The 72,089-nt window shown below is 34.7% G+C and overlaps 1 pseudogene; it reads left to right on the top strand.

Annotated features, from left to right (window-relative positions):
- Positions 1-36,974: 36,974 nt before the first annotated feature.
- On the top strand, positions 36,975-44,647 carry LOC140613245 (multiple coagulation factor deficiency protein 2 homolog pseudogene; annotated as a pseudogene).
- The last annotated feature ends 27,442 nt before the right edge of the window (positions 44,648-72,089 follow it).

Genomic DNA, 72,089 nt, shown 5'->3' with positions numbered 1-72,089 from the left:
GGATTATTTGGGACTTTGGGGGTATTAAGTTTGATAAATGTTTATAGATTTTGAATACTAATCCTTTATCAGATATATCATTTGAAAATATCTGCTCCCATTCTGTAGGCTGCCTTTTAGTTTTGTTGATTGTTTTCCTCATTGTGCAGAAGTTTTTATCTTGATAAAGTCCCAATAGTTCATTTTTGCTTTTGCTTCCCTTGCCTACAGCAAGAAGTTGCTAACAGCTGAGGTCAAAGAGGTTGTTGCCTGTGTTCTCCTCTAGTATTTTGAGGGATTCTTGTCTCACATTTAGGTCTTTCATCCACTTGATAGAAACTGCATTAACTGTTTAGATTGCTTTGGGCAGTACAGATATTTTAACAATATTTGTTCTTTCAATCCATGAGTACGGATTGTTTTTCCATTTCTTTGTGTCCTCTTCAATTTCTTTATTAAGTATTCTATAGTTTTCAGAGTACAGATCTTTTAGTTAAGTTTATTGCTTGGTTTCTTGTTGTTTTTTGTTTCTTTTTTTGTTTTTTGTTTTTTGTTTGTTTGTTTTGTTTTGTTTTGTTTTGTTTTTGCTATTGCAAATGGGATCAATTCCTTGATTTCTTTTCCTGCTGTTTCGTTACTGGTGTATAGAAATGCAACAGACTTCTGCACTGTGATTTTATATCCTGCAACTTTGCTGAATTCATGTATTAGTTCTAACAGTTTTTTTGGTGAAGTCTCTCAGGGTTTCTATGTAGAATATCATATCATCGGCAAATAATGAATATTTGACTCAGATTTATTTTTGTTGTCTGATTGCTGAGGCCAAGACTTCCAGTACCGTGTTAAATAGTCATGATGAGAGTGGACGTCCTTGTCTTGTTCCTGACTGGGGGAAAGGCTGTTTTTCCCTGTTAAGGATGATATTAGCTGTGGATCTTTCATATATGACTTTTATGATGTTGAGGTATGTTCCCCTGTCTCTACTTTGTTGAGGATTTTTATCCAGAATGGATGTTGTATTTTATCAAATGCTTTTTCTGGATGTATTGACAGAATCATCCTTTCTTTTATTAATGTGGTATATCACATTGATTGATTTGTGGACAATGAAACACCCTGCATTCCAGGAATGAATCTCACTTGATCATAGTATTTCCTTTAATGTAATGTTGAATTCAATTTGCTAGTATTTTATTGAGAATTTTTGCATCCACGTTAATAGGGAATAGTGACCTATACTTCCTTTTACTAGAGGTATCTTTATCTGGTTTGGGAATCAAGGTAATTCTGGCTTTGTAGAATGAGCTCGGAAGTTTCTTTCCATTTCTATTTTTTGGAGTAGTTTGAGAAGAATAGGTATTAACTCTTCTTTACATGTCTGCTAGGATTCCCTTGGGAAACTATCTGGCCCTGGAATTTTGTTTGATGGGAGATTTTTGATTACTGATTCAATTTCTTTGCTGGCTATGGGTATGCTCAAATTTTCTATTTCTTCCTGTTTCAGTTTTGGTAGTTTATACATTTCTAGGAATTTGTCCATTTTTTCCAGATTATCCAGTTTGTTGACATATAATTTTTCAAAGTGTTCTCTTATAATTGTTTTGGTTTCTGTGGTGTTGGTTGTGAGCTCTTTCTTTCTCTTGTGATTTTATCTATTTGGGACCTTTTTCTTTTCTTTTTGACAAGTCTGGCTAGGGATTTATCGATTTTATTAATTCTTCTGAACAACCAGCTCCTAGTTTCATTACTCTGTTCTATTGTTTGTTTGCATCTCTATCATTTATCTGCTCTAATCTTTATAGGTTACATGGTTACAGGTTTTATTTGCTGTTCCTTTTCTAGCTCCTTTAGATGTAAGGTGAGCTTGTATATTTGAGACTTTTCTTGCTTCCTGAGGTAGGCCTGAATTGCAATATATCTCCCTCTTGGGACTGTCATTACTGAATCTCAGAGCTTTTTGACTATAGAGCTTTCATTTTCACTTGTTTCCATGTATTTTTTTTTTCTTCCTTAATTCCTGGTTAGCCCATTCATTTTCTAGTAGGATATTCTTTAACCTCCATATGTCTGAGGTTTTTCCAAATTTATCTTGTGGTTGAGTTCATGTTTTATAGCATTGTGCTCTGAAAATATCCATGGTATATCAGTCTTTTGTATTTCTTGAAGGCTGCTTTGTGACCCAGTATGTAACCCAGAATATCCCATGTACCATTGAAAAGAATGTTTATTTTGCTGCCTTAGAATGAATTGTTCTGAATATATCTGTTAAGTCCATCTGGTCCAGTGGGTCATTCAAAGTCATTGTTTCCTTGTTAATATTCTGATTAGATGATCTGTTCATTGCTGTAAGTGGGGTGTTAAAGTCCTCTACTATTATTGCATTATTATCAATGTGTTTCTGTTTATTATTAATTGACTTATATATTTGAGTGTTCCCAAGTTGGATACATAAATATTTACAATTGTTAGATGATGGTATAATGCCCTTCTTCATCTCTTGTTACAGTTTTTGGTTTAAAATACAGTTTATCTGATATGAATACTCTGGCTATCTTTTGACATCCTTTAGCATGACAAATGATTCTCCATCTCCTCACTTTTATTTATTTATTTATTCATGAGAGACACAGAGAGAGAGGCAGAGACACAGACAAAGGGAGAAGCAGGCTCCTCATGTGGAGCCCAATACGGGACTCCATTCCAGGACTCCAGGATCATGACCTAAGCCAAAGGCAGACACTCAACCAGTGGGCCACCCAGGCATCCCTCCATCTCTTCACTTTCAATCTGCAGGTGTCTTTAGGTCTAAAATGAGTCTCTTCTAGGGAGTATATATATATATATATTTTTTTTCTTATCCATTCTGCTCCCTTGTATCTTTTGATTGGATTTAGTCCATTTACATTGAGAGTTACTATTGAAAGATATAATTCAGTGCCATTGTGTTACCCATAGAATTGGTGTTTCTGTTGATGTTCTCTGGTCCTTTATAGTCTTTGTTGCTTTTCAATTTTTGTTTTTGTTTTTTTTTCCACTCTAAGAGGGACCCCCTAAAATTTTTTTCAGGCTTGGTTTAGTGGTCATGAACTCCTTTAGTTTTTGTTTGTCTGGGAAACTCTTTATCTCTCCTTGTGTTCTGAATGACAACCTTGCTGGATAAATAATTTTTAGCTGCATATTTTTACCATTCAGCACATTGATTATATCCTGCCACTCTCTTCTGGCCTATCAAGTTTCTGTGGACAAATCTGCTGTGAATATGATCTGTCTTCCTTTGTAGGTTAAGGACTCTTTTCCATTGCTGCTTTCAGGATTCTTTTCTTGTATGTGTATTTTGTGAATTTGACTATGATATGCCTTGGCAATAGTTGACTTTTGTTAAGTTAAATGAGAGTTCTCTGTGCTTCTTAGATTTTGATGTCTATGTCCTTCCCTAGATTAGAGAAGTTTTCAGCTATAATTTTTTTTTGAATATATGTTTTGCCCCTTTTTTTCTTCTCTTCATCTTCTAGGACTCCTATGATTTGAATGTTTTTACATTTTAATAAGTTACTGAATTCCCTAAGTCTACTTTCTTTCCAGCTTCTTTTCAGCTTCATTATTTTCCATAATTTTATCTTCAATGTTACTGATTCACTACTCTGTTTTGTCCATCCTCATTTTTATGGCATCCACTGGAGTTTGCATCTTGGCTATAGCATTTTTAATCTTGGCCTGACTCAATTTTAGTTTTTTTTTTTTTTTTTTAACCTCTGCAGTAAGGGATTCTCTCCTGTCCTCTCTTCTTTTCTCAATCCCAACCAATTTCCTTATAATCATTGTTTTAAATTCTAGTTTAGATATCTTACTCCTATCTGTACTTATTAAATCCCAGCCATGAGTTCTACTTCCTGTTCTTTCTTTTGCAGTGAATTTCTCCATCTCATCATTTTGTCAAGAAAAGAAAAAAGGAAAAAAAAAAACAAAAAACCAAAAAGCCAAAACAAAAAACAAAGAAAAAACCCCAACAAAACAAAAAACTAGATCCTGGGTGTATTTTGATCTGCTTGTTAAAAGAATCTAGTTCCAAAAAAAATGTAATAAAATAAAATGAAAAGATATATGAATGTATGTAAAAATAAAAAATTTTAAAGTAATTATAAATTAAAAAGGAGTTGAAAAATGATGAATGAAAAAATAATCATTTAAAAAAAACCCAAGGAATAAAAATAAAAAGGAAGCTAGATTCTATTTTCCGTAAAGCTAAAACTTGGCAGCCCTCAATGATCAGTAAACTTGTTGCAAGTGAAATGTTTCTGCTGGTCTTCTGGAGGAAGGGCCTAATGTGCTGATTTCTCAGATTATATGGAAATTAAATAAAGCTATGATTCCAATTTATCTCTTATTTCCCCATCTAAAGTCTTACTTCTATGTCTTCAGTACATGAACCAAACAATATCTGTTGTTTATTCCATGTATGATTTCAATAAAATTCCCCCTTTAGTTTATTATTATACATGCACACAACATACACACACACGTATGAAAGAGATATAGATATACAGAACTCTCCCCATTCTAGAACAAAAAATATTTTATAACTACCACTTCAAGTTATTTATGTTCTGCTATTTACCCATGCTTCTCTTTTTTTGTACTAGAAAATCTCTGGAAAGAGCAATTTATACCTGATTACTCATTTCCACTCAGTGATTATTCCCTTGTAACATGATATTTACCTTTTTAAAGGTTACCAGCACCAAACCTCCTCTTCAGCAAACATGATTTGGGTGCTTAATATTTGGTTGGCACTGGGGATAAATACTCAATTAATTTTTGCAACTGTCTTCCTAATGTTACAAAAAGGAAGACACAGAGGACAATAATATCCTATATGGTGGTAAGTATTTTAGAAGTGGGAGTATGTTCATTCAAGGGAGGTTATCTGGGGGATGTGATACCTGAGTTGCCTTGCTTTACAAGTCGAAATTAGTTGCTAAAAAAGGATAAAGGGATTCAGAAAAGACATAAAACAGAAATGGGATATATGCAATGAAGTCTTATTCCAAAGAATAAAGGTTTGACACATTGTTGCAGACTTAGTGAGCAGTAAATGGTGCTATACTCCCAGAATTAATGGTGTATGTATCTGGGATTGTATATGTTTAGGGATAAGGAAGAGCATGATTATTTTCATAGGCTAAGGTACGGAATTTTTGCAATGTGAAGTTGGCCCCACGTCTGTTTTCTTACAGGTTAAAATTAGAATAGAAATATTACCCTCTCCTTCATGGTTTCCTGAGGGTTACATAATACGATGCTTTTTGTCAACCAGGTCTGGCACTTAGTACACACTTACAAGATGCCAAGATGCCGTCCATAACTATGTTGTCTTGTTATTACATAGCAGCAATGGAAGCAGTGTTTGAAGTTGTGGAAGAAAATTCAGGATAGAAACAGTGAGGACAATTAGGAACCTCTGTCTTGGCAGGAAAAGAAGTGACTAAGTAAGGCTAGTCAGGTAGTAATGGCAATTAACAGAGGATAGCAGAAACATTTAAATTCACTTGAGATGGGGTTTATGAATTTTCAGAATATAGGTTTCAAAAATTGATTAAGGGAGGAGGGGCAAGATGGCAGAAGAGTAGGGTCCCCAAGTCACCTGTCCCCACCAAATTACCTAGAAACCTTCAAATCACCCTGAAAATCTACGAATTCGGCCTGAGATTTAAAGAGAGAACAGCTGAAACGCTACAGTGAGAAGAGTTCGCGCTTCTATCAAGGTAGGAAGACGGGGGAAAAGAAATAAGGAAACAAAAGGCCTCCAAGGGGGAGGGGCCCCGCGAGGAGCCGGGCTGAGGCCGGGGCGAGTGTCCCCAGGACAGGAGAGCCCCGTCCCGGAGACGCAGGAGCTGCACCGACCTTCCCGGGCGGAAAGAGGCCCGCGGGGAGTTGGAGCAGGACCCAGGAGGGCGGGGATGCCCTCGAGCTCCCGGGGACAGTAACAGACACCTGCGCCCCGGGAGAATGCGCCGAGCTCCCTAAGGGCTGCAGCGCGCACGGGGGGACCCGGAGCAGCTCGGAGGGGCTCGGGCGGCGGCTCCGCGGAGGGGGCTGCCGGGCGGGAGCAGCTCGGGGGGGTCGGGGGCGGCTCCGCGGAGGGGGCTGCGGGGCGGGAGCAGCTCGGAGGGGCTCGGGCAGAGGAAGAAGCTCCGGGCCGAGGGGGCTGCGGGGCGGGAGCGGGAATCCAACAGCGCAGATCCCGGAGCACAGGGCGCCGGGACACAGCCCAGGATCCGGCCTCCCCCGGGACAGGCAGAGGCCGGGAGGGCCCGGGACAGCAAGGACGCTCCTGCCCCAGCTGAGCAGATCAGCGGCCCCGCCCCGGAGCCTCCAGGTCCTGCAGACGGAGAGCTCCGGAGCTACTGCGGGGGCTGACTCCAGGGCTCCAGAGCTGGCCCCGCCACTGGGGCTGTTGCTCCTGGGGCCTCACAGGGTAAACAACCCCCACTGAGCCCTGAACCGGGAAGGGGGCAGAGCAGCTCCCCCAAGTGCTAACACCTGAAAATCAGCACAACAGGCCCCTCCCCCAGGAGACCAGCTAGACAGACAAGTTCCAGGGGAAGTCAAGGGACTTAAAATGTACAGAATCAGAAGATACTGCCCCTTGTTTGTTTTTTCCTTTTTGATTTCTGATTGCTTCTCCCACCCTTTTTCCCCTTTCTTTCTTTTTCTTTCTCTTTTTCTTCCTTTTTTCTATTTCTCTTTTCTTTACTTCTTTCTCTCCTCACTTTTTCTCCTTTTCCCAATACAACTTGTTTTGGCCACTCTGCCCTGAGCAAAATGACTAGAAGGAAAACCTCACCTCAAAAGAAAGAATCAGAAACAGTCCTCTCTCCCACAGAGTTACAAAATCTGGATTACAATTCAATGTCAGAAAGCCAATTCAGAAGCACTATTATACAGCTACTGGTGGCTCTAGAAAAAAGCATAAAGGACTCAAGAGACTTCATGACTGCAGAATTTAGAGCTAATCAGGCAGAAATTAAAAATCAATTGAATGAGATGCAATCCAAACTAGAAGTCCTAACGACGAGTGTTAACGAGGTGGAAGAATGAGTGAGTGACATAGAAGACAAGTTCATGGCAAAGAGGGAAACTGAGGAAAAAAGAGACAAACAATTAAAAGACCATGAGGATAGATTAAGGGAAATAAACGACAGCCCGAGGAAGAAAAACCTACGTTTAATTGGGGTTCCCAAGAGCGCCGAAAGGGACAGAGGACCAGAAAGTGTATTTGAACAAATAATAGCTGAAAACTTTCCTAATCTGGGAAGGGAAACAGGCATTCAGATCCAGGAAATAGAGAGATCCTCCCCCCTAAAATCAATAAAAACCGTTCAACACCTTGACATTTAATAGTTAAGCTTGCAAATGCCAAAGATAAAGAGAAGATCCTTAAAGCAGCAAGAGACAAGAAATCCCTGACATTTATGGGGAGGAGTATTAGGGTAAGAGCAGACCTCTCCACAGAGACCTGGCAAGCCAGAAAGGGCTGGCAGGATATATTCAGGGTCCTAAATGAGAAAAACATGCAACCAAGAATACTTTATCCAGCAAGGCTCTCATTCAAAATGGAAGGAGAGATAAAGAGCTTCCAAGACAGGCAGGAACTGAAAGAATATGTGACCTCCAAACCAGCTCTGCAAGAAATTTTAAGGGGGACTCTTAAAATTCCCCTTTAAGAAGAAGTCCAGTGGAACAATCCACAAAAACAAGGACTGACTAGATATAATGATGACACTTAACTCATATCTTTCAATAGTAACTCTGAATGTAATGGGCTTAATGACCCCATCAAAAGACGCAGGGTGTCAGACTGGATAAAAAAGCAGGACCCATCTATTTGCTGTCTACAAGAGACTCATTTTAGACAGAAGGACACCTACAGCCTGAAAATAAAAGGTTGGAGAACCATTTACCAGTCAAATGGTCCTCAAAAGAAAGCACGGTAGCCATCCTTATATCAGATAAACTAAAATTTACCCCGAAGACTGCAGTGAGAGATGAAGAGGGACACTATATCATACTTAAGGGATCTATCCAACAAGAGGACTTAACAATCCTCAATATATATGCCCCAAATGTGGGAGATGCCAAATATATCAATCAATTAATAACCAAAGTGAAGACATACTTAGATAATAATACACTTATATTTGGTGACTTCAATCTAGCGCTTTCTATACTCGATAGGTCTTTTAAGCACAACATCTCCAAAGAAATGAGACATTTAAATGATACACTGGACCAGATGGATTTCACAGATATCTACAGAATTTTATATCCAAACTCACCTGGATACACATTCTTCTCAAGTGCACATGGAACTTTCTCCAGAATAGAGCACATACTGGGTCACAAATCAGGTCTGAACCGATACCAAAAGATTGGGATCATCCCCTGCATATTCTCAGACCATAATGCCTTGAAATTAGAACTAAATCACAACAAGAAGTTTGGAAGGACTTCAAACATGTGGAGGTTAAGGACCATCCTGCTAAAAGATGGAAGGGTCAACCAGGAAATTAAGGAAGAATTAAAAAGATTCATGGAAACTAATGAGAATGAAGATACAACCATTCAAAATCTTGGGATGCAGCAAAAGCAGTCCTGAGGGGGAAATACATCGCAATACAAGCATCCATTCAAAAACTGGAAAGAACTCAAATACAAAAGATAACCTTACACCTAAAGGAGCTAGAGAAAAAAAACAGCAAATAGATCCTACACCCAGCAGAAGAAGAGAATTAATAAAGATTCGAGCAGAACTCAACGAAATCGAGACCAGAAGAACTGTGGAACAGATCAACAGAACCAGGAGTTGGTTCTTTGAAAGAATTAATAAGATAGATAAACCATTAGCCAGCCTTATTTAAAGAAGAGAGAGAAGACTCAAATTAATAAAATCATGAATGAGAAAGGAGAGATCACTATCAACACCAAAGAAATACAAATGATTTTAAAAACATATTATGAACAGCTATACGCCAATAAATTAGGCAATCTAGAAGAAATGGACACATTCCTGGAAAGCCACAAACTACCAAAACTGGAACAGGAAGAAATAGAAAACCTGAACAGGCCAATAACCAGGGAGGAAATTGAAGCAGTCATCAAAAACCTCCCAAGACACAAGAGTCCAGGGCCAGATGGCTTCCCAGGGGAATTCTATCAAACGTTTAAAGAGGAAACCATACCTATTCTCCTAAAGCTGTTTGGAAAGATAGAAAGAGATGGAGTACTTCCAAATTCGTTCTATGAGGCCAGCATCACCTTAATTCCAAAACCAGACAAAGACCCCACCGAAAAGGAGAATTACAGACCAATAATCCTGATGAACATGGATGCAAAAATTCTCAACAAGATACTAGCCAATAGGATCCAACAGTACATTAAGAAAATTATTCACCATGACCAAGTAGGATTTATCCCCGGGACACCAGGCTGGTTCAACACTCGTAAAACAATCAATGTGATTCATCATATCAGCAAGAGAAAAACCAAGAACCATATGATCCTCTCATTGGATGCAGAGAAAGCATTTGACAAAATACAGCATCCATTCCTGATCAAAACTCTTCAGAGTGTAGGGATAGAGGGAACATTCCTCAGCATCTTAAAAGCCATCTACGAAAAGCCCACAGCAAATATCATTCTCAATGGGGAAGCACTGGGAGCCTTTCCCCTAAGATCAGGAACAAGACAGGGATGTCCACTCTCACCACTGCTATTCAACATAGTACTGGAAGTCCTAGCCTCAGCAATCAGACAACAAAAAGACATTAAAGGCATTCAAATTGGCAAAGAAGAAGTCAAACTCTCCCTCTTCGCCGATGACATGATAGTCTACACAGAAAACCCAAAAGCCTCCACCCCAGGATTGCTAGAACTCATACAGTGATTTGGCAGCGTGGCAGGATACAAAATCAATGCCCAGAAATCAGTGGCATTTCTATACACTAGCAATGAGTCTGAAGAAAGAGAAATTAAGGAGTCAATCCCATTTACAATTGCACCCAAAAGCATAGGATACCTAGGAATAAACCTAACCAAAGAGGTAAAGGATCTATACCCTCAAAACTATAGAACACTTCTGAAAGAAATTGAGGAAGACACAAAGAGATGGAAAAATATTCCAAGCTTATGGATTGGCAGAATTAATATTGTGAAAATGTCAATGTCACCCAAGGCAATTTACACGTTTAATGCAACCCCTATCAAAATACCATGGACTTTCTTCAGAGAGTTAGAACAAATTATTTTAAGATTTGTGTGGAATCAGAAAAGACCCTGAATAGCCAGGGAATTTTAAAAAATAAAACCCTATCTGGGGACATCACAGTGCCAGATTTCAGGTTGTACTACAAAGCTGTGGTCATCAAGACAGTGTGGTACTGGCACAAAAACAGACACATAGATCAATGGAACAGAATAGAGAACCCAGAAGTGGACCCTGAACTTTATGGTCAACTAATATTCGATAAAGGAGGAAAGACTATCCATTGGAAGAAAGACAGTCTCTTCAATAAATGGTGCTGGGAAAATTGGACATCCACATGCAGAAGAATGAAACTAGACCACTCTCTTGCACCATACACAAAGATAAACTCAAAATGGATGAAAGATCTAAATGTGAGACAAGATTCCATCAAAATCCTAGAGGAGGGATCCCTGGGTGGCGCAGCGGTTTGGCGCCTGCCTTTGGCCCAGGGCGCGATCCTGGAGACCCGGGATCGAATCCCACGTCAGGCTCCCGGTGCATGGAGCCTGCTTCTCCCCCGGCCTATGTCTCTGCCTCTCTCTCTCTCTCTATGACTATCATAAATAAATAAAAATAAATAAAAATTGAAAAAAAATATTATCAAAATCCTAGAGGAGAACACAGGCAACACCCTTTTTGAACTTGGCCACAGCAACTTCTTGCAAGTTACATCCACGAAGGCAAAAGAAACAAAAGCAAAAATGAACTATTGGGACTTCATCAAGATAAGAGGCTTTTGCACAGCAAAGGATACAGTCAACAAAACTAAAAGACAACCTACAGAATGGGAGAAGATATTTGCAAATGACATATCAGATAAAGGGCTAGTTTCCAAGATCTATAAAGAACTTATTAACTTCAACAGCAAAGAAACAAACAATCCAATCATGAAATGGGCAAAAGACATGAAGAGAAATCTCACAGAGGAGGACATAGACATGGCCAACACGCACATGAGAAAATGCTCTGCATCACTTGCCATCAGGGAAATACAAATCAAAACCACAATGAGATACCACCTCACACCAGTGAGAATGGGGAAAATTAACAAGACAGGAAACAACAAATGTTGGAGAGGATGTGGAGAAAAGGGAACCCTCTTACACTGTTGGTGGGAATGTGAAACGGTGCAGCCGCTCTGGAAAACTGTGTGGAGGTTCCTCTAAGAGTTAAAAATAGACCTGCCCTACGACCCAGCAATTGCACTGCTGGGGATTTACCCCAAAGATACAGATGCAATGAAATGGCAGGACACCTGTCCCCCAGTGTTCACAGCAGCAATGTCCACAATAGCCAAACTGTGGAAGGAGCCTTGGTGTCCGTAGAAAGATGAATGGATAAAGAAGATGTGGTTTATGTATACAAAGGAATATTACTCGACCATTAGAAACGACAAATACCCACCATTTGCTTCAACGTGTATGGAACTGGAGGGTATTATGCTGAGTGAAGTAAGTCAATCGGAGAAGGACAAACATATGTTCTCATTCATTTAGGGAATATAAATAATAGTGAAAGGGAATAGAAGAAAAGGGAGAAGAAATGGGTAGGAAATATCAGAAAAGGAGACAGAACATAAAGATTCCTAACTCTGGGAAACGAACTAGGGGTGGTGGAAGGGGAGGAGGGCCGGGGGTGGGGGTGAATGGGTGACTGGCACTGAGGGGGGCACTTGACGGGATGAGCGCTGGGTGTTATTCTGTATGTTGTCAAATTGAACACCAATAAAAAATAAATTTATTATTTAAAAAATTGATTAAGGAAAATTAAACAACGAATTTTTGAATAGGGTAACAGTTTGTTATTATAATGTACTTGGACCTTAAGGTAAAAATATGCATTTGTAATTCCCTTAACTTAAGCATAGTTTGCATAATTGAAACTGACAGCATATTAATTAACCACTCCATAATTATTCTTCTCAGTACTGTGAAATTTTTGGAACACTTTGAATATAGGAACATTGATATTGTATTCTGTTTCTTATCAAAATCAATTGCTTGTCCATCATAAACTATCAATGGCTAAAAGAAAATAATTTATGATTACTATTTTAGTCTAAATATGTGTCTTTATACAGAGATGTTGACATTATCAATGACCTTATAATTCCTAATGGGATTATTACTTTGAAATTCACAGAGCCACTATACTAGAGTCATTTACACAATAAGAAAGTCTTATACTGAAGGTTTCCTTAGAGTTTCAGAGCAATTTACTTGAGTTTTTTAAGTCTAATTACATGTCTTGATTATGAATTGCAACAAGATTTCAGTTAAGAGTGAGGAGAGATGGAAATTTTAGAGATTTGTGAAAGTAGGAAAGTTCTGAAATTATCATCACTGACATTGGCAATGTGAATTTATTAGGGACATAGACAGGTGTGGCTGTATTGAGTGACCACTTGAAAGCATGGTTATAAATCTGAAGTGAGTCTTGAATGCATAGTTGTGTTATTTTCAACAGGAATATATTATTGCTTAGGTACTATCAAAAAAGCAGATGATAGTTGAGTTTAATCAGAAGTAAGATTTTGTTGTTGTTTGTGTTGTTGTTTTGTGTTTTATTTCCCCTAAATTAGTTCAAAGAAGGCTGGTGGACAGAAAAGTTAAGTGTTTGCATACAGAACAATAATGCTAGACAATGGATCCAAGCCAGTTAAAAACAGTGACCGGTGTAGATAAAGAAAAGGCAGTAGAGGGTGATGGACACTGAGGGGAGCACTTGATGGGATGAGCACTGTGTGTTATTCTATATGTTGGCAAATTGAACACCAAAAAAAATAAATTTATAAAAAAAATAAAAAGCAGTAATCAGCATGAAGCATTTGAGATAGAGAAATACCTAAATATTTCGGATTAGGTTGGGTAATGACCAGAGTGGGATAGTTGTTATATTAATTTTCTAAGGTGGTACAATTATTTATGATGACAAAGTCCTGAGGGTGACCCTAGGAGTGGGTATCTGAAATCAGAAAAAAACAAAATAATAGGGACAGAGATATTAAAAACAAACTAACTAATCAGCCATTCTGTAACTGGAAGCCATGATATTGGTGAATCATTTTTTTGGAGGTTTAATATGCCGTGAAATATGCCAGAAGTGGTGGAAAGAAATCCCATGAGCCAGAAATTAAAGCCATTAATGAGTTTGAGGATAACAATAATAATAGTTAATGTCTGTTAAAATTTGGTGATATATACTTCAAGGGCAGCAATATTTGAAGAAGGAAAGCAGTACCTGAGTGGCACAGTTGGTTGACCACTTGACTCTTGGTTTCACTCTGGTCATGATCTCAGAATCATGAGATCAAGCACCTCATTTGGCTCTGCACTCAGTGTGGAGTCTGTTTAAGACTTTTCGTCTCCTTCCTCTCCTTCTGCCCCTCCCCACTACATGTGCCTGCACATGCCTACGTGTTGTCTCTCTCTCTCTCTCAAATAAATAAATAAATCTTCAAAAAAAAAAAAAAAACTTTGAAGGAAGAAAGAGACATATTGGAAGAGGAAGAAATGGGGAATAAATAATTCATTCCATGTCCAGGCTCTGAGATATAGGACTTTGCTGCAAATATTACCTCCACAGAGTGTTCTTCAAAGTTAAAAAAAAATCCATTAGTTCAAGAAGTGAAAGGAATAGGTTGGTGGAAGATACTGACACACATCTATATTTTAGTACAATGTCATATATGCTACAATGAAGATTTCTATAGATGCATCTAACTTTGACTACATGGTGGGCCTGGAGAGGGTGGCAGTGAGGATATCTGAGTCTAGTTCCATACTATGAGAAAGAGGAAGGAGAAGAAAAGCTGCTCCATTCAGGTGGGGAGGAAGCTATGAAAGATGGAGTTTGTACAACATCCTTGAGGTCATGACTGTGCAAACTCTTTTCTAAATTTCTCTCGCTATACTTTCTAAATGTTCTATAACATTACATATATTCTTCATGTGAACTCTAGTAGTAGTTCTTCTATAAAAGTTTCCTCTTACTGGTCTAGCAGTGTTTTCCGAATGCCTGTGGAGCTTATTGCATGCACTAAGCACGTTGGCAGGAATTATAAGCTACTATACATTATTCTCTACTATATTTTACTTATATTTTTCACAGCTGTAATTTGGGTTCTTGACGAGTGAAGACCATGTTTTACACATCTTTAAATTCTTTCGAGTAATTTGCAGAGTGAACTCTACAGTTAAGTTTTGCATAAAAACACGTTGAATGAATTGTTTTTATTAAACTAATTTAAGTGCTAATTACTTTGATATTGACTAGAAAACAACTATCTAAGGACATTGAATTAGATATAGTTTTGCATAAAAATTAGTTCTTTAATTCAGTAAAATAGTGTGCTGCGGTTTTAATGTTTTGACTCCAATTTGAAATAAATATATGCTAAATAATTTTGTAATGGCAGAACCATTATAAGACAATTTGTCATATAGTTGGACACCCAGGTGGCTCAGTGGTTGAATGTCTGCCTTTGGCTCAGGTCATGATCCTGTGGTCCTGGGATCAAGTCCCGCATCAGGCTCCCTGTAGGGAGCCTGCTTCTCCCTCTGCCTGTCTCTGCCTCTCTCTCTCTGTGTCTCTCATGAATCAATAAATAAAATCTTTTTAAAAAAAGACAATTTGTCCTGTAATATATATTTATTGAATACTTGAGTATTATAAGGATAAATGGGCATGATAGGTAGGCATCCTTAGCCACAGCTCAACTAGATGATCTATGCAATCTAATTTCACCAATTTTGGAGGGGGGGGGAGACAGACATCAAAAGGGAAAAAAGAAAGCACAAAGAAAATTTCAAGGCCACCTCACCAATACACATCATAAATTCATACCTCTATAAAATGTCAACCTTAAACTATTTTTTTCCTTTACAACTGATATCTCCAGTGTCAATCATTTAAAATTGAATGTTAGCTCTTTTATCCCTCAATTTCTATTTCCACTTTCAAATGATAGACTTAAATTCTTTCATTTCTCTTTATGAGTTACCATTCACTATAATTTACTTGCAAGTGCTTTTTTATTGTCTGGATGTTATAAGAAATGAAAGAGTGATTATTGTAATACCTGTGACATGGTTTTTCTCTTTGTCCTTACCTGATGATTTCCAGGCAGGAAGTTCAACTTTGTGTTTGGTTTTGGATTGCTATTCAGTAAATTCCCATGCCTATAAAATATTAAAGAAATAATGGAAACAAAAATTCATATATGCCATCTTAGATTCTTGAAAAAGGATATTCTCATTTCTATGCTGTTTATGCATCTTCATCATTAAATAACAAGTTCACTTGAAAGTAGCAATAAGCTTATACAATAAAATACCAGTAGTAAATCTTAATGCTTATCTGTTAATCTGATTTTGCTCTCTGCTGTGTCTTCATGCCTGTAATAATACTAAGTGATCAATAAATACTGTTGAATGAATGTAAAGCTACTTAAAAATATGTTAATAAAGAATTTAAGGGTGGTACTAAAATTTTTTAAATGTCAATTAACATTTTATGGCTCTAAACTTAAATTTAATGAGCATTAAGGACCCAAATCTTAAAAACTAAACTTTTCTCCTCTAAATCATCAAGTCAACTTTTACCTTGATACCTGTACAGGATCCTTGGTAGTGGGATTGGGTTGGATCTGCTGATGTTTATGGCAGTGGGTAAAGAATCTTGAGCAGGCAGGAGCACTATAGACAAAAAACAGAAAAAGAAAGTTTTAAGAAAGAAACTTTTCACCTATTTTTTTGATAAAAATTGTCAAAATTATTCCAATAAATTATCTGCTGTGATATGAAATGAAAAGTCTTAATTACCCCAGGAAACACTCTTTGCACAAAAAATAAAACTTAATCTAAACAAAATGCCAATTGATAAATATTTCTTTTGTACATACAAATGAAGACAATATCCTTAAATCATTTTCATAAAATGTCCTTAAGAAAATATCAGCTGCTGGGGTGCCCGAATGGCTCAGTCAGTTGAATGTCTGCCTTTGGCTCAGGTCATGATTCGAGAGTCCCAAGATCGAGTCCCATGACCAGCTCCCTGCTCAGCAGGGCGTCTGCTTCTCCCTCTCCCTCTGCCCTCCCCCTGCTCCTCTCTCTTGCTCATGTTCTCTCAAATAAACAAAATCTTTGAAAAAAAAATAAAATCAGCAATTCTATTACTGTTATTAATTTTTTTTTCACCTGTCAAAGGTATTTCAGATTACTCTGCTATTTTTACAATGAGGAAAAGCACAGACAACAACAACACATGGCTGTGGTAGGTAGCATTTGAACACTTGGGGAGATGTTTGCAGTTTAACATTTACTATGTGGCAGCAATACAGGATCCTCTTGGCAACAGCACATCTGTACATCCCCTTGTGTGACATAGGACTTCAGATGGGAAATGCATTATAAAGAAGAGCGGGAAATGGGTGCAACGTAGATTTTTAAACAGTTATTTTACTTTCCTAGTTTACTATATTTTTCAGACAAATGTTTTTTAGCTTGAATTATTTGACTGATCACTTAGGGGGGAAAAACACATTAGTTTTAGATTCAGAAGGTCTTGGGTAACATCCTGTATCCAAATCAACGGTCATCTGACTCTCAGCTTTGTTGTGATAACAATAAGGATAACATCTGTGAAAGCTCAAAAGTAATAGGTGCTTGACACATTTTCCCCCCAATTTCTTGTCTCCACTTCCACCATGGCCTTTTTAAGGCATTCTTGATAGATTTTATGACCAATGAACAAATTCAAATAGAAGCAGTAATCCAATTCGTATTCTTCGAAGAGGCACCACAAAACAGCATAGAGACACACCAGAGAACTCCCACTAGACTTAGCTCTGCAGGAATCAGTTATCAGGGTTCCAATAATATGAAATCTTTATTAAGACAGAAGTAGTAATTTGAAAAATATAAAAAGATAGTTAATAAAAACTGATAACAATGCAGCTGAAAAAATGAAGAGCAATATATGCTGTTTTGCATGTTTCACTCTTTCTTCTTTTTATATTATTAAAATAAGATTATCACCTGATGCTTATTTGAAAAATACAAAACACAAACCTCAAACTACAAAGTATAATAAACTTAGACTAACATCTCTTTCTTCCACCAAAACCAAATGTTTTTGTTTAGAAGCCTATGTCTTTGCTCATAATATCGATTCTGGCTAGAATCCTCTCTCCTGTCATGGTGAACTTCTGGTGAGTGCTCGTTCACTTATCATGGTCATCCTACATCATTGCTTCTGCAAGCTTGGCTTCTTGGTACCACATCTCCTTGTGCATATTTCTACTGAATTATTTGGAATTAATTTACCATATTTATATTCTTTAATTGGCCTTTTCTTATGGGAAATAAACTCCTATTTTAAAAGGCCCATTACTTTCTCATTTTAGAGCTATGGATTCTGTAGAATTCTTGATACAGAGAAGAGAGCAATGAGTTTTGGTAAGATTGAATGAATCCGGGAGTTGCTTACAGAGCAAAGTTATTTTTTTAAAAAAAGAGTTGTTGCCTTTACTCATTCTATATCTTAAAAATACAAAAAAGGGGTTTTCTCAAATGGATCCCCATCTAAATATTACTATTTTTACAACAGCTAGTAAAAAATAGAATAAAAAATAAAATAAAAACAGCTAGTAATAAAAGTTTAATGTAGACTTTAATTTCCATGATTAAGCAACATTATACCCCCAGTAGATGGCAGTGTAGGATAGGGTAAATTTGTGAACACACGCATTAGGTGTGCGGTTTCCTAAGACCAGGTAAGTCCTGGAGCTGGTTTCACAGAAATGAGAAAGGAAGAACACAGACTTTTGCAAACAAGAATCTGTCAACAATAGTACCAAAAATAGCACTATTTATATGTCAATGAGAAGAATCCTGATTACTTTGTTGACTTCTGGTAGTTGTTGAGATTAGGTATTATATGACTAAAAATTCTATTTTATAGTACAACAATCAGGGCATATCTGGAAAAAACAAGGTCAAGGAATTAGACCAGGTTCCAGCAGTATCAGTTGAAAAACTGTAGCCTTGTTTTCCTAAATAAATAATATACTGTATTTCCAGTGATAAATAAACAGATGACAATTTGGTTATATCATAATCACCTAGGCTATTCTCAACTCATTAAGATAAAATATTCCTACCAAACATATCTGGGAAGCATGTCACTATTATAGAAAAATATTTTTAAAAGAGACCCCAGAGGACACCTGGGTGGCTCAGCAGGTTGAACGTCTGCCTTTGGCTTAGGTCCTGATCTTGGGTCCAGGGATCAAGTCCTGCATCGGACTCCTGCCTCTCTCTCTCTCATGAATAAATAAATAAAATAAAATAAATGAAAATAAGAGACCCCAGGCCTAAACGTATTGTGTCCTTCCTTTCCTTTCCTTTCCTTTCCTTTCCTTTCCTTTCCTTTCCTTTCCTTTCCTTTCCTTTCCTTTCCTTTCCCTTCCTTTCCTTTTTTTCTTCCTTCCAACAAATATTTATTGAACACTTACTATCTCAAGAAATGCACATCAGAATCACCATATAAAGGAAATATAAAGCCTTTAAAAACACTTAAACTCAGAAAGGATAGGAATAGCATTTATTTAATGGCCACCATGTGCCATGAGTGATGCTAAACATTTTCGCTGGTTATTTCACAACTAAAAGAAAAGTGTTCATTGCTTCCAATGTATAATTGTAGCCTGATGCCCAGGGAGGTTCTGTATATTATCTAAAGTTCCACAGTTACTAAATGGTAGAACTTGTGTTTGCATATAGATTAGTATGTCTCTGAAGATTATGTTCTTTCTACAAGACCATCCCTACCACCCAAGAAAATGAAGATATTGTGAAAGTTTTGAGAAAGATGCATTTCTATATCATATAAAGATATGTACAGTGTTTTTTTTTTGTCACAAGAATTTAATTGTATAGATCCAATTAAAGGTATTTGAAAGTTACTTAAAGGTTAGATGAAATAGTCATCCTTACTCCTTGTACTTGGTTTACTTAACAAGAAAGAGTAGATTTCCCAGTTTCTTTATTCTCTCTTTTCTTCTCCTTCTTTCAGGCATCCTATCTAAAAATATCTTATGCCTTTATTAAAATAAAAAGCCACACCATTTAAAAAATATATTTTAAAGTCTAAAATAAATCCGGATATTACTTTTTTCCCCCAGGAATTGTATGAAAAAAGCAAAATGTTTCCATGGGAACTAAATATAATATTAATGACTTACATTTACATAACATGTTTATTACAAACCTTTGTATCTCTTGTTTTATTTGATCTTTGCAACATCCTTTGTACAATACATACAGCTATTCTAATCCCTTAGGTAATCCGTGTACACAGTAAATATTTAAATAGGTAAATATTTAAACGTGTATTATATGCCGGCTTGGCTCTCTCAATTAAACACTCCTTAAACTGATGATTCAAAACAATTTTTAAAAACTGAATTTGATGATTAGCATTTAACACTCTCAGGGCTTCCATAATTTGTTACATTATGTTATACACTAATTTATGTTTTAACTGATTTTTAACTTTTTGGGATCCCCAGTAGATAATAATTCACAAGAACATTTACTCTTGCCTTACTTCGTGCAATAGTGACCTAACTGGCTTTGTTGTGTCTTCCCCTCTACCCCTACTGACCTCTACTCTGCTGATACAATTTTAATCCTGAAACAATTCATTTACACTTTCCAGGAATCTGGATTGGCTTTGTATTGTCTACAAAACAGTCTAAAATCCATAGCATTGACTCTAGTCTTATATCAATCTATCTTCCTGCGCTTACCTCTGGCCAACCCTCCTCACATGCTTTAGACAATTTTTCTCCTTTCAAGAAAAGACCTTGTATCTTACACCTCTATTCCTCAATTTACACCATTTCTAAATATCTTTGCTTCTTGTTCTACCCATCAAAGGCCTACATAAATTTCAAAAATCTCTTCCTGGAGCTTCCCATATTCTCTGTGTCAGAATTTATGATGCTGCCTATATAACAATTGTTTACTCTTTCTTTACAGTATTTGTCATACTGACAAATATAACTTGATTTGTTGGAAATAAGCCTATATGTCTACTTATAAGTATTTGCATAACGTGAGTCCTGCCAGTCTCTTCACTTTATTTCCCAACTGTCTCTAACTTACCGTACCAGAAGATTGCTCAAACCTCTACCATTTCACTATCTTTTTTCCAGTCTTCTTAGTTCTACCACTTATTAAGTCTGACTTTGGGCAGTTTATTGGAACTCCTGGAAAATCAGGAGTACATATATATCTATGTATAGTATAGTATATCTGTGTATAGATAGATTTATAAACATAAATTTCATGACTAAGTAGAAAGTTTTGTTGATATATTAACAGAATTATTTTCTTGTAGGAAAAATCACTAAAATTTGATTTAATAATTTCACCTGAGAATTTCTGGAATTTATTTTAGGTTATGTGTATATTATTATGCAAAGTATCCTTTTTTATAGTTATATTTTAAATATAGGTTGAAACTTTTTTTTACCTGCTTTGGGACTTGCTTAAGCAGAAACTATGAAGATATTCTTATAATTGATCGAGCAGTTACTCCTTTTGTCATGAACATGGGGAGTGATGAAATAAATGGCTAAGGATTGACAGGACCCTGGACTACGTATGTCATCAGACATTTATCTCACCATTAGGTAAATTACCAGTGAAAACAAAAGAATTTCTCCTCTGTTATTTGATCATGGACCAAGCTTCTTACATCTGTGTGCAGTTAATTTGGTTTGATTCATAACCTTAATTACTTAACTTGTTATATTTTACAGAAAAGACAATAATAATATTCTCCCTGTCATGAAATCTTTCGTCAGTGGGTATTAGAGTCACAGCAGATGTGCAACGCTATAACCTAGCAGAGTACAATTTATGTATTTCTGCTGACTTTCAAATTATTTCATTTAACTCTTATTGAAGATAGTTTTTAAAAGTCTGCCAGTAAAAAACTCTGCTTCAAGTTTATAAAATAGTTGCTTCTCATGCAGTGTCTCAGAGACTTAAAATCAAATATAAACCAGATTGCTATAGAAAATAAGTAACGTTTAGTGTCAAAACACGGATAATTTAAACAGAAATGCTGATTTTTTTTCATTGGCCAATTTTTTAAAAAATATTTTGTTTATTTATTCATGAGACACACACACACACACACACACACACACACAGAAGTAGAGATACAGGCAGAAGGAGAAGCAGGCTCAATGCAGGGAGCCCAATGTGGGACTCGATCCCAGGACTCCAGGATCATGCCCTGGGCCGAAGGCAGGTGCTCAACCACTGAGCCACCAGGCGTCCCTCATTTGCCAATTTTTAAATAAAAATAATAAATATTAGAAATATTTTAAAAATATTAGTATTCTAAAGAAAACATGAAAACTTTTTTTTCCTTAGAGGACACTGAAAACGAGAAGTAGAGTACAGTGAAGGAAAAATGTATTTTTATTCTACCCTCCTAGATTCTTGGCTGAGAATCCCCTATCATAAAAGACATATTAACAAAAGAACAAGCAGAAGCTTAATAACATGTGTACCTCCTGTATACATGAGAGATATCAGGAAAATTCAGTAATTCTCCAAGATGGCCTAGGCCACCACCTTAAATACCATCTCCAGGTAAAGACAAAAGATGATGTGGTTGGGGTGGGGTGTAAAGAGAAGCCAGTTATGAGACATCACCAGGAAATGTACAGTAAACAAGGGTAAGGTTGATATGTAGACTTATTTCTGCTTTTCCATTGATAAAAAGTTTAGAGAAATTTAGTGATCTTCCTCTTGGGTTTGTATATAGAGAGACAGATACTCTTAGAAACCGAGATTTTCCTTATTAATGTTTCTTGCAAAAGGTTAACCTCCACTCTGTTTTCCGAGCTTTCTTTTCAACTATTTCTTAAAAATATTCAGCCTAAAATAAAATAATTCTTATGCCAAAGAGGCATATTTTGGGGTGGTAAATTCTGTTGTCCTTGCTGTGAGCTAGGTTTGAACACCATTTCAGCCATCACTTAATGCCAAATGTTTTCAAACAATCTGTTTCCATGTTTCATCAATTAATAGACATTTATAAAATAACTAATAAAATACTATACTTATTAGTCATCTCCCATGTTCTAAGCACTGCAGTAGGAGAGGCTTCTGAAGTAACGTTTAATAATCCCTGTTGGCAGATTAGAAACCGAGGCTCAGAGGTGGTAAATAACTCAGCCCCGGTTCATAGCTGTTAAAAAACAAAATTCAACTCAGTAAATTTAAGGATAAAATTGTCTTTATTCAATGATTCATGAATCTGGCTGCATCCCATCTAGCAATAGAAAGGAGCTATACAAAATGGAAGGCTTTTATAGACAGATAGGGTCAGGGATAAAGAAAATATTTGATTACCTAATCTTTCCTTGGAAAATGGAAGAGGTCTGTCAGGTGGATTACTCCACTTGTGCTGACCAGGAAATTCCAGACTGACCAGTTATGATTACATAAATACAATGGAAATTGCAATAGGTTGGGTGTTAAGTCTTGGTTTGCTGATGTGGAGCTTAGCATAAATGACTCCATTTTGGGTCTGTTGTTTCATGTTTTTTTTAAATATTTTATTTATTTATTGATGAGAGACACACAGAGAGAGAGAGAGAGAGAGAGGCAGAGACACAGGCAGAGGGAGAAGCAGGCTCCCTCTGGGGAGCCTGATTCAGGACTTGATTCCAAGACCCCAGGGTCACAACCTGAGCCAAAGGCAGACACTCAACCACTGAGCCACCCAGGCACCTTGTAACTTTTTAAACACCACCTCAAGTGGAGGACCTGGGATTCAAACCAAGATCTGTCTAACAACCAAGACTTTCTTTCTTTCTTTCTTTCTTTCTTTCTTTCTTTCTTTCTTTCTTTCTTTCTTTTTTTCTTTTCTTTTTTTTTGACTACATTCTTTCTATTCCACAACTGGGGCCTTAAGACTGTTTGCTGTCTATTTAAAAATTCTGACAGAATTTACATGAAATTATATTATTATTTATTTCATTTCAAACTTCTATTTGAAAATATTATTTCCTTTTGATTAGAAGAGCTGGTCCTACTACGAACGAATGAGTGTAGTGAGCATTTAGTAACATTGTTAATGTGTTTTCTGAACATGAAATTATAAAAATTAATTCCTTTTTTTAAACTTTGATATTACTCCTCGAACTTCTTACTCATTCTCATATGTGAGGTGCTCATGAAATTATTAAATGCTATTATATTAGAACAAATGCAAAAAAAATGAAAAAATTATTTAAAAATACAATGGCAAAAGTTTAAAACAATGGTACAACTTGATTTTCTTAGAATGAAACACAGGACTACTAGCAAAAAGATGTCATTTAGGAAAGTAAAATAAAATGAAAACATTTCTTAAGTCTCTTTAATTAGTGATTTGTCTCCCTTTGATTACCTATGTTACTACTCTTGAAGGCCATGTGACTTTCTTTATATTTTGTAAAATATTTAATATTTTAATATTAAAATTTTAAATGTTTAAATTATTAATATTTAATATATTTAATGTATTTGCATTATTGGATTCTAGTTTAAAAATAACTTTTTAAAACAAATCAACTATACTAATAACATGTTCCAAAGACAGTTATACTCTGTCTTAAAATGTAGTATTAAATCTAATATCTATGTACTTAAATATGCAAATATGTGAGATATATATGATAAAGATTAATAATTCCTATCATGAAGCTGAGCATTCTTTCATACTTGTATATGTACTTAATTATGCAAATATGTGAAATATATATGATAAAGATTAATAATTCCTATCATGAAGCTGAGCATTCTTTCATACTTGTATTTTGACTAGCATTTTTGTTTGATTTAATATTCTCCTTGCATAAGGAATCTCATATACAGCAGACAGTTATAAGTTTTATAAGTTTTTAAACTAGAGAAGGGGAGGGGAGGAAAGTGTTTATTTGCAAGAGCATTATTTCCTAGAGTAAGTAAGCCACCAATCAAGAGATTAATATAAGTAATTTTCTCTTTTTAATTAGTAAGATACTATTTTCCTTAAAAATAAACCCTAGGTCTTCTGTTAAGTAGCTAAGGAAGATTTAGTCATGTACTTTTAGGCAATATGATAGTCAAGTAGAATCAGAAAAGAAAATTATATAGCAATTGTCTAGAATATAATTTGCTTACGAAGTGATAGGCAAGGTTATGCCATACTGATTTTCCATATCTCTCCCTACACCTTTTTAAATAAGCCCTTCCATAAGTCTTCTGTTACACTGTGTCTGTTTCCTACTAGGACTTGGCTAAACAACCAAAAAATAAAAGCAAAAAAAAACAAAAAACAAAAAACAAAAACAAAACAAAACAAAACAAAACATGAAATAAATGAATGTAAAATGTGATTCTCACTATTAATGGAGCTGATTTTCTTATAGGGTATATAAACGTAACACTTAAAACATGTGGAAATAAATGCCCAAACACTTGCATAACCATGTCACTTCCAGACTTTAAAGAAAAAGTGCAATGTTTTGGGGGTCACCAAGAGACTTTACTCCCAAGCCACACCTGAAGAAAGAGTGACTTAGCCACCTAGTTCCCATGTCTGCTACTTAACAAGAAAAATTACATGGTTTATAGTTAGAGGTTGAATAGCAAAATGACTTGAGATATGAAGAAAAGATTTCCATTTTCCCCATAGGTTCAAGGGTACTTATATTGCAGTTCCCCACAGAGGTATATATATATATCATATCTCATAATACATCTTCCTGCATGTTCTGTGAGAGCAGATAAAAATAGGCATGCTTTCCTGTTATGTGTTTCTTCACACTCTCTCCACTTCTGGCCTACCATAAAGGTACTTTATTATATCCTTCATTGTCAACCCATTATATCAATGCCTTTTATTTTTACTGGTTTATTTTTAAGAATAATTTAGAAGAAGACAAATGAATTTGTATAATTCTGTTGCTACATATAAAAAGTGATAATTTTTTTCTATTCTTCTTACAAAAATAATGTAAATCAATGCTGAATATCTGAGAGGGTTTTTTCTTTCTTTTATCTTTATAAGAAACTGTAAACTTAATCAAGTTTAAGAAATACAGGAATACTGGAACATAGAACCAATGTTGTAGCATCTGAAAACAGATCTGAGCTGAAATTAGGACTGTCAGTTAAACCGGAGAGGTTAATTCCTATTTGGAATAGTTTTGCTTAGTTAGCAAGGTTACTACAAGAATAAAAATACCTCCATAAGCTTCTACCATTCAGTAGGCAATCAATTAGTAAGCACTATTTCTAATACTACAGTATCATTATTTCTTGATATTAGAAAAGTCAAAGAACAAGATAAATTTAGGTTTGGATGGGAGATGTTGGGTGATTATAGAAATACCAATGATGGGCTCTACTTCCTAGGCATACAAGGCAGATTAGATCTTAAAGAATAGCTCACAGCAAGTCCTATATTTCCCTAGTTTCTTCTATAATGTTGAATGGATATAAGACGTGAGAGTTGACCCAGGTCAGTAGAACATGCCAGTGGCTTCTATGGATACTCTACCTATAAAAAATATGCCTAGGGTGCTTTTTGAAATGAGGGGTGAGAAAGTAAAGTAATGCTCTTTCATTTTTTGGTGGCTAAACTTTTGCTTGTCATATATACATACTTGCTAATCTTACTTAAATCTTCTTCTTGCCAAATTTAAATTTCTCCTACCTTGTGAAATCTATTAAAGAATAAGAGGGACAAATCCAGTACTGTGCTGCTAAACTATGTCTTAAAAAGAAGAAAAAAAAATCCTGGTATGTATTATTTACCAAATTCCATACTGTTCATTGATATTCCTGCCATGACTGATTTCAAGCTATAAAAGGTTAAGCAACCAGCTTACAAGACTTCCGAATACCTAATATTCTCTCATTACCTTGAATGAGCTCACAACACCCCATTGTTCTAAATTATCAGCTGAAAATAAAGTTTTAGACATATTAGATGGGTTGCAAATTATCTCGTGAAGTATAATACTAGTAAAGGATTGGTTTTCGATGAGTCAAAATCAGCCTTGGGATAATAAAATTGTTCTGTGAACATGATAGTATAGAAAACATGTAAGATTATAAAGACATTACCCCTCATCTTTAAGCTTATGTGTCTAAGCAGCCATGTCTTTAGGATTAGTTTTCAAAATTCATATTAAGTCTAAGGCATCTGATGTCTACTTCAAGTACTTCATTGGTGGTTTAAAAATCTTTTTATTATTCTGCTACACATCATGAAACATGGATGGGTAACTGGAATGAATTGATGAAAAGATTGGACAGAGTTATTTATGGACACTTTCTCCCTTCTATTCTTTTACTCATGCATTGTTTATGTTGCAATGAGAGTAAAAAATAGTGTTATAAATTAATGTGATTTATGATATTAATTCTGGGCTTTTTACTATGGAACTCTATTTGCTACATGTGATAGTTTCAGGAATTTTGATTCATAATCCTTTGGGGATTATATTTGCAGGAAATGGTGTCTAGCCAGTTACCTCATTGTCTCTTTAGCCAATCTGGACTTAAATTGGACAAGTTTAATTCAATTCGTGAAACATGAGTTAGTTTCTCTCTTCTCTACCTGCCCTGAGACAGACCTCTGAGTAGGCAGGTATGGGTTTAAAGATGAAGGTTAATCAGGAGACAATTTACAGCAGTTCTGTTTATTTTACTTAGTCTGGGGTTGGGTTTATTATTATAAGCTTCTTTGACTAAGTCTTTCTACATTTAAGATAAAAGTATTTCTTCTTATTTTCTTTTCTAAGCTTCAAAGTATTATTTACTTACTATAATGTCTTTAAAAGCATAGCAAGTGTTAACATATATAAGAAATATATTACGTAAAATTTTCTCAATATTTATTTTAGTGGCTTATATTGCTTTGTTTAATTTATAATAATAGAAATATAATTTGCTCATGCAAACTTTTTTTTTTTTTTTTTTTTTTACAAATTCACAAGCAGGAATAAACTCTTGTTTTTGGTCAGGATTTCTTAATTTGGGTTCCAAATTAAAGCCTATAAAGTTGAATATAAAAGTGTAGGCACACATATATGTGCACATTGTTCTGGAGAGAGAAACCATAGCTTTCATCAGATTCTGCAACAGCTTATGAATCCTCCCTGCCCCCAATTAAGAATGATCATATATCTTTTGTATAATGTATGATAATGGTTCTTATCAACTACCATCCTTGGCATTGTAAAAATTACAGAAGTCTTTATTGAATGCCTTTATTAGATTACAATATATGAGATGCCCTATTTTTTTTCAAGAGTTTAGAGTAATTTTTGTTTAAAAAATCTGCATTTATAGTGGATTTCATGTTGGAGATGCCCCCTTTAGTACTTATAATATAATTGGATTTATTTTCAATTACTTTGCATTTTTTATTCTCAGACCTTAATTTCTTTATAATCACAGATGTACATTGCTAGCAATCTGGGTTCAAGAATGTTCTATTTTTGTAATGGATTTTATAGTTATATTTTAGAAGTAGATAAAATTCTGGCAGTATATTCTAACCACTTAGAAATGTTTTTAAGTTTTCATATCTCATTCAACATTCTAAGTTGAAAGATCTGCCTTGTTAAAAAAAATCTAGGGTAATAATAATGGCTAAATAAGAGAAAATTTCTTTCCCACAATATATTATAATATACAAATTCCAGACACAATAAATGGTGAATATTACTGTTTATGTATATTTCAGATCTAGCACTTTATTTCCACATGAAGTATCACTACCTTATTATTTTAAGACCTAACTTTTTTATCTGGATTAAAAAAATAAGATTCTAACTGGTTTAATGGGCACTGCTTTTTTATTCTCTAATCTTTCCTTCGTGTATTCTAAATTACTTATACTGTTTGAATGATTCTGATATCCTATCACCCTTTACTTGTAACACTGCTTTTGATCCTTTCTGATTAGAAGATAAAGCCATATCCTTTAGGCTGATATATAGATATCTTCAAATTTTTTGTCCTAATAATCTACTACATTTTTGAACCTGACTTTTTATTATTTCAACCACTTCAAACTAGATATGCTATTATTTATAGCAAGAAGGTTTTCCCTGACTTATTCAGCTTTGTACTCCAACTAGCACAAGGCTTGGTCATAGGGTTGATAGATAGATAATCTAAAGACATAGGTGATCTCTACTGGGTAATTTTATAACATACTCAAATATAAATAATAGCTAGTCAATAATACATTAAATAAGCCTGTAGAAATGTTATCTTTTTAAAACCTATCTTAAAATATGCAGATGTCTTTGTCTGCTCACTGTCAAGAACATGGAAGTTATGACTTGTTTGGATATCATTTCCCCTTCCTATGCAGTTGGTGGACTGAACTATAGAATTTCTAAGGTTACCTCTGATTTGATAATAATTTTTGCAAAGAGAAGCATAATATCTCCCTATAGAGATGTGTGTATTATGTAAGTACACATGTAAACATAAAAGCTGGTATGGCTTATGGAAAATAGCAAAGACCATTTGCCACAGTCTTTCGGAGTAATTCGTAAGTCACACATTTGTAATCATTTCCAGGCAGCATTAATTGGTTTGCCTCTTTTAGCAAGACTAATGTAGTTTGTCAAGAGATTTATATGGATTACAGGACCACTCAGACCACAAATCTGAAACTCCTTTCACATCTTGTTACAGAATTTGTTTATTCTATTATGTTTTATTTCAGGCATTCTGCTTTGCTAGAGTTTGCTTTCATCAGAAATTTAGATGGTAAAAATCAATGTGTTGATATAAATTAGATTTTTTTCCGCTATGGTACAGGCTAAAATGATCTGTCCAAAAGAAGCAAGATCCAGTAGAGAAGGTTGACTCAAAATAGAGAGATGATGTTCATGTTGACTCAGAAATGAAAAAGAATACGTTTTAATGGTTGGAATGCTACTATAACATCTTACAATATTACTTATGTTATAGATCGACCTTGGGTAATATTTGCTCGACTTATAAAATTATTTGAATATATATTTATGGAACGCGAAAGAAAGTTCCATGGCAATATACCCTAGGTTGGGCTAGGGGCTAAGAATTATTTTACACAGTGACCAGGAGAATATTCATGCTTAAAATAATTCCAGGGTTTGACTATATAAAATATGATTAAAAGCTCCAAAGCAGACAGTTTTAATGAAACTCCAAAAAAAAGTGAGAATATTTTAGTCATGAAGGGCATTTGGGGAAAAACTTTCAGCATTAAATGGGAATAGTTTAAAAAAGTACATAGGAATCTCATATTAATTTCCTTTCAATTATTTTACAACTATTATTCCATGATATCTAACATATATACAGAAGTATAAAAAAGTAATAACTCACCAGACACCCATAACACAATCTCAGTAATTGCCAACTTATTCCCAGTATTGTTTAAACTTACTTACACTTGGTCTTTTCAACTAACTTATTCTGGAGCAAAAGTTACATAATAAAACATCCTACTATTTTATCCATAATAAAAAGTTCTTAATTCTAAAGGATTCAAAAATTTTCCTTATGGCCAGTTGTTTTTCTTTCTTTGGCCTTATTTAAGAAATCTTTCCTTATCTCCAAATTATTTAGATAGTGTCTTAAATTCTTTCTAAAGTGTAGTAATTTTGTTTATTTTTTTTTAAGATTTTTTTTTTTTAACTATTCTCTACATCCAACATGGGGCTTGATTTCACAACCCTGAGATCAAGAGTTGCATGCTCTACCAACTAAGCAAGCCAGGCACCCCTAATTTTGTTAATTTTGCCATTTAAGTCTACAAATTCATCTGGGCTTAATTTGGGCTGGGGATCATTCTTGTTTTGTCTATATGCATGACCATTACCCGGTATAATTTATTGAGCCTATCATCCTTTTACCGCTGCTCTGTTATGTCACTTTTGATATAAACTGTTTGTCTATATGTTGTGGATCCTTAGCTAGAATTTTTATTCTATATTCTTGTCTATTTGTCTCCCATGAGCCCATACCACATCATCTTAATCATTGCATTTTATATTAGGTCTTTATTTGAGGTAAACAAAGCCTTCTCACCTTGATTTTTCTTCACCAAACATAATGACAAAGTTATTTATTATATTCTCCTAGGTTTTTCTTTCTCTTTCTCTCTCTCTCTCTCTCTCTCGGAAGAGTTGCCACATTCAGCAGTGTTCCCTTTTCCTTCTGACATTGATAAAATGTAACTTCACTCTTCACCTTCAACCTCCTCAGGTATTGTCATATATAGATTATAGCCTTCAATTATATTTTAACTTAATGCATCTCACAGTTTTATTATGTAATATTTTCATTCATTCATTTAAAAATATTCTTTATTCCTTTATTTTCTAAATACGTTTGTTTTGACCTCTAGTGTAATTCTTAAAGTCACAGATAATACTTATCATGATTTCAATCAAATGAAATCTGTTCAGATTTGCTTTATAGACTAATACATGATTAATTATTTTACACATTCATGTGTGCTCAAAAATGTATATTCAGTAATTGTTGATTGCAGTATTTATATATTCTATATATCAATATGGTCAGGACTTAATTTCAGCTATTGTATTTTTAATTTCTAGATATATTTGATATGTTCTCAGATATTCTATATTACTTATATAGTCTCAAATATAACCTGACCAAAGTTCAAACTTGACATTTATATTCCTTGAACTTAAAAGGGATACTTATTTTGCAGTTTGTTTTTGAAAATTTCTGTGTTTCTGTTTATGCTCTTTGTGGTTTTGTTGCTTTTTGGTTTTGACATCTTATTTTCTCATGTGCCTAGCTATATTTAATCATGTGGTGTTGCTAGATTGAAAATTGTTAGAAATAATTGGAGTCTCGGGATACTGTATCTTCTCACAGAGAGAATTTAAATTTCCTTCTGCTAGGCCCTTGGGAGCATTACCAGTCCCACAACCACTTTAATCCAATGTTTTGTTTTCTTTGGATCAGGAAGATCCAAATTGTATTATGATGATTTTGTACAGCTAATGCAAAACTTCTTGACTATAAAATCAAGCAAGGGAGAAATTTTCTATAACTTTTCAAACAAATGGCTATTTTAATTCAAACATATCTTACTGTATTAGCTCAGTTACATAGGGAGCATCATAGTAATATGAATGAAGGCATGGATATGACTTCCTATGTGGATTTCAAAGTCCACCTGTTTGAAATCAAACAATATATTCCACACAAATCCATCCTATACATCATTGATTTTCTCTTTATTTCCATACTAACAAGGTTTATGAGGCATTGTGAATCAGTCTTCCACTGTTAAACTTAGTAACTTTCTGTTTTCAGTAATCATCCAGACTTCTAATCTCTGCATTCAGGATGTCCCATCCTCACATATTTTACATTATCTACAATGAGCTTCATTTTCCTGACATAAATCTAGCTTCCAGCTTCACTACCTTCTCAGCATTTCCCAGAATAGAGTACATTCTTCCTAAGTAATTCTATACCTTCTTCCTGCAAAGCTTTTCTTCTCTTAAAAAAAAAATCTGTTCTTAAAGAAGTACATTATCATTTTCCTTCTTGTTTTATAGAGAACTTATTGCGTATCTCAGCCCAAATAAATTTTCCTTATTTTCAACCTCAAAGTTAAGTAACAATTGGACTATCATTTGACATTGTGTAGCATTTTTAATTTGTTCTTTTTAAAGATTTTTTTATTTATTCATGAGAGACACAGAGAGAGAGACGGAGGCAGAGACACAGGCAGAGGGAGGAGCAGGCTCCCTGCAGGGAGCCCATGCGGGACTCGATCCTAGGACTCCAGGATCATGCCCTGGGCTGAAGGCGGCTCTAAACCGCTAAGGCACCGGGGCTGCCCTATTTAATTTGTTCGAAGTGTATATCTTCCAGTGAGACTGTATGCTTTTCAAGGAAATAAACTTTTATTTTTGCAAACCTTATTGAGTGCTATATACATAAGGAAACCTTATGAGTGTTCATTTAAACAGAGAAAAGCATCCTATGTAAAGAACAGAATTATTAAGAATCTTAACTAAATAATATCCAAAAGGCCTATAAAAATGATTAACATTCATATTTACCTTGACTCAAAATTAGTGTCTAACACCTCTAACAAATTTTCCTGACTTTGATGATGGAAATTCTAATTTATTCTAATGTAAGTAACTATTCCATTGTCTTTTATTGCCAAAATATAAAAATAACTCCTGTAAGGGTTCCCAAATATTTTCTACGTTTATGACTAATTCAGACTACTTTAGAATTATATTTCATCACTAAGTACTTACTGTAGTTGTAGTTTTTGTGGAAAAAGTTGGATGTACTGTGGTTCAAGGAAACATATGAATTATGACTATTGTAGTGGCTGACAGCTGACTAGCTTTATTCCCACCTAATTCATCAGTAACTTCAATAAGTAGCTGGAAAGTCATAGGTTCCTGAATCCCTTGAAACACATCATACTGGAAATTCTTAGTGGTGGCCAGAGAAAGAGGCTCAACACCTAGTCTCTGAAGTACAAATTGATTATTTGTATTTCCTGAGAATGATGAGGTAATAAAACAGAAATAAAAGTACATTATATATTACTTCTATTGTCTGGTTTAAGTTCTTGCTTTAAAATATGTTTCATGATAATATGCTTCTAATAGTTATAAAATATCTTACATGGGTATCTTGTAAAATAGCACAGAAGTGACTTAATTAAAATCTAATGTCTTACCACTTTCCATTGAATATCTCAGCTGTTCCTGTGGAAAATCTTTGAACAGTTGAGCTGAATAAAAGGAATCCTAGTAGGGGAATAAATCTGAATTTCCAAATGTGGTGGATTTCATACAAGAGGTTCATCATTTATATTCAATAATATAAAAATATTCTCTGTTTTAGCTTATGTCTTAAAAATCTTGCCATATCTGGTTGATTTCTTGTTTCTTTTTATTGCTCATCATTTTCACCTTTATAATATCATTCGAGCATACTTTTACAATCCATCTTAATTATTTTACATTTGAACACTATATATTAGTGTTTCATTACAGAGGCATTGTTGTTTGGGGTTTTCCAGCAGTATAGTCCATGTTCCATTCTTAATTTTATGAATGAGGAATTAATTTTTTTTTAAAGTAAGGTCTACTCCCAACATGTGGCTTGAACTCACAACCTTCAGATCAAGAGTCACATGCTCTGCAATTGAACAGCCAGATGCCCTATGAATGAGAATTTAATTTTTTTAAAAATGTCTATTTCCTGCATATTTTTTCTAGGACAGGTACTCATGGCATTCTTGAGATTGCTAAATTTTAAAACTAGATCAGAAACTAAATGTTATTTATTTAATGTTATCAGAAACTATCAGAAATGTTATCAGAAAATGTTATTGGAAACTAAATTGTTATTTAGTTTCCCTTTAATCCAGAAGATACATGTCATCAAGTTTCCTCTTAAACAATTACTCAAAAAGAGTACTCACTACTTAAAACATATTTCACTATTGGACTTATTATAAATATTATTTTTTAACTCAAGCATTTTCTTTAGTTTAGGAAAATGAAGTGCCTAATTTCATTTATGCTTTCTTTCCTTTCCTTCGTAATATTTCTTAAACATTCTTGGGTTCCTTCAGTTTGAAGTCAGTTCCCTAAGGAGTCATGTGAGAGTGCAGAAAAAATTCCACTCTCTCTTTTGTCTTTCTTCCCAATGCATTGCAGCTTGCTTTGTTGGATTGTCCAGTGGAGATCATAAAGGGGTACTGTTAATATTTAAAAACTGGTTCACTAAGTACTGGTTTCTTTAAAATTAAAGCCTTGATAACCATATTACCCTGTAAATGAATCGTCCTTAGTTTCCCTTTCTCCTTCCAAATATAACCCAAAGTAGGGAAATATAGTATTGGTTCTTTCACAATTTCTCATAATTCTTTGTAATAGCAACTAATAATAACTATAATTAATACTTATTGAATGCTAGACTCTAAAATACCTACATTAATATATTTTAACTCCACATGAAAAATGTAGTATTATTATTATCCTAAAGCGGAAAGTGAAAAGAGATAAAATCGCTTAGACAGCTATAAAGTGTATAGGAACCAGAATTCTAAAATATGTCCAGAGCCCAAGCTTTTCACCTGAGAATACTAGTTTTCTATTTAATCATAATCAGTGTTTACACTATTACAATACCAGTCTACTGTGTTATGTGTTCTCATATAAAGTCCCTTCCACTCTTTAAAAGATATTCTGAATGATATTAATTCATTGAAAGAGGATTTTTCTTCATCTTTTAAAGGATCGTTCAGTTTTATGCACTCAAAGTATTTCCATTCTAAGAAACTATGGTTTGTGTTTTATAACTTCTTCATATTTGAGCTGAAATTTTAACAAAATCCCAAATAGAGTTTTCTTGCTAACTAGACATTTTTAATTAGCCAAATGCATTTTAAGTATTATAAACTGAACGTTGGTTATAAAACAATATATTTTGAATATAAATGTAGACATCTGTGTTTGTCTATGAAGGAAAAAGTCATTGTCCAGTATTCAATCTAAATTTTCATTTTTTTCTTTTTGTTTTTTTTCCATTGTTGTGGACAAGAAAAATACAGAGAGATATATTTGAAGAAAATGCACATATAAAACTGGATATAGAAAAGATATTGGAGGCACAAACAAAAATATCTATATAGTATATATGTGTGTATGTGTATATAGTGTGTATGTATATATGTGTATATATGCATATATACAACAAATTATATATATACACACAAAAGTACTATATATATAGTGTGTATACGTATATAATAGTAAATATGCTATATGTAACAAAATATGGCAACATATATAGCTAAACATACACAAACACATGCACACACATACACTCACACATGCATATCTATTCTCAGTGGCTCAAATCCTGTGATTGCCAAATAGCCAAGATAGTTTAGATGCTCAAAACTGGATGTTGGCAGAGTTCTTCACCTCTACAACTTTGCACAACATTCTCTCTTCACAGAAGATTCTTGTTCTACCACTTATTTTCCTATTGGATTTGTTCATTCAAATACCTTTTTTCCTCTATTCTCAAGTTACTCATTTGTGAAATAAAACAGATATAGTCCAGATATACTGGACTACTAATACTATTGATTTGAATATGCAGTAGTACTTTAATAAAGAATAGATAGGAAAATGTATTACTTAACTTTAAAGAGTCTGACAGTAAAGTGGTATAAAATAATACTTAGGAATCTAATGGCTTTATTTTGAATGTCCTAATATAGTACCATCATTGCAGGAATAGTGTGAATTAATGAAGAGACAACCAGGGTCGTTGAAGAATTTTGAGAAAAAAAAGAAGCTCTCTGCGGTTACAAGGACAAGATTAAATGTAAAGACATGAGATAATTAATTGAGTTGAAATTATTCATGAATTTTCTTGTAAAGTTTTTTACCTTTAAAAATTAATCCATCTCACAATATTAATGAAGAATTAACAAACCGAAAGATAGTAAAAGCATTACCGGAAAGGATAAAAGGTAAGGACCAACACACAGTCCAGTCCTCAGATGGAAGCTGTCTAAATAGTTTAGTAAAAAAAAATCTTCCCATGATAATCTGAGGCTTTTATTTATTGGTGGCTTCCAAGTTCATCTCTTGACCTTTTTCCTACACCTGTATTTTTCAACAATCTTTGAAACCTCCATTATGTTTTTGAACTTGAAGAACACATTGGAAAGAAGAGTTCTTCCTTTTCAAACATTGTTATGGCCAGCCTTTAAGTTAGTTTTTAACACTGAGCACAAGGGGACTGTGCCAAGCTTGAATCATCAGCTCCTATTTCTGGGGTGTTGTTTCTATGGCTTGGCATTTAATATATTACGCCAATGTTCCTTGTCAGAATTAATTTTGGCAAAAGACCATCATTATACTGACTCCAGTTACAGAATAATGTAGCACATTCACTTTTCTAAATGTTCCCAATTAAAATATTAGAAGTATAGCTATTGAATTATGGAAATTTCCTCAATCTGAAGTCTACAAGAGAGAGAAAAACTTAGTTTTAGCTGTTTTTATATTTCAAAAATGTAAAATTATTGAGCTTTTAGAATGTAAGAAGCTCTTTCCACTAAGAAAAAAAAATGGTAGTTAATGTTTCACCTTGCTCTTAACTTTCAATACAAAAATATAAATAAAGCAAGGTAACATAATTCATAACACTATTGCTCATAATCTAGAATTTTGCAATATGTATTTATTAACTAAAATTCAATAACTAAAAACAAACAACTAATTTATCTGGGAAATTCTCCCAAACCTATTCCCAATTATAAACAAATAAGATTATCTTTAAGAAATAAGGAAAAGTTGGCTAGAAGGCTTTACGTCTGAGGATAACTGCTTGGATACTGTGGGCAGCAAAGATATTGGTGACCATGAGATCTCAGTGGCTGCTCAGAACCCCTTCCTATGTGGTCTACTCCAGGCTGTTTGAGCTCCAGGTGCCAGACTGAGGAGCCTGGAGCGAGCTTCTCCCATCCTGGCAGCATGGGCCTGGATGAGAATATAGTGCACGATCAAGAACATACCATGAAGCATCTAAAAGATGTCATTAACAAACCAGAGATGGAGATGTCTTCACAAAAACTGCAGCTCTGTTATTTAAAATGCTTGATTATGATGGCGATAATTTATGGGATGGCCTAGACTTTTCCATAGTCATCACTTGGGTCCATTAAGACAAAGAGAATGAATAGACACCACCAAAGAGTGAAGCTGAGCTGATTAACTTGATGGGGTTTTGAGAAAGAAAGATAAGAACAATAATAAATACATTGACCATGTTGAATTTGCAAAATCACTGCGGGTGACTTTGTTTGGCCATCTAGTTTTATGTAAATGTCACCCATTATAGTGTGATTGAACACTTTGGGTAATGCAAAATAATGCATTTGAACTACTGCTACAGTATTTTATATAAACGTGTAGCAGTTTATTACACTAGAGTGAGAAAGAGAAATCAAGATAAATAGAAGAGAAATGGGACATATTGTAGTCCTCAAGTACTGTTAAATCTCTTATTGGACAAGGGTTTGGTGAATGAATCCTTTTAAGAATGATGGATAACTGGGGCAGCCTGGTTGGCTCAGTGGTTTAGCGCTGCCTTCAGCCCTGGGCCTGATCCCGGAGACCCCGATCAAGTCCCACATCCGGCTCCCTGCATGGGGCCTGCTTCTCCCTCTGCCTGGATCTCTGCCTCTCTCTCTCTCTCTCTCTCTCTCTCTCTCTCTCTCTCTCTCGTCTCTCATGACTAAATAAATAAAAACTAAAAAAAAAAAAAAAAAAAAAAGAACGTTGGCTAACTGGATCAGAGTAAGCAGGAACTTGACTATGCAATACGCCTCATCTCTTGGTTTTTATTCATGTTACCTGAAAAGTGAGACAGACTGCCAAGTGGACATGCTTCTCAGTAACAGTGAAGGAATGGTATGGATGCCAAATGCTTCCCCTGGTGTGTCTCGTGTCTTCAGGTAAATGCGGTCAGGATTTTGCAAAGTTCCCTGGGCCCTAGGCAAGTGAGTATTAGAATATTTCAAAAGCCACAACATAAGAATGTCAGATACCAAGTTCGGGAGCTATAGTCGAAGATTCTGTATCTTCTGGCCCTTTGGAAACGATACACCACTAACCTAAGTGATTAGCATTATTTTAGTTTTTCAGTATTTAATAAAACTGCTGCCTTTTATTTTATTTATTTTATGTATTCTTAGGAGACATGTCAACTTAGGAGAGAACTTAAATTGAAAAATGTTCTTTATTCTAATCCTTAGCAAGTGTTTTAGCTTTCCTAATATTTGTATTTAACCCTTATTTCTAGGGTTTGTTTTTATGGTTTAGAAACTATTAGGAATGCAAGGACTTTATCCTTTCCGTTTGGTGCAACGGGAGTGAAGCTACTAACTGGTCTTGCCTAAGTGAGGAGGAGAAGATCAAGCCCAGAGATAACCTGATGCAAGATATATTTAGAAGGAATGGCATTTAAAGTACATCTTCTAGCTTAAATATGTAAATTATTTCAGGTCAGGAAAGATTAGAAAAGGCCTGAGAACTTTTAACACTGTGAATCTCAGTAATGGTTGAAACTTATAATTGTAATTCATAATTTGGTTTACTGGTTGTGGTAAACATGCTGTGATAGAAAACCTGAAATGATGGTTGAATGAGGAAAAACTGCATAAAATTTTCTGTAAGACATATAGAGACCTATTTTCTTTATTAAAGTATTCTTATAAGTAAATAAAATTGCACAAGTAACTGTGCAATCAGAATTGAATTGTAAACTATTGTTATAATACCTAGTTATTTTGAAAGATATATATAATAAATCCTGGATATATATAAAACTGATGAAACAAACAAACAAAAAGAAGAAATAAGAAAAAGTCATTTTTTAATTTCTCTCTTGCTAGTGTTGAAACCAAAGCTATCTATATTTTCTTATTTTTTATTTCGGAAATTATTCTCAATATAGAAGTAATTCTTAAAGATATTTAATATCTTTATTTTACATTCTAGAGATAGATTTTCCTTAAATGTAGAATGTATATTGTTAAAATACAAATAAGGTAAACTCTCAGTCCCTAGCTATGAACCATTTTCTTAATATAAATTGCAGTTAAATGAAAAATCTCAAATGGGAACTTAACTAAGTTAACTAAGTTAAGCAAAATTTCTAATAGTAACTGTGCTATACTAATAGTAATGCCATGCTAATGTGGGTGCTATAAGCTGATTTTTATTATGCAAAACAGAATAGTAATATAAAATAATAAAACTAAGAATTAACTCTGCAAGAGGAAATTAAGAGCTTATGTATCTTTAAACGGGGAATTCTCTCACCTTCAGAGAAGGTGTGAGTCTTTAATTTCTAATTTAAAATGCTAGCCAATTATTTGCATGAATATTCATGCAATTCATGGAGAGAAAAATAGAGTTATATATTGTCCAAAGTGTTTTTAAATCTTGCTTTTCATAGATAGATGAAACAAATAATGATAGTATTCAAGAAATGTTGGGATGCCTGGTTAGGGCTCATTTAAGCAACCAATTCTTGATTTCAGCCTAGGTCACAATCTCAGGGTCATGGGATAGAGCCCCACCACATGGAGCCCTGCCTTGGGCTCTTCTCTGGGAATGGAGCCTGCTTGGGTTTCTCTCTGTTCTTCCTCTCACGTGCACATGTGCATGTGTGTATACTCTCTTTCTCAAATAAAAGAAAGAAGAAAGAAGGAAGAAGAAAGAAAAAAAGAAAGAAGAAAGAAAGAAAGAAAGAAAGAAAGAAAGAAAGAAAGAAAGAAGAAAGAAAATATGTAAAGACTTTTAAAATATACATTCTGCAAACTTTATCACATGCAAGTTTGTGACAAGTTCTTCAAGTTTTCATTTTTAGTCCCTATATAAATTTATACACACCAAAAGAGAGAGAGAGAGAGAGAGAGAGAATGATGAATTCACCAAATGGGGCAGAGTGATTTGCAAAATTTCCATTTCATAAAATGATAAATTCTAGTGACAAATTACACTGCGTTTTATGTAATTTTAATTGTATTTTATACAAAGCCTCTCAACAACTAATCTGTCATCAAAAGTGAAGCATACTAATACCTATAAAGATTACAAACACAATTCTTCCATTTATTTATTTTATTATGATTTTATTTGTTTATTTGAGAAGGAGAGAGAGAGAGCACATGCGTGGTGTGGTGGGGAGGGGTAAAGAGAGAAGGAGAAGCAAACTCCCCATTGAGCAAAGAGCCTGTCATGGCTCCATCCCAGGGGCTAAATCTAACAACCTAGAGATCATGATCTGAGCTGAAGGAGATGTTTAACCAGCTGAGCCACCCAGGCACCCTATTTAGATAGCTATTGATAAGAATCATCTGGGACACACATTGAAGTATCTCTTCAAAAAAAATAATAATAAAAAAGAAATATCTCTTCAAGTTAAATATTAATATAACTTACAAATTTAAAAAATTCAAAAGGAAATTCAGGGGGAAAATGGTAATGCTTACGCAGAGACTGTTGGGAATAATTCTTAGAAATTTTAATCAAAGTGCATAATTTTTACCCTACAATGTTTCTCAATACCTTGACTATGTACACCAGTAATTCCTCAGTCAGTGAGTTGTTGCAGAATTACCTTCATAGATTAGTTTAAGTAGTCAAAAAGTCTGCTTGAGAATTTTGCTTTGTGCCATAATCAAACCAGTTTCCCTGAAGGTCTGTGCTGCAGCAAATGAGTTGATTTTAGATAAAATATGATGATTAATGCATTCATGGTCTCTACATAAGCAATATTTTATGATGAAGACAGAAAGAAAAAGAGAAATTGGTACTCAAATTTATAAGTGAATGCTAAAGCTAGACAGGACCATATCAGCACTGAGGTCCTGAATCTCAGACCTGAAGCTAAAAAGCTGAACCTAACTAAGCATTGTAAGCCAGGTTCCATGAAGAAGATTATGGTGGTTTTTAATGGATAGTTAGCTCTTCCTCAAAACAGAAAAAGTAAATCTTTTTGGAAGAAAGTGTACCTAATTTTCACTCCCATGTTCCCTAAGAGTGAGATCATTCACATTTGAGTGAAAAGCAAAGATCGCATAGAGAAAAAAGCCTAATGAGAAAGCATTTGCTGAAACAACCAACAAGAGGGCATTCCAATGAACTCTTACTGTTGGCAGAGATCCCCATCCATCCTCAGTGGTGTCTGGTTTCCCTGATGTCGTCAGAGAGATTCCTATTCCATCTTGCGGCAGAATGAGCGTATCTGAGCTAAGAAATGAAGAATCTGGGTCATTTTCTTCTGTTGAATAGGGAAACATAGATAAATTGCCATTTGTTCCTCAACTCCTGGGGTTCCAAACAAGTATGTCTTCTTAAAAACTTTGAGAGTTCTCTTTTGGTTGCTTTCTGTGTTATTCTGGGGTTTACAATTGTGTTTAAGAAGAGAAGGGCAGGAAGAAAGAGGATTATGACATTTTGACTGGAAGTTAACAAGCCAGTTTTGAAAATGTACCTAATAATTAGTCTATTCTTGAAAATTTCCAGAGACAGAAGGCTGGGAGAACATTCTGGAAGTTAGAGAGAGCATCTTAACTTGTAATCACTTCCAGGGTATGTTTTGCCCAATCATAAATTTCCCATTCACCAAACTTTTTTTTTCCCTCTCTGTGAAAAAAAAAATGAGGCTAACAAATTTGTCCTGTTATTTTTTTTCATTATAAAATCACATTGAGATTTTTTTTCATCTTTGTAAAAAAGTTAATTTCATATTCTTTCTACAAATAGTGTATCCTGGGCTTTCTGTGAGACAACTTTGGCCAAAACTTGTGTCCATTTACTTTCATATAGTCCTATGAAATGTCTGCCCCCCTCCAAAAAAGGAAAGAAATATCTGCCCAAACCAGTGACTCTGCCTCAAATGAAATAAAGGAGCTATGAATTGATCTCATTATTGCATCATTTCAGCTATAAAAAGATCTGTATGGAAGTCAAATTTACCCTATTTTCATCCTATGGGAATCTCAAAAAAAAAGAGATTGATATAAAATTTGATCCAAAACCCATGACAGAGAGTGCAAAGCAGAAATAAAGGTAAATGTGTTCTAGAGGGATCATTTTACAAGCCAGTCAATGGACTTTTCATTTAGAAAAAAAAAAAATCTCTTCAAAACATGAGCACACAATGAAAAATTTCAAAACACAAACAGAAATAACTCTTTAGGAAATGATATAATTATCTGAAAGGGACAATATGTTAAGTATACTTAAATTTGCTAAAATAAAATTTTTAAATATTATAAATTATAAGCAAAGCATAAGCCCTATTAAAAATACAAGACTTGATAAATGCCACTTTTTTCTTTCATGTGGAAATATTAATAAAGATCATGTAAAAAATATAATTTTATATAAGGGTAGAGTTTATGCTAATTGTATTTTATGATCTTATCATTGACATCTTCTCTGCCTTAGTAATTATGAGCAAATGCAATAAATAAATAATTTCCCAAATATGACCTTTCTATTCTCTCTATATAGAGGCAACTTCTTAGAAATTAAGATAAATTTGCTACCATCGTACAGTTTTACTTGAAAGGAAACATAAACACTCACCCACAATACCACACAATACAGGAAACCAATGAAAGTAATGGTTTTTCTCTCCCCCGCCCCCTTCGGTCTCATACTGGTTTATTTTGCAAAATAACAAGACAAGGTAAGAATCTGTATAAGGTTTACTAAGAGAGTGAGAAATAGTACTTCAATTATTCATTAAATCTTCCCCTTTAGTTCAACCATAATTTTTTAGAAATTAGGATAAAAGACTGGATTATAGCCCTTAAATGGCATAGTGGGATTCAAAAGCCATGCCTTTATTATGTTTTTCTTCTTAGTTTATGGGATCAATTTTCCACATGGTATTTGCAGTTCTTACAGGAAAGTTTGTATTTTGGCTTTCTCTCTTGTAAAACACATGTTCTTGAGTTCTTGGAATCTGATTGAACATCCTCTGTCTCAGAGGATGCCCAGAAGGCCGTTTTTATGTTATCTCTGGGGGTTATACACGCACAGCCTCCAGCCAGAGACTGGGCTTTAATTATTTTAACTTAAGAGAGCTTTTCAGTTGTGGGTGGGCACAGACATAATTTTCCCTTTGTTTTTTTTTTTTTCCTCATATAGATTGTTTTTGAGCCAAAATAACAAAAAAAGTAAGAGTAATACTTCCCACCCATGCTTTCATCATGCTGTTAAGATTTCTGCATCGCGAAAAGAAAAAGTAAAGTAGTTTGGATTAAACAACAATAGCATTGAAAATAGAAGCAAATTCATATTCAGGTTCAAGAAATAACAAAAATAAAACCCCAAACCCCCCAGGCTTTATTTCTGCATTTTCTAGTCTTAGCCAAAGAATAAAAAGAGAAAACTCCGAAAGCAAAGCTCTTGTGTGGGTATATGTATCCAACGTTGCTGTCATGCTAATGTTCAGAATCTCATGAGAAATCTTGGTTTCCATAGTGAGTGCAATTGTATGTCTGACACACTGCACTAATATAAGATGGTATGAACGTTGACAGACTATATAGAAAGCGAAAAGGCACTGAAGCCAACATAAGAGTATCTGCTAAATCATAATCTGGAATTTCCTTTGTTATGGTCTGGCAAATTTCCCATTATCAAACTAGAGTAAAAATAGTAGTACTACTGGGGATTATCCAGTATTAACTTGTCCAAATTTTTTTCTTGCTCCTTAAGCTTCCAATACCGTTTGCCTCTTTAAGTATCTGACCCTGTCCACGCTAATGAATAATCAAGAGCATTCAAGATTAAGACCTTTATTTTTTCCTTTAAATTAAAACTTTATATGGCCATTTGTCCATTTTTAATAAAAATATACTGCATATGTATCATAATTTACCCTTTACAAAGTAGAATTTCTCAAGCATGCTTCAGAGCAGTTGTGAAAGTTAGATGGGAAAGAAACTATTCTGCTTGTTTGATGAAAAAGGAAACAGAGGTGCAGAGTAGTAAATGGCTTGGCTAAGTAACTAGTCTTAGTGATCAAACTACGGATTTCTGCCTACCAGCTTACGCAATCTGGAGTCACAATTTTGAGTCAAAATCCTGTCCCTGTCACATCTTCCTGGGCAAGGAACCCCTGAGGTCCTTAACTGTAAATTTTTAATACAAACTTCCTGTGTTTAGATTTTTGTGAGATAAAAGATTTATGATATGCAAAGCATTTAGGACAGCACTTTTATAGTACATTCTTAATAAATGCTAACTATTGTTATTATTTCTTAAGAAATAATGATTTTTTTTCACTTGTGTGAAACCTTAGTACTCTTACTTGTAACTTAGATTCCTTCCCCCATGCAAGCAATTTACCCACGCCCTACCTTGAATCTTTTTGTTTCTTTCTACCAACATGATCAGGACTCTCATTATATGAGAAAGCAGTCATTGTTAATCCCTCAAGCATCATCTTTTTCTCCCTCACTTTTACTCCCCCGCCTTTTTTTTTCAAAAGACACATACCATATGACTTTCTAGCTGGAAACGACCTATTAGTTCCATCACTCTTGTTTTTACAGGTTAGGTACATAAAGCACAGAGCATTGAGCGCTTTGTGCAAGGAGAAACAAGGCACCAACCTAGAGAAGCAGACCAAAGCCCTGAAACCTGGTCAGGTCCCTTGAAGAGACCAGTGGTCTTTCACACACCCATACTTTTCCTGCTCCCACTTGTATGCTGCAACTTAGTCACCAGTTTCCTGACTTTGGGATTTTGTTCCATAACTAAAAATTAAGACTTTGACTCACTCTTTTCAGCATGTAACACTCTCGATTTTCTTTTGCATATTTGCCTTCGAATGTAATGCACAATATTGAGTTTCCTGCTTTATTCCTCCTTTTAAAATGCATTCCTTTAAGGTTTCAGGTCTCACATTTGGGTCTTTAATCCATTCTGAGTTTATTTAGTGTATAGTGTAAGAGAGTGGTCTGGTGTCATTCTTTTCTATGTGACTGTCTAGTTTTCCCAACACTACTTGAGGAGATGTTTTTTTTCCAATTGCATATGTTTGCCCTCTTTGTCTAAGTTTAGTTGATCATATAATTGTGGGTTTATTTGTGAGTTTTCCATTCTGTTCCATTAATCTATGTGTCTATTTTTGTGACAGTACCATACCGTTTTGATTGCTATAGCTTTGTAATATAACTTGAAGTCTGGACTTGGACACCTCCAGTTTTTTCTTTCCAAGATTACTTTGACTATCCAGAGTCTTTTGCGGTTTCATACAAATTTTAGGATGCTTGCTCTAGTTCTTACCGGAGCTAAGAGAAAAGCAAAGATTATCTATTAGAGCTTTCAGAGAGAACATGACTCTGGTGACACCTTGATATTGAACTTTAAGACTCCAGATTATGAAAGAATATACTTCTATCGCTTTGGGCCATCTAGCTTGCGGTACTTTGCTATGGCAGTTCTAGGAAACTAAAAGCAGTGAACAGTTAAATACAGTATTTAAAACTAATAGGATGGCCATATTTCTCATATTTGCAGAAATATTTACAGATTACTAGGAAATGGTTGATATAGATTATATCTCATCCCCCAAAATTGCAATATAATTTAAAATAATTAACACTAAATGTTCAAGTTAATGCATCTAAAATAAAATATAAAATAATAATAATATATGAATTTATATATTCATATGTGAATATATGAATGAGTATATGCATTCTCATTCAGGAAATAAGTATACATGTATTCATTTAAAAGCATGTTATATATATGCCTATTTGTTATCAACTTTGCTCAAATTGAAATTAAATTTAAAATTTTGCATTTATGACTAACAACATATTAGAAGGAATAAATCCTGTGACTTATCCCCTCTAACTTGGCAAAAGAACTACTTACAGAAGATTTTTTTAAATGTCAAGACAGGAAACATCATTTTATGTTCATTTTTATGTCTTCTGTGGTTCTTATTTAAAGTAATCATCAAATCTTTCTCCTGTTCAAAAAATTGCATTTTCCCAGAAATGCACTGGTTTCTTGTAATCATATATAACAATCTTGTATAACATTGAGTCATTACCCCCAGGACAATCATATTCCAGTAAAAATAAAATATGAGGACATTAGAGACAGCCTTCATTTCAAGAAGTTGATCCCATAAGTCGCTTAATATTGGAATAAACATACCAATATACATAATAATTTTAAGATTGCACAGATATTTCACCTCAATTTTTGTGATTTTTCAAAGCACATTATTTAGTATCTTTTATTATTGTTGAAGTTGAAATAATGTTTACTAACATAAATAATTATTAAATTGTATCAAGAAACTTCCTGGGTTTCTTTTTATTTTATCATTCAGTGATACTGGAAAAATTATCAAACAATTAGAGAAGCACAGAATTGTAAAGAATATTAAATAGTAAAATTTTATATGGATGATTTTTCCAACAAACAGTTCATCATATAAATATTTATGTACTCTTAGAATCTAAATAAAACCATAAGAGCATGTAAGAAGTGCATCCTAATGTTCTAAAAATGATCATTGGCTACTGTTAAAGCCTTGGAAAGAAATTTGTAAGAATTCCAACTATTTGGAAAATCTGGCTGTCATCTAGAAAAATTCTGCATCAGGCACAATAGGCTAGTTTATGTTGTAGTAACAATTAAACCATGAAATCTGATTGACAACATGAAACAAAATTAATTCTTGCCTATATCACAGACATGTTAGATGGATCTTCTTGAGACTCTTCCAGGTAGTAGCTTACATTTTGTAATGTTTCTATTTTTGAAAGATAACTCTTGAAGATCACCTTGCAAAGGGAAAGTGGAGTTTTTACAGCCACACTTGGGAAAAAGCATCAGCCTACATGTAGTCACATGGCCCTAATCTCACTGAAAATTACCCTGAGCATATAATCTTCCTGCATACCTAGAAAGTAGAACTGGGAAGCACATGGCAATGTGTCTGCCATGATCTCAAACTTCCAACTTACACATTTGAGGAGCCATTGATAATCACATTGCTTTTTAACTTCAATAAGGCAAATATCTTTTGTATAAAGTGAGAGAGAGAGCGAGAGAGCGATAAATTCCTCTTAGGTTTTCTCCAACCCCAGATTCCCATACTCAATGACAATAAGTACTTAGACACTGATATATTTCTTCCTACTCATGCTTCCTATCAAATTTATAGTTGTATATATATTCAGTAAATAATTAAGGGAATCTCATATGTCATAAGATGAAATAAAAGATACTTCAGAAAGAATCTTCCTTTAGACTTAACAATTTGGTATAATATAAATGTTTTTTATGATGTAAGCCACAAAGATTTAAGTGACAAAGTGTAGACATAAAAACATTGGAACAGGGATCCCTGGGTGGCCAGCGGTTTGGCGCCTGCCTTTGGCCCAGGGCGCGATCCTGGAGACCCGGGATCGAATCCCACATTGGGCTCCCGGTGCATGGAGTCTGCTTCTCCCTCTGCCTGTGTCTCTGTCTCTCTCTCTCTCTCTGTGACTATCATAAAAACAAAAAAAAAAACAAAAAAAACCAAAACATTGGAACACTATAAAAAGAACAATTAATTTCTAATTCAGAGATCTACTAGACCCATGGTGAGATGGTTAATTTTAAGTGTCTACTTAACTGAATAATGGGATGCTCAGATAATTGGTTAAACATCACTTCTGGTTGTGTCTGAGAGGGAATTTTTGGATAGGATTAGCATTTGAATAGGTAGATTGAATAGAGCAAACTGCCATCTTCGATGTAGGTAGACATCATCTAATGCACCGAGGTTCTGGGTAGAACAGAAAGGGTAAAGAAAGCAAGAATTTACTCTCTGCATGACCGATGAGCTGAAACACTGATTTTCTCCTGTCCTCAGACTGGGATTTATACCTTTAGTGCTGCTGGTTATTACCTCAGACTCAGACTGGAACTCACCACCAGCTTTCCCGGGTCTCTAGCAGGTCATGGGATTTCCCAGCCTCCATCATTATGTGAGTCAATTTTTTTTTATATCAAATCTCTTAGATAGATAGATGGATGGATGGGTGGATAAATGGATGGATGGATGAATGGATGGATGGATAGATATAGATAGATATTTCTTTGGAGAACTCAATGTAGTGTTTTTGTTTTGGTTGGGTTTTTTGTTGTTGTTTTGTTGTTTGTTTGCTTCTAACAGCTTGCATTGTTTTTTTTTTCCAAACTGTGATTTCACACATTTTATAAATAAAAGCTGCAGTAAGTTAGTTCTTTATCTATATTTTAAATTTTTTTAAGCTGTGTTATATCTAGTATATGAAAGTAATTGGATTGCAGTTTCAGTTTCATAATAATAAAAAACAATTCAAAAAACATTATTCTTTTTAAAAAATATGCAATCTTTGTGACTTCGATGCTGTAGCTTTATTTATTCCGCAATCTGTAAAAAATAAGAACATTTTGAAATGCTTATCAGTTATATTTAAGTGGTTTCTGGCCTTTGTTTTGATGAGTAAATGATAAAAATCCCATCTTTTTTTTAAATTTTTATTTATTTATGATAGTCACACACACAGGGAGAGAGAGAGAGGCAGAGACATAAGCAGAGGGAGAAGCAGGCTCCATGTACCGGGAGCCGGACGTGGGATTCGATCCCAGGTCTCCAGGATCACGGCCTGGGCCAAAGGCAGGCGCCAAACCGCTGCGCCACCCAGGGATCCCAAAAATCCAATCTTAATCAAGTATGTTCACTCAACAGAACAACAATTACCACCATTTTCTTCTCCAGCTGTGGAAATGGTTCTAGTTTATTTACTTACCAAACACTTATATGGCACTTAAATAACCAAGTCAGTGCTTTACAAATATTCATTTTATAAAACCTATATCTACCTTCAGGGGTAGACACTGTTATTAATATTCTATAATGAAAAAACAAGCAGGAGAAGTTAAATAACTTGCCCAGGTCACAAAAACATTTAGTGCTAAAGCTAATATATAGATAATATAATAGTGGTAGAGGTTAGTGGTAAAGCTAATATAATCTGTCTATCTATCATCTATCTATCTATCTATCTAGAGAGACACAGAGAAAGATCCATTTCTCTGGCACAAAAAACTTTTCAAGGGAAAAACAACCACCCAGACAGGGCTTGATAATGCCTTGCCATTTCAGATGGTTATTTCTGTGCTTTCTAACAGGAGTTAGAAACTAAGTTCCTTGCTAGAAATCACATCTAGTAAAATTAACCTACCAAAATAGACAGTTTATTTCTGAAACTTAATAGTATTAGCGTGACCATTACCATGCTTGTGGATACTAGTTTCTTTAGAATCTAGTGAGTTCTAAGAGTTTGGCTACTCTTATAGCTGTATTTAAGGAAGGACAAACATTAATTTTTAAATTATTGACCCTATTAATATTGTAGAGGTTAAAGGAATGGCTTAATATTTTTACATATTCTAGAAATGAAGTAAGTATCTGGCCATGGAAGAGCCACTGTACTCTGATTTGGAAACAAAGGGAATATGTTTGGTAATAATTTCTTCAAAAGAATCACTGAAGAGACAGTGATGATTTAGCAGTAATCCTCTAAGGAAATTTATCATGCTCTTTGCAGGAGACAAGCAGCCTTCAATTCTGTATGCAAATTCTTGTCAGCAAGTACACAATGGTGTAATAGACAATGTATGATCATGCTAGCAAATTGGTTTTATCACTGTTACTATTTATTTTACATCAGTAAGGAAATTCCTGGTTTGTTTTTCTTCAAATCTAGGCAGGAACAATATTAGTGAATATTGACTCACTTACCTTGAGTGTTCCAGGTGCAAAACTTGTACTTCTAATTAGATACAAGCATATTTCTTTTTAGTCATTTGCTTGGCTATGGCACAGGCCTATTTCTGTGTTCATTTTCTAATTGATAAAAGGCATATCTCTAACAGCAGACTAAAGCCACTCAGGCCATATCTACATAAAAGGCCAAGTTTGTCTCTCTTTCTAAAAATGTGTTTCAGGTAGCATGATACATGATACTAGATTTGAAGAAAACAAACCAGGAATTTCCTTACTGATGTAAAATAAATAGTAACAGTGATAAAACCAATTTGCTAGCATGATCACACATTGTCTCATAAATTATTATTTGATAAGAAAACTTGTTGAAATTTCTTTGGCATATCTGGTCTCAACACCATTTTTCAATTGTCTGAAGAATATGTTTCTCTAGCTTTTTAGGTACTACATGAGGCCCCTCATCACGTAAAACAATTTCGTTGGATGCATATAATAACTTTGCAACCAACACATTACTAAATGACCTCCAACTCCTTGGTTACAATAAAACAGTGTCCCTCTAAACAGCAGACCACATCTAATTTTCACTAAAATGTGAAAGGTGTCATGTAAAGATTTTGGTCATGAATGCTACCCATTCCCATTGTATACATGATCTATTAACAATAGAGTTATTTTTTATATGTATTCCTTCTCCAAAAGGCACCCCCAAATATGCCAAAATTACTTAGAATTCTTATGCAGATTCAATATAAAAGAAACATGCAATATGTTAATAATTAGCAGCTAAATGATATGATTATTAGCTAACTAATATAAAACAAGACTCTAGCATTGTCATATCATCTTCTGTACATCAGTCAGAAATGGACTACATGACAGAAGGAAGCAAACCATCTCTGATCAGGGAGGGAGTCACCTCATAGAAGTATGCTTACCTTAGCATTGCACCCAGACCCCAAATCTCACCACAATCATTTAACCTCACAACCAGTGAATTGGGCATAAAATCACTGTGCATTGGAGAATTTACTATTCTTTACATTGTGGCCTTTTTCAAAGAGTTCGTGATTTTAGATTCTGAGCTTACATTCAAACAAGGGTTTTCTATAAGAATCTTCTACAGTTTAAGTGGAGTTAGGCCTCTCCAGAGACGTTTTGATAATGTTTTTGTGAAAACTCATCAAAATAACACACCTAGACTACTTTTTTCTAATGTCTTGTCTTGGGTTTCCCAAATCTTGCAGTATGTATCATCCAAGCCCAATATATTTGCTTCAAATTTCAGAGGATTTATTGCTGCCTTTAATTCAGAGCTTAGGCTGGGATGGACAAGCTTGCTTGTTGCTTTCCTGGGCCAGAACATGGAGGTGCTCTTTCATTTTATCATTGTGAAGGCTCTCTTCTTGGTTTTTTTGTTGTTATTTGTTTTTAATTATTATTTTTAAATTTAAATTTGATCAGTCAGCATATAGAACGAACATCATTAATTTCAGATGTAGAGTTCAGTAATTCATTAGTTTCATATAATACCTAGTGCTCATTATATTATTATATTATATTATATATATTATATTATATTATTATATGTCCTCTTTAATGCCCATCACCCAGTTGCCCTATCCCCACACCCATCCCCACTCCAGCAACCCTCAATTTGTCTTCTATAGTTAAGAGTCTCATGGCTTTTCTCCCTCTCTGATTTCTTCCCATTCCATTTTTCATCCTTTCCCTATGATTTTCTGCACTATTTCTTATATTCCTCATATGAGTGGAACCATATAATTGTCTTCCTCTGATTAACTTATTTTGCTAAGCATAATACCCTCCAGTTGCATCCACATCAATGTTCATCCTTTCTGATGGCTGATGGACTAATAAATAGTCCACTGAATCTATAGACCACATCTTTATCCATTCATCAGTTGATGAACATCTTGGCTCTTTCCATAGTTTGGCTGTTGTGGACATTGTTGCTATAAACATTAAGGTGCAGATGCCCTTTGGATCACTACTTTTGTATATTTGGGGTAAATACAAAGTAGTGCAGTTGCTGGGGTGTAAGAGGGTTCCCCTTTCTCCACATCCTTGCCAACATTTGTTGTTTCCTAACTTTTTAAAAATTTAATTAAAACATTTTGACATACATTTCAAAACCAGTTTAGCTTGGTAGATATATCAAGAAGTTGCATACATGCTTTTTAACTATTGTGCTGGGGTGTTTTTCATTGTCCTTTTCTGTTGCTGTTTTAGAAACAAAAGACATTTTACATTATTATCATTTTAATTAAAATTTTCAGAAGACATGTCAAGAAGAATACTTAATGACATGGAAATATGTCCATGAGATATTTTCAAGTGAAAATGTATTTTAGAGAATAGTACATTTGCTATGATTTGAGATAATTTTTTGTGTCAGGTTATTAGGAGTATAGTCTTTATGTTTATCCTTTTGAAAAAAGTTGAATTGTATAGGGATTAAAGGTGTAGGACTAAGGGTTGGCTATGCTTTTGGTAATCATGCTAAACTGGTTAATTAACCTCTGTAAATACAGCTTCCTCAAACATAAAATGTGAACATTAATTTGTATAGATTGCCAAAGACCTGTGTCAATTTAACACCTGTAAACTGTGTCACCTGTTTAACACCTGTTAAACTGTTAATTTAACAGTTAACACCTGTTAACTTGTGTCAATTTAATTTAAATTTCCAGAGGAGTAAATTGTCCACTCCCTATGCAATTTCCAGCACTAAATATCTTTTTTTTGTTTATTTAATACACAAAAATAAATCAGGTGGTTTTCATTTCCATTCCGTTGCTTACTATTAAAGTTGCTAGGTTTTTATTTTACCTTGGAATTCATATTGAAATTTTTTTTCTTTCTGATTACAAGGAACTCTTTATTTATTGAATATATATTATTTGAAAAATCTGTTATAAAAGCTGTAAATATATTTTTGTCAATTTTTGTTTGCCTTTTAGCTTACTTTATGCTATTTTTTGAAATGCAAATGATTTAAATGTCTTTGTAGTTAAATTTAGCTATCCTGTCCCGTATGATGCCTGCCCTTTTATGAAGCTTAAAGGACCTTCCCCAAATTCAAGATTTCATAAACATTTACTTACATTTCTTTATTTATATTTAGAGTTTATCATTTTATACTTAAATCTTTAACCTTTTTAGTTAATGTAGGAAACAACATTTATTTTATGCCAAAATGGTTTATTAATTATTCTAACCTCATTTATATATAACTTACCATCTTATATCTTGGATCCTAGGCTTCCTGGTATTTTATTGATCTAGCTAGTATTTATTATTAACTGGGAATATATATAAAATTGTTTTTTTAAAGATTTAAAAATTATTTATTTAAAGATTTAAATAATTTTTTAAAGATGTATTTATTTATTTGACAGAGAGAGAGTAGGGATGAGGAACAGAGGGTGAGAGAGAGGGAGAGCCTCAAGCAGACTCCCCGCTGAGCACAGAGCCCCATGCAAGGATTGATCTAAAGACCCTGAGATCATGACAGGAGCTGAAATCAAGAGTCAGATGCTCAACTGACTGAGCCATCCATGTGCCCCAGAAACATACATTTTTATATAGTTTATAACATTTTTGTGTTTATGAAGTTAAATTGCTATTTGTCTTAGCCCGGGCTGCCATCACAAAATACTATAGACTGGGTTACTTAAAAAAATAGAAATTTATTTTCCCAAAGTTTTGTAGACTGGAAAGTCCAAACTCAAAGTTCAGCAAGTTTTGCTTTCTAGTGAGGCTCCTCTTTCAGGCTTGCAGATGGCTGTCTCTTTGCTGTGTCTTTATATGGCTAAGAGAGAACAAGCTCTCAGGTATCACTTCTTATAAATAAACTAATTCCATCCAACCAGGGCCTCACCCTCATGACCTCATCTAACCCTAATTACCTCTGAAAGGCCCCATTTCCAAATAATATCACACTGAGGATTAAGATTTTAACATATGAATTTTGGTGGAAACACAAACATTTAGTCCATGACACCATTCAGCCTCATTTTATACAGTATATGTGTTTTTTTCTTGTTCTTTCATACTTACTGGTGAAATATATTCATTCATCTACTTCTAATTTAAGTAGAATTGCTATATTGTGTTTATCTTTTATATCAGCTTTAATCTTTCTTGGAAAAAAAAGTGTATTATGAAAAAGAATATTGCATTTTACTTGGGAATTTTAGTCTTGACTCTTTTTCCTAAATACCATATATTGACAATTTTCACCCAAAGCTTAGTTGGAAGTATCTTTAGAGGAGAAGTGTTTGAATTTAATATCAGTGCAAAAGTTAAGCCTACCTGTCCCATAGTGGGGAATGTATAACCTTTTATCTAGTCCCAAGAAAATAAGTAAATATTCCTCAATAAATCTTTCTAGCCCATAAAAGAAAGAAAGATGAGTACTTATAAAGCTGAATAGCAAAGATCTTTTGTTCTATCCTGAGTATAGGAATTCACAAACAGAATGAAAGAAATAATCAGTTATAGAAATACAAATGAAAAGGACATCTACTGAAACTTATAATGTAATTTAGAGTGCACTTGGGGTGTGTTATTGAAAACCTGCATAAAGACAGCAGGTTCATTAACTTATGACATCCTCTGAGTCATGGTTGAAGCCGTTCAAATCACTTTATTAAATTTCTCTCCACAAAAAATTTTGGCCTGGTTTATTGTATTTTCCAGACATAATGAGCCTATAGTGGGGACTGTAACACTGAATCACGGGCACCACTAAGGTTAGCTCAGCAAGAACACATATGAAAGTGTTCATCATATAAGAGTATACACAGACTCTAAACAATGTTTGTGGTTTTAAATCATTTTTATTAGAAGTCATTGCCTGCTTTGTGGGACCCATTGTTGGAATTCTTACTGCTCTCAAGTAGCAAGATAAAGCACAAAGTCATAAGATAAAGAAAATTTGGCACTATCTATAAAGGAAAAATTCTCCTTTTGTATAGTTCTGCCAATAAAAGTAATGCACAGAGCTATATTGATGTAAGTCTTGAATAAGCCAAGTCAAATACAGTTTTCCTTAGAATATTTTAAAAAGCATTTATAAGTGAGGAGTTCTTGCCTGTATACTTTATGTTTAGATCCTCTGTGGCTGATCTCTCAGGATCTTTACTAGTTAAAATATTAATTATTTCTTAGGTGAAAATTAGAATAGGAGAGAATAGCCAGATGAGCAGAAACATAGACTTTTAAAAAATATCAGCTTATCTCTGGTGTTCCAAGACGGTGGTGAAGGCAGATCATGAACTCACTTTCTCCCACAGACACAGGGAATCTATAGCTTCTTGTGGAACAACTTTCTTTGAAAAAGACATGGAGGGGCATCTGGGTGGCTCAGCAGTTGAGCATCAACTAAGCCTTCAGCTTAGGGCGTGGTCCCAGAGTCCCGGGCTTCCTGCACGAGAGCCTGCTTCTTCCTCTGCTTACGTCTCTGCCACTCTCTGTTTGTCTCTCATGAATAAATAAATAAAATCTTATTTTATTTTATTTTATTTATTTTGTTTTTATTGAAGTTTGATTTGCCAACATATAGTATAACACCTAGAGGTTATCCCATCTAGTGCCCTCCTCAGTGCCTGTCAGCCAGTTACCCCAACCCTCCATCCACCTCCTCTTCTGCAACCCCTTGTTTGTTTCCCAGAGTTAGCAGTCTCTCATGGTTTGTCTCCCTCTCTAATTTTTCCCACTCAGTTCCCCACCTTTCCCCTAAAATCCCTTTCACTATTTCTTAAATTCCCCATATGAGTGAAACCATATGATGATTGTCTTTCTCTGATTGACTTACTTCAATCAGCATCATACCCTCCAGTTCTATCCACATCGAAGCAAATGGTGGGGATTTGTCCTTTCTCATGGCTGAGTAATATCCCACGGTATACATAGACCACAGCTTCTCTACCCATTCATCTGTCGACGGACACCGAGGCTCCTTCCACAGTTTGGCTATTGTGGACATTGCTGTGGTGAACATTGGGGGGCAGGTGTCCTGCCATTTCATTGCATCCGTATCTTTGGGGTAAATCCTCAGCAGTGCAATTGCTGGGTTGTAGGGCAGGTCTATTTTTAACTCTTTGAGGAACCTCCACACAGTTTTCCAGAGTGGCTGCACCAGTTCACATCCCCACCAACAGTGCAAAAGGGTTCCCCTTTCTCCACATCCTCTCCAACATCTGTGGTTTCCTGTCTTGTTAATTTTCACTATTCTCACTGGTGTGAGGTGGTGTCTCATTGTGATTTTGATTTGTATTTCCCTGATGGCAAGTGTTGCAGGGCATTTTTTCATGTGCTTGTTGGCCATGTCTAGGTCTTCCTCTGTGAGATTTCTGTTCATGTCTTCTGCCCATTTCATGACTGGATTGTTTTTTCTTGGGTGTTGAGTTTGGTAAGTTCTTTGTAGATCTTGGATACTAGCCCTTTCCCTGATAGGTCATTTGCAAATATCTTCTCCCATTCTCTATGTTGTCTTTTAGCTTTGTTGACTGTTTCTTGTGCTGTGCAGAAGCTTTTTAATATTGATTAAATCCCAATAATTCATTTTTGCTTTTGTTTCCCTTGCCTTCTTAGATGTATCTTGCAAGAAGTTGCTGTGGCCAAGTTCAAAAAGGGTGTTGCTTGTGTTCTCCTCTAGGATTTTGATGGATTCTTATCTCACATTTAGATCTTTCATCCATTTTGAGTTTATCTTTCTGTCTGGTATAAGAGAATGGTCTAATTTCATTTCTGCATGTGGTCCAATTTTCCCAGCACCATTTATTGAAGAGACTGTCCTTTTTCCAGTGGATAGTTTTTCCTGCTTTGTCTAATATTAGTTGACCATAGGGTTGAGGGCCCATTTATGGGCTATCTATTCTGTTCCATTGATCTATGTGTCTGTTTTTGTGCCATTACCACACTGTCTTGATGATCACAGCTTTGAAATACAGATTGAAACCTGGCATTGTGATGCTCCCAGCTCTGGCTTTCTTTTTCAACATTCCTCTGGCTATTTGGGGTCTTTTCTGATTCCACACAAATCTTAAGATGATTTGTTCCAACTCTCTGAATAAAGTCCATGTGATTTTGATAGGGATTGCATCGAACGTGTACATTGCCCTGGGTAGCATGGACTTTTTCACAATAATAATTCTTCCAATTCATGAGCATGGAATGCTTTTTCTTCTCTGTGTCTTTCTCAATTTTTTTCAGAAGTGTTCTGTAGTTTTTAGGGTATAGTCCTTAACCTCTTTGGTTAGGTTTATTCCTAGGTATCTTATGCTTTTGGGTGCAATTGTAAATGGGATTGACTCCTTAATTTCTCTTTCTTCAGTCTCATTGTTAGTGTATAGAAATGCCACTGATTTCTGGGCATTGATTTTGTATCCTGCCACGCTGCCGAATTGCTGTATGAGTTCTAGCAATCTTGGGGTGGTGTCTTTTGGGTTTTCTATGTACAGTATCATGTCATCTGCAAAGAGGGAGAGTTTGACTTCTTATTTACCAATTTGAATGCCTTTTGTTTCTTTCTGTTGCCTGATTGCTGAGGCTAGGACTTCTAGTACTATGTTGAATAGCAGTGGTGAGAGTGGACATCCCTGTCATGTTCCTGATCTTAGGGGAAAGGCTCTCAGTGTTTCCCCATTGAGAATGGTATTCGCTGTGAGCTTTTCGTAGATGGCTTTTAAGATGCTGAGGAATGTTCCCTCTATCCCTACACTCTGAAGAGTTTTGATCAGGAATGGATGCTGTCTTTTGTCAAATGCTTTCTTTGCATCTATTGAGAGGATCCTTGTTTTTTCTCTTATTGATGTGATCTATCACGTTGATTGTTTTACAAGTGTTGAACCAGCCTTGCATCCTGGGGATAAATCCCACTTGGTCATAGTGAATAATCTTATTGTACTGTTGGATCCTAGTATCTTGGTGAGAATTTTTACATCCAAGTTCATCAGGCATATTGGTCTATAATTCTCCTTTATGGTGGGGTATTGGTCTGGTTTTGGAATCAAGGTGATGCTGGCCTCATAAAACGAGTTTGGAAGTATTCTGTCCCTTTTTATCCTTCGGAACAGCTTTATTAGAATAAGTATTGTTTCTTCCTTAAATGTTTGATAGAATTCCCCTGGGAAGCAATCTGGCCCTGGACTTTTGTGTCTTGAGAGTTTTTTGATGACTGCTTCAATTTCCTCCCTGGTTATTGGCCTGTTCAGGTTTTCTATTTCTTCTTGTTCCAGTTTTGGTAATTTGTGGTTTTCCAGAAATGTATCCATTTCTTCTAGATTATCTAATTTGTTAGCATAGAGTTGCTCTAATATGTTTGTATTTCCTTGGTATTGGTTGTGATCTCTTCTCTTTCATTCATTTCATTAATTTCCTGGTTGACCCTTTCATCTTTAGCCGGATGCTCTTTAACCTCCACGTGTTTGAATTTCTTCCAAATTTCTTCTTGTGATTGAGTCCTAATTTCAAAGCTTGTGGTCTGAAAATATGCAGGGGACAATCCCAAACTTTTGGGATCGGCTGAGACCTGATTTGTGACCCAGGATGTGGTCTGTTCTGGAGAAAGTTCCATGTGCATTTGAGAAGAATGTGTATTCAGTTGCATTCGGTTGAAAAGTTCTGTTAATATCTGTGAAATTCATCTGGCCAAGTGTATCATTTAAGGCCCTTGTTTCTTTGGAGATGTTTTGCTTAGAAAATCTGTCATTTGCTGAAAGTGCCGTGTTGAAGTCTCCCACTATTATCTAAGTATGTCTTTACTTTGGTTATTAGTTGATTGATATACTAGGCAGCTCCCACATTAGGTGCATAAATTTCACGATTGTTAGGTCCTCTTATTGGACAGATCCTTTAAGTATGATTAGTGTCCCTCTTCATCTCTTACTACAGTCTTTGGATTAAACTTTAATTTATCTGATATGAGAATTGCTACCCCAGCCCTCTTTTGAGGGCCATTTGAACAGTAAATTGTTCTACAACCTTTTATTTTCAGACTGGAGGTGTCCTTAGATCTAAAATGAGTCTTTTATAGACAGCATATAGATGGGTCTTGCTGTTTTATCCAGTCCAATATCCTGCGCCTTTTGATGGAATCATTTAGCCCATTCACGTTCAGAGTTACTATTGAAAGATATGAACTTGGCATCATCATATTACCTATTCAGTCCCTGTTTTTGTTGAAAAGCTAGTTTGGTGGTCACATATTCTTTCAGTTTCTGCCTGTCCTGGAGGCTCTTTATCTCTCCTATTCTGAATGAGAGTCTTGACGGATAAAGTATTCTTGGCTGCATGTTCTCATTTAGGACCCTGAATATATCCTGCCAGCCCTTTCTGGCTGCCAGGTCTCTGTGGAGAGGTCTACTGTTAATCTGATATTTCGCCCTATATAAGTTAAGGATCTCTTGTCTCTCACTGCTTTAAGAATTTTCTCTTTATCTTTGAAATTTGCAGGTTTCACTATTGAATATTGAGGTGTTGAATGTTTTTTATTGTTTTTTGGGGGGTCTTTTCTATCTCTTGTATCGAATGACTATTTCCTTCCCAGATTAGGGAAGTTCTCAGCCACGATTTGTTCAAATATACTTTGTGGTCCTCTCTCCCTCTCAGCATCTTCGGGGATCCCAATTACACATAAATTCTTCCTTCTCAAACTATTATTTATTTCCCTCAGCCTTTCCTCATGGGCTCTTTATTTTTTAAGATTTTATTCATTTATTCATGAGAGACACACAGAGAGAGAGAGAGAGAGGAAGAAACAGGCTCCATGCAGGAAGCCCGACGCGGGACTCGATCCCAGGTCTCCAGGGTCACACCCTGGGCTGAAGGTGGCGCTAAACTGCTGAGCCATCCGGGATGCTCTCCTCATGGGCTCTTAAATTGTTTTTCTCTTTTCCTCAGCTTCCTTCCTTACCATCCACTTGTCTTCTATGTCACTCACCTTCTCTTCCACCTCATTAACCTTAGCCGTTAGGACATCCAGTTTGGATTGCATCTTATTTTATCTATTTTGAATTTCAGCCTGATTAGATCTCAACTCTGCAGTAATGAAATCTCTAGAGTCCTTTATGCTTCTTTCCAGAGCTACCAATAGCTTTATAATTGTGCTTCTGAATTGGCTTTCTGACATTGTATCGAAATCCAAATTCTGTGACTCTGTGGCAGAGAGTACTGTTTCTGGTTCATTCTTTTGTGGTGAATTCTTCTTTCCTGCCATTTTGTCCAGTGCAGAGGGGCTGTATGAGTGGACTGAGTAAAAATATCAACCAACACCTAAGTAAAATACACCCTAGATGATTCTGAAGAGCTCAGAGACCAGAAAATAAAAGAAAAAGAATAACAGAATGAAATAAAACAAAAGGACCACTAAAATGAAAAACAAAATTTAAAACCAAGTAGTAAAAATAAAAAGCCAAAAATCACAAAGAAGAAGAAACAAGAAAAAGAAAAAAAGTAAAGAAAGAGAAAAAAAATGGGAATTGGGTGATGGTGGTGGTGAAGAAGTGGTAGTGGAGAAAGAATGTAGTCTACCTGAGGGGTCCTATAAAGTGATCCTCTTGGTTCTGAATATATTTTGTTTTGTATGTTAGAAGATGCTTTTTTATTTATCTGAAGCCCTTATTTTTGTAACTGTCACCTAGGGGATACCTCCAGACTGTCTGGTCTGGAGACCAGGAGGGTTTATGATTGTGGCCCCATAAGACAGTATATTTTGCATTCTTAGAAAGCTGCTATTTGAGGATCTGGTTTCCAGTCATCCTGAAACTAGATATTGAACGAGACCCCTTTTTTGAAACACCAATGGGTCTTGTCACAATGGGGACCTAGAAAGTAAATCAGGGTGTTTAGACAAACATCAAGGTTTGACAACAACCAAAATCTAGGACAAGGTTGAAAGATAATGTTCATTTCCTACAAAAGTCCACTCCTTCAAAATCAAGACGGGTAGTTGTTTCACCTGATACACCAAAACACAGAGAGTCAAGAAAAATCAGGAAACACAAGTATATGTTCCAAATGAAAGAATAAGATAAAACCTTAATAAAATGAAGATAAGTAATTTACCTGATAAATAGTTTAAAGTAATGGCCACTAAGATGCTCACAGAACTTCACAGGATGGATGAACGCATTGAGAATTCAAAAAGTGATAGAAAATATAAGAAGGTGCCAAACAGAAGTCTTAAAAATGAAGAATACAGTAACTGCACTAGAGGTCAACCACAGACTGGATAACGCAGAAGAAATGATTAGTAATCTACAGGACAAGACAGGAGAGGTCACCCAAACAGAGCAGCAAAAAGAAAAAAGCATTTTTTAAAAGTAGTTACTTTATGGGCCCTATGGGACAACATCAAGTGAAATCAAGTGTTTGTGTGTGTGTGTGTATGTGTGTGTGTGTGTGTGTGTGTGTGTGTGTGTGTTTTGTTTTTTGTTTTTTCCAGCTTGGAAGCCAGTTGAATCTCTGATGGAGTTTCCTTACGATCGGAGGGCTGGGCAGGCTATGGCCAGACTCTCTTCATGCTGCCTGGGGCTCCGGGGTATGAGCAGAAACAAAGCTTAAGGCTGAGGTTGCCACTATATACTGGATGCAACAACCTGGAAAATAATATTAATCAAGGAGACAAAAATCTCTCTAAACTCTGATACTGCACTCAAAATCAAATGAACAAAAATAGGATGCCTAAGCCACAGCTCTAAGGATGATGGATCCCTGTCCCTTCCACAATGTTGTTGCTGTCATCAGGAGTCCTCGATCAACCCGGGACTCAGTCATCACTTAGGGTCATGAGGAAATAGCATCTCTCACCTGGTCCCCCCATCCTTGCTTGGTGTGGGTTCCAGTGATATTCCAGGGGAGTGGCAAGGAGCTAGATCCCAGTTATCCTTGGATCACAAAATATTAATTTATGTGAAACCACAAACCATATAAATGAAATAGTCACAAAATAACAAATTGAAATTGACTAATACAAATTAACTTAGGTTATATATTCATACTCGTAGAATATAATTCACTAGCAAAATCATGGTGGTTGTTAATTCACATACCATTTTAGCCACCTTTTTCACATTCTTAGCTATAAGGAAGAACATATATATATATCAGTAACTAAGAATTTATGGATACAGCTTCCAAATCAAGATGAACATTATAGAGTTCAAGAGAAAATTATTTTTTAAGATGTTCTTATATCCACACACAATAAAATAAATTTCAAATGAGTATAGGAACTCTTTATTTGTGATATTAATTGATACCAGTGTTTTTATCGTATGTGTCTGGTTTAATATAAAATTTGGGAGGTGATCCCAAATTGCCTCCATCAATGGTATATTTTATATTATTAAATGGCCAATCTGCATCTGTAAATGGAATTTTCCCAACCAGGTATCAGCTGGACTGTTTCCAAATATACTGAAGATAAATGCTGATGTAGTTCCAATTGGATTCAATTCATTTATGCGACTCACTCTAATGATGATTATAATAATTACTGTGAAGAAAAAAATACATAAAAATTAAGTTAAGGTGATCACATGTCTTCTATATTTTTACTTTCCCTTTCCTTTTTAATTGCTGTCTAATATACAATTGGCTCTTGAAAAACATGGAGTTTTGGAGCACCAACCCCTGTGCAGGCAAGAATCCACATATAACTTTTCATTCCCCCTCAAATTTAATTTTAATTCCTGTAGGAGCCACATTCCCATTACATCAACAAGCTAAAAAAGAAAAACCATGTGACTATATCAATAGATGCAGAAAAATGTTTGATAAAATCCAATATCCATTCATGATAAAAATAATAGGTAAACTAGGATTAGAGGGGAACTTCCTCAACTTGTTATAGAAAATCTATAAAAACCTTCAGCTAATATCAAACTTAATGGTAAGAAGCTCAAAGCTTTCTCACTAAGATCAGATAGATGATTGGGATGCCTCCTCCCACCTCTCCTTTACAACATAGTATTAGAAATTCTAGTAGGCACATTTAAAAAATAAAAAGAAACAGGAAAAGTTAATTTTAATAAAGCATTTTATTTAATAAAATGTATTCAAAACTCTATCATTTGAACATGTAATCAACATCAAAGAAATATTGGTGAGATGTTTCCAATAAATCTGTTACTAATTCTAATAAATCTGTTACCAGATTAACACTTACAGCATAAAACCATTCAGACAAGGAGAACAAAATTTTATAAAAAGTAAACTACACACATTGCAAAAGCTGGGATAATAATCCTGTATATTCTGGTATAGGTATATAATTATTACCTTATATCACAAAAGCATACTAAGAGCAAAAATAAGGTATGTTTTGATGTGCATTTGTTTACACTGACTCATTTGCCTAGTTTGTCTTTTTCTTATTCTATAAGTAGCTGCTATAGGTTTCTTAAGATTTATAAAACTTAGTTGTCATGACTTTATTTGCACTTTTTAAAAGAGTTAGATATGGATTATCATTACCATGAATAATTTCTCAGAAACAAGCTTTAAATTGCAAATTTTGAAGTCATGCAAAAACAGAACCTGAGATCCACTCTGTGAGAGTCAAGAATCTCATATTTTACTGTTCCACTTTATTCTCTAGGGAAGGATGTGCAGGGGATTCATGATGCATTCAAGGTCTTTCATTTCATAATGGTAAATGAAAAGAGTGATGGTAAGAGTCTCCACCTTCACAGCCCATGCATAATGACACAATCTTCAATGTGGTCATAGTTAGAGTAGATCTGAGGCCATCCAGGAAAAGTAGAAGGAATGTGGTTGTGCACTGTTTCCAGTTCTTCTAAGGTCCTTTTTATGCTTAGCCATACTCCTATTAGCTATTTTCCTCAACAAACAGCGAGTACCTATTAGGGAGATAGGTTATGTGTAGCAACTAGGTGATATGTTGCAGAAAAGCATAGGTAAGTAGAATTGTTTTCTTTTGTTTTTAAGATTCTACAATATTCCAAGAATTGCAGAAATTGAGGATAGTAAATGAATTGCCAAATGGCAAAAAAAAATAGTTCTGCATAAATAGAATATTAGGTGATCTCTAAGAACTTTCCAATTTTGTCTTTATTCTATGTAAGGAGAGGTAACACATAGAACACTAATGACACTGAACTAAATATCAGCCAAGAAGTGAGTAATTCACATTCATAATGCTCCTGATAATAACTGCATGTCTTTCCTCATCCTGCTTATATCTAATGATACAGAAAAACTGGAAATAAATTGATCATTGATATGAACTACAATAAGAAGAAAGTAATCAGAAGTAGACACAAGCACGCATAAAATTTCCATATATGTAAGAGATGGCATTGCAGGTCACTGTAGAAATACCACTGTGCAAGTTGGTATTACAAGTGCAAAAAAAAAAATCAGTCAAGGGACGCCTGGGTGGCTCAGTGGTTGAGCTTCTGCCTTTGGCTCAGGGTGTGATCTTGGGGTCCTGGGATCAAGTCCCACATCAGGCTCCCTGCAGGGACCCTGCTTTTCCCTCTGTCTATATCTCTGCCTCTCTCTGTGTGTCTCTCATGAATAAATAAAATAAAATAAATAAAATAAAATAAAATAAAATAAAAAGTTCAATCAAATTCATACTTCACTTTAAACCGTGAAATCATTTCCCTTGTATTTAGAAAATTTAAATATGAAAGACTACTTGCTACAATATTTACAGGAAAATAAAGGATATTTTCCGGAATAGATGAACATACCACACAAATCAATAAAGAAAACAAAACAGAAATGGGTAAATACATGTTTATACTTTCCACAGACACATATGAAAGATTTTCATTTTTTTAATACAATTTCTTAACGAATGAAAAGGTAAGCAACCTCATTACTAATCAGGCTAAAAAGCATTTTAAACAGTGTGGGAGTACACAGTTTACAATAGGGATATTGGCCAAGAGGAATGCTTACACACTGCTGGTGAGAGTGTAATGTGATGCAACCACTTTGGAAAACAACTTGTCACCATGTCATATAGCTGACCATTTACATACATTATGATATAGCAATTGTTTTTAGTACATACCTTAGAGAAAGGGTTGCATGTAGGCACCAAGAGGAGCACACAAGAATGTCTGCTACAAACTTAAACAAAATTCAGGAAGAAATACATATCTCTATCCATGGGAGAATGGCTATAGTCACAAGGTGGAATATCAAGGAATATAATGGAACACTAGAGCAAGTAGGTAGGTAGATGATGAAAGAGAGGGAGGGAGGGAGTTGCCATACATAGATGACTCCTCAGGACATAACATAAATGAAAAAATTAAGTCCTAGAAGACTGAATAGAGTATGATATCATTTCCTTAAAGCTCAAGAACTAAGCTAAGTAACACTGTTGTTCAGGAACATATCCAGAGATGATAAAACTATAAAATTCACTCAAATATGACAAATACAAAATTTAGGATATTGGCTGCCTCTAAATGATGAGAAAAAGAATGAGAAAGAGTAGTAACAAACCTCTTAATAGTGGTCTAAGTCTAAAGGGGGTGATGGGTTCAGGGTTCATTGTATTACTATGCCATAACATGCAAATATGTTAGTTATGTTATCCTGCAAAAATCAAATATTGCATCATAAAGCAGTATTTAAAAATGATTTGACTAGTAAAAATATATTGGGGTGATTTTTCAGGTCAATGCTCATTAAAGAGAAATGACTTAATAAAATACATGATTAGCAATACTAGTATAAAGAAATATACTTTTTATTATTTTATTAATAAATTAAATATATTACATATGAAATGTTTGGATTCATTATCACTGGAACCTTGATGAACATCACTCCTCAATGAATTAAAATAAATTAGAGGTAATGGTGTCTGCTAATCTATTAGAGTTTTATTCATTATTTTAAAATAGAACTCTTGGTGCTTATTGTAAATTCTAGTTTTAAATGGCTGTTAGGACTCTTTTTTTCACTTTTCACTATAATATTTGGCCATCTAAGAAAAAATCAATTTTATACTTTAACATTTAGTGTTTGTATCTTAATTATGCCCTTTGGTGAGTTTAAAACTTAAATATATATGAGTTTGGAAGCCAAATATACATGTTTTCTGTGCTTTCATAATAAAGATTTTATTCACTAAGCATTAAAGTTGTATCAGTTTCTTGTTTTTCTATAAATTGGCTTCTCTTGCTTGACTTCAATAGAAAGATAAGACTTGCCATTTTAATAACCCTTTCTGAACGTAATCATCTTTTGAGAAAATATGATTATTCTCCTTCCAATAATATTTTTTTAAATAAAAGAGGGTTATACCATACATTAGTGAGTTTAATGGATGTTAATATTATATATTTTGCAAGAAAGGTAGGAAAAGTCATCCTTGGGTACTCTGATTTAGTAACTTTGTTTCTAGGAAATTTGTGTGGTAGGTTTTATGATTTTTATCAAAATTAGAGCAGTCCCCATACAACAACTTGTTGTTGTTTGTTCATATATTTTGTGTGTTTGTTTTGTTTTATTCTTGTTGAAATTTGTTTGAATAAGAGGTATTCAAAGTAATTTTATATAGTGCTATGATCTTCATATTGAGTATTTTTTATATTGTATTCTCTTCTAAAATTAACAGAGTATAAATTAATATGTATAGTTTATGAGGATCTTTTTTAACATTCTGGTCATATTAACAATATCTTTTAGCTGCAAAAAATTGTGAAAATGTGATGCTTTTGGGAATAATTTGTTACTAAATCCTTTCAACGTCTTAAAAACTTTCATAGTTTGATTTTGTTTATTCCTCACTATTGTAGTAATTTCATTATTGATTAACATATATCTAACAAGTACTGAATATGTGCCAGGCACTAGTTTAATGGCATATTTTTTTCTAGTCCTGTCTGTCTTCTCAGTAAGATAAATGATAAGTACTATGATAGAAGAGAAATGAATTTCTGTGAAAACTCAAAGAGAAGCACCTGAGCCACAAAAGAGGGAGATGAAATATCAGGCATGGTTTCCTAAAAGAAGTGATGTATCAACAAAGTCATAAAGGCTGTGTGGCTAGTGTCCTCATGTGAAAGTGATTCTGTGTACTCTAGTCACAGAATCTGAGGTTGCAAATGATAAGGATGTTAGGGGTTTGTACGAAATGCAACCTGGGCTTGGGTAGTACTCCAATTGTAAGGGATTGTGTCCAATGAAGGCAAAAAGAAAAAAAAATCCTGTTTATTACCTATCTATGGGTTACTTATCCAGATCATGTCTAGTATCTTAGTCAATTGGTTAGATAAGCAACTTTTTATCATAACATGTAGCTATGATCTGTGAATCCTGGTTAAGCACAAGGCCTAATCCAACCTCGCCTATTCAGTTTAAAAATACGTGAATATGGCAACATGTAGAGATTGCTCTCAAAAATTATTAAAAATAAAATTTAGATTTACTGAATGGGTAAAATATTTAACCTATTGTATATTCCAAGATACATTAATAAAGTATGAATATTTATTCTATTTTTTATAAGGCTCAGTAGTTATTTAATATACTCATTAATGGAAATTATGTTGATTAGAACACATTGCAAAGGAATAGTCAGTACTTCATCATAGAACCATTTGTTCCAGGAAATTTATAACCTTCCTAGTTCAGTTCTCAAGATCAAAATTGTATTCCAGCAAGAAAGTTTGTTGGCGATTTAAGGTTCATTTGAAAATACAGGAACAAATTTTGCCATCAGCTATTTGAACTACTGTAGTTCAGTAAGAATTTTATAATGATAAAAATAATTTTGTTTTTAATCTAAGGTTAATCACAAGGCCACAATTAGAGAGCAACTTTAAACTACTTTCAGTTCATTGTGTGTGAGGGTAAGCGTTTCGTTTGAAAAAGTATCTGTAATCAAACGATAAGTGATATTGTTGTTGGGAACAGTTCCATCCTTATTTGTACAAGTTAGAGACTAAGAGAGTTGCAACTGGGGTGTTTTCAGGAAGTTCAATTATGTAATGGGTAAAATATGAGAAAAATAGGGGGTAGCATGTTAAGGTAGATTTATACAGATAATAATATTTAATTTAAAATGTTTTAAAATGTGCTCATATTTTAACTAACCACTTCTTTCATTAATAAAATTATACTGTTGGTGAAAAATTGTGAAAGATAAGAAATTATTTGGCATCCTTACTAAGGCCAAAGGAAAATGAACTTCTTTTATGTTGGATAATAAGAGGCAAATTTAGTAAGGCACATACATATATTATCATTGGAACAATGGCAGTCTGTACATCGAATTCATATTTTTTAAAATCTACAAATCGTAGATCTACAAGTGATCTGCAATTATTTGCTCCATACATTTGCCATTAGGAACATAAATTATTATTGTTACCACTTAAAAATAAAGAAACAGGGCAGCCCGGGTGGCTCAGCGGTTTAGCGCCTGCCTTCAGCCCAGGTGTGATCCCAGGGTCCTGGGATTGAGTCCCACACTGGGCTCCCTGCATGGAGCCTGCTTCTCCCTCTGCCTGTGTCTCTGCCTCTCTCTCTCTCTCTCTCTCTCTCTCTCTCTGTGTCTCATGAATAAATAAGTACAATCTTTGAAAAAAAATAAGGAAACAGAACTAAAGAAGTTAGATGACAATTTAAAGGCACAGGCTGGAAAAATGAATAAACCCTTGATCTCTCACCTCCATGTGCAGCATGATTTTCTTTGTTTTCCTATTATTTAAAACCATCTTTTTGTTATTGGAAGTTTCTCAAATTAATATCAGACTTGAACTATTGCATTGATGTGGTCCAACATAGTTCAGGTTATGGTAGTCCTACTACCAGACTATAGGACTTTCTCCTATATCAACTCAAGAGTGGCAGGCACTGTTACATCTTGCCAGTGTTTGTATACCTCTGTATATATCCCAGTTTCCCCTACAACTTCCACAGTTGGCTCTGGGGTGGCAGGGAGAGGAGGATGTGCTAGCAAATGAGGTGGGAAGTGGAAAGGCTATGTATCAATGTAAGCAAAGTGGGGTACCTTCCACAGGCTCTCCCTTTCTTTAGCCTCTTTACCTGGGTGGAAACAAAAGGCAACAAACACAACAAAGCTAAAGGATACAATAAACCAGGACCGCTGAGTCAGACTATAGCTTGCCACTCATTCTACTCTGTCCAGTCAACCAGCCTCCACAGCTCTTTGCATAAGGGACAAAGAAATTTTTAGTAGGTTTAGCCATTGATTTAAAAAAAAAAAATTATTTGTTTCAGCAACTAGTGTTAAGGAACCTGATTAATAAAGGCAGTTATAATTGTAATTATTTTGTTGTTTTTTTTTCAAAGAACATTTCTAATTTTAATTACTTAAAATACATTAGATTTGGGGAAAAATAATAGAATAAAAGTTGAGTTGTCTAATTTGCTAATAGAAAGAATGTTCTAGAAACCAAAACTCATACTATTCCTTCGGGAACAATCTATAGACTACTACCTGAAATAGCAATGGAAAACAAACTACAATTAGAGTAGCAACAGAATTACTATTTACAATTTCTGTCCCTTGATTTTTTTTAGTAAAACATATCTCTGGCAAAAGTTTTACGAACTAACAGTTTATTTTTGATGTATGACAGAGCAATAGCATTGTTTCTATGTGTGGATTTTGGCCTACATTTTGTTACTACAAAGTGATAAAATACATGCCTGCAAAAATATTTGTAAAATATTGCTTTAAGTGAGAGACAAGTTATTCAAGAGCAAACCACCAAACACTTTTACGGCATTGTATAAAACCATGGTTCTGCTATGTAAGTGAAAATCTGCTTGAGGGGGGGCTGTCGTTGCTCAGTTTGCAAGACTTGAAGTTCCGGTCTGTATAGTTATTTTAGCTCCATCTAAATTGTGTTTGGTTGCTTGATAATATAAAACACACATTTCTTTGGTTTTCCTCAGGGGTGGGTTATTACACAGACTGTTGTAATGAGGTAACGTAACTAGAATGCCAAAGAAGAGTGTGTTATTAGAATACTCCCAGGCTAGGTGAAGAGTTCTAAGCAATCAGGTATTCTATAAAGAAAAATGTACCAAGAATCAGGAAATCTGGGTTTCAATATCTAGTTCCTTACTAATTAGTTGTATAAACTTTGTGAGTAAATTAAATCTGACATATGTGTTACTCCATTTATACAATGGGAATAACCTAGCAAAACTATGTTTTTAAATCTCTAAGTAATTTTAAAAATACTGGGAAAGGCATATTTGCCTGTGGCTTTAGAACTACCTTTAAATTAAAGTCAATAAAATTTTAAAAAATGATTCATAACTTTGCTATATACACAATGTACATTTTTTAAATGTGAAAGTTGTTTTCCTGAAAGCAAGGAGCTAAACAAAGGTGATCCTTTGGGGTCCTTTCTAGTTTGAAATTTTCTAATTTTTGAGACAAAATAAGAGAGGCTCAATTGTTGCAAGGAAGAAAAAAGAGAAGGATTCTTTGACAATATAGTAAGGACAGGATGAAGGGATTATTCATTCCAGGAATAGTATGTTGGTTATCCATTAATTTTACTCTTTTTTTCTCTCTATGCCAAAATCTGAAGGCTGTATTTGCTGTAATAACTTACATGTAAATATCCTAAATGCATTGGGATAGGCTGTCATTAACATCTTGAAGAATCAATATGAGTATTTTAGTTGTGGAATGCACTCATCCACTGTCATAAACTCTAAAATACAATATCCACGAATGTGGGATGGCTACATCTTCACAATCAACAAAGGATTGGCGATTGTGACCTCTTCTGTCTCTAAAAGACAATTGCAACTTTGTTCAACATTCACAAGATGAATGTGTTAAGGATAAAATAATAATATGGATAAAATAGTTCTAGGGATAAATTAAAGGACATTTCACAGTTGCTGACCTGATGATGCTCACAAGCCAGTTGCCACTGAGGAGGATCTACGGAGAATGGTTTATGACGGAAAAAAGAAGCCTCCTCAACTGCATAGATCAGAAAATATTTCGTAGAAGGGTCATGGTGAGTGGAAGTGAGGAATGCACAGTGAAGCCTAGGCTGAGTATTGAATGAGCTCAGGACATCTAGGCAGAGAAGACTGGGATGGAACAAAGGTTGCAAGGAGGAAGTTAGGGCAAAGGGATGCTAAAGAAGAGGAAGACATAGGATGATGGATGCTCTAGGCAGGTGAATAGCACATGATGGAAAGGCAAAAATAACACAAGAACAGAGCATTCTGAGAAAGGTAAAATGCACTACTGAAGACTGAAAGATGTCGATTACCAGTAGTGATGGAAAGAAAGGATTTTAACTCATATTTAGCAGGTAGAATTGATAAATATTTTCTGGCTACTTGGACATGTGCATCTGGGAGACAACAGAAGTAGAGTGAAGGCAATGAAAGAAATTCTTACTATCTTTATCAATTTTTCAAATTACATTATTTTAAAGATAGAGCTTATTGCAATTGAAAATATCAATTATATACTTCTGTTATCATGGGGCATAGATTTTCCAGAATATATATATTTTTTAATTTACAGACGCCTGGGTGGCTCAGGGCTTGAGTATCTGCCTTCGGTTCAGGGTGTGATCCCAGGGTCTGGGGATCAAGTCCTGCTTTGGGCTCCGTGTGAGGAGCCTGCTTCTCCCTCTGCCCATGTCTCTGCCTCTGTCTCTGTCTCTCTCATGAAAAAATAAATAAAATCTTTAAAAAAATGCTTCTATTAAAAAAATAACATATAACAAAACCAAGAAAATAATACAGTAACCTCACATGTTCGCATCACTAGCTCCAATAATTACAACACTTGGCCAGTTTTTTCCTCTGTAGCATTGCCTACTTTATCCTCTACCTGGATTATTTATGATCCCAAACATGTTATGTCGTCTGTAATTATTTTCTTATTTACTCTTAAAGGTCAAGGACACTTCTTTTAAAGTATAACTGTGATATAATTAGCATATCTAAAACATGACATTAATTTCTTATCATTGTCATCATTGCCAGTAATGATCAAATTTATTGGATTGTCTTTGAGGTTTTGTTGCATTTCAGATTATCATCTGAGTAAGGCCAAGACTTTATAATTGGTTGATATATCTCTTAACTCTATAAAGTCCTCCCACATTTTAAAACTTTTGTTCTATAATTCTGTGTTCTTTCCTTGATGAATTAAATGGTAACACACTATGCACACTTTTCTCTACCTTTCCCTCCCAGATATAGCTTGGCTATTATTATATAATAATTCCAAGATAAATTTCTCACTTCTTTTTCTAGGTACAGATTATTCC

This window comes from Canis lupus, chromosome 21 (genome assembly GCF_048164855.1).
Source record: "Canis lupus baileyi chromosome 21, mCanLup2.hap1, whole genome shotgun sequence".
NCBI classification, from domain to species: Eukaryota; Metazoa; Chordata; class Mammalia; order Carnivora; family Canidae; genus Canis; species Canis lupus.
This window is presented reverse-complemented; position numbering and strand designations above follow the sequence as displayed.